This window comes from Silene latifolia, chromosome 6, assembly GCF_048544455.1.
Source record: "Silene latifolia isolate original U9 population chromosome 6, ASM4854445v1, whole genome shotgun sequence".
NCBI lineage: Eukaryota > Viridiplantae > Streptophyta > Magnoliopsida > Caryophyllales > Caryophyllaceae > Silene > Silene latifolia.
This window is the reverse complement of record NC_133531.1, coordinates 23,721,285-23,793,111: the sequence shown is the minus strand read 5'-3', so window position 1 is coordinate 23,793,111 and position 71,827 is coordinate 23,721,285. Positions and strand designations below refer to the sequence as shown.

The following is a 71,827-nucleotide window of genomic DNA, read 5'->3' as shown; positions in this document are numbered from 1 at the left end:
AGAGGGGTATTAGGAAATATCCCATATTATTAGGAAATATTGTTAGTCATATAATATTTGTTATTCATCCCGATATTCTTGCCTTATGTTGCGAGATTACGATTCCGTTTGTAATTCTATTTAAGCCGTGTTAGGCACAGTAATACAATCAACCTTTCCCTCTACTCTCTTAACAATATTAAACAACAGCAACTATAACTTGAAGTAATAGTTATTATGACTCATCAAACAGCTAAAAGAACAAAAGAGAAGCAATTCACGTATCCATCGTTTACCAATTACCCGTACACGGTCTTCCTAAAACCATCCATATGTGTCATAGGAAATAGTGGTGGAGCGAGGAAGGGCTAACACGGAGAAGACACCATATCCTCAGCTTCGTACCCTTTCCACAATACCAAGCTCTCCATATATATTGCCAAATCGAAACGACTGCTCATAAAATTTTCAATCTCTTTAATTTTTCCAGTAGCAATATTATAAGACTTGTTCCCAATAATTAAATACCTTTTGTCATCACTCTCATAGTAGAGATTTGGCGAATATAGCCAAGAGTACTCCCTGAATAAATTATAAGTATCACTAGTCGAACGTCCTGAAAACCATTTAGTCCATACCCACTTTCCGCTCCCCTGCTCCAGCACCCATATTGTTGATCTTTTTCAGTTAATACTAAAAATTGCCAGGGACTCGCCAAGAAGAAACAAAAACCTCGTGATATGTGCTTCCTTGGAATCCCTAGGAAGTTCTAAAAAGGTGAATTCTTCCGAATCAAAGTTAAAAGAAAAAAGATGAGTCAGTTTATACTGATGTTTGTTCTCCGCAAGCGGATCCTTTCCGAACCAATGTGCCGCCCCTTGAAAATAGAAAGCAGTTGACTGAAACATACGCTCCATGTAACTACAGCTCATATCCAACTCATTATTTCTAGTCCTCCATTGTTGATCTCTGAGTGTATAAACTGCGACATAAATCTTTGGATAGTTACTGCACATCGCAATGATTTTATAATCCTTACTGCGAGGGACGAATCCAAGTACGTAGTTAGCATTGACAAGCGGGCAAGGGGGAATTAACAGCGATTTGCGAATACAAGGGTTCCACAGTCTCATTTCTCCTTTATAATTAGGAAAAAGATAGCCGTATAATAACAACAATTCATTACACCTCCCTATTTCTCTCGAGGGCAACTCTTGAATATGTGAATAGATTTTTGAATATTGTCACCCTGACGAACTGTCAATAAGCATCCTTCTTCTTCGCATCGTCCTAATCTCTCGAGGGCAACTATTTTAGTTTTGTTCGAATCAATTTTTCTTAGTTTAAGATTCGTGTAAGCAAAGTCAGGGTGATTAATAATAGAGGACCAAGATTTAGAGACGCGCCTGAATCTTAAGAGGGTGTTCACTGGTAAGTTTACGTTAATACAAGCCCACAGTTCAAGGGGTAAGTACTTTTCAGTTTCATCATTGTATTTGTGACACCCCGCGATAAAGCGGAAAATATAACTAATAAATTAAAGCGGAAATTTGTGAAATTTTAAAAACTTTTTATTACTAGTTAAGGATTAACACGCGGGTGCCAAAAATGAAATGAAACAAATACAATAACAGCCGAACTTCGGTTATTACAACCCAAGTCAAGAAAACGGGGAAAAGATATCCCACGAATAAACAAATAAAGGGTTTCTAAACTAGCAAACTAAGGTCCAAGGGTTTAGTTCTCGCTAGCCCACACGTCTTCCCCAAGTAAGCGTCTTCACAACCTGTCATTCATGTAAACATGAACGCCACAGTCAGTGGGGAGTAACTCAAGGTTCTCCCAGCCACAAAATGTCGAAACACAGATATACAAGAACATATTAAAACATCATAAGTATAACCATTTGATGCAAGCACTCAGACATGAGACTGACATTCAAAACAGGCGTAGTCAATCATAGATAAGGCATATGATACATCCAACTTTGAAAACCCAACAACATACAATACATGAAAAGGGACTACTAACATCACGTAATAAGCAAAGCATCCGGCTCAGAGGCTACCTTTAAAGCATGTCCGAGACACAAGTCCTTAAGTACCTTGGCTCAGCGGTTACCTTTAAAACATGTCCAAGGCACGACCTCTAAAGTATCTGGCTCGGCGGTTACCTTTAAAACATGTCCAAATACTACAAACAAGTGCCCGACTCAGAGGTTACCTTTAAAACATGTCTGAAGCACAACACATAAAATATCTGGCTCAACGGTTACCTTTAAAACATGTCCAAATACTACAAACAAGTACCCGACTCAGAGGTTATCTTTAAAACATATCCGAGGTACAACAAACAAGTATCTGGCTCAGCGGTTACCTTTAAAACATGGCCAAATACAACAAACAAGTGTCCGACTCAGAGGTTACCTTTAAAACATGTCCGAGGCACAACAAACGAGTATCCGCTCGGCGGTTACCTTTAAAACATGGCCAAATACAACAAACAAGTACAACAAACAAGCACAACACACAAGCACATAGAACGGGATTATTAATGTCACATTCATACGTATGGCTTGCATCTCACCATAAGTACGGATGAGAACATCAATCCCGACGACCTTATCGCAACTAGAGGGCCTAAGGCTCACCCCTAGAATCCGATAGGACCGTGACTCAGGGACGGGATGCTTAACGTCACATTCATACTTATGGTCTGCATCACCATGAGTACGGATGGGAACATCACTCCCGCCGAATCATATCGCAACTAGAGGGCCTCTGGCTCACCCCTAGTATCCGATAGGACCAAGACTTAGGGTCGGGATTATAAATGTCACATTCATACTTATGGCTTGCAGCACCATAAGTACGGATGAGAACATCACTCCCGACGTTCATACCGCAACTAGAGGGCCTCTGGCTCACCCCTAGTATTCCGGTAGAACCAAGACTCTCACAACCGAACAATACTAGACATTATCTAGAATACGACTCACTACAAGTAAGTACTTATAATAAATATCTCATACTTGTATTAGATTAATAAATATTCCACCTCATAATTTAACATGGCGGTTAAATAGAATATAACAAGCGATAATGAATAATTTACGTTATGTGAAATTTACGGAATAAAAATATGACCAACTCAAGTAAATCATTTATGAGCCCAACAAGCAACCTATCTATGTGAGGCCCAAAGAATTGGTCATGTGAAGACCAACAATTTGCTCATGTCAAATCCAACAAATTCAACACAACAAGCCCACTTCATATAATGTATTTAACCCAACCATTAAAATATAAAGAATCCATCATACAACTTATATTGAGTCCAACAACTAAAGTAGTAAAGAGCCCTACAAATATAATTCATAAAAATTACCAAGACAAACAAACAAGAAAAGCAAGGGGCATGGAATTGAGCATTCAAAATGCAGCATAGCAACTCAAGTGAGACCGTCTTAAGACGGATTTTTAAGCATGAAACAAGACGGAAATTTATCATACAAATGACCCATATCATACTTGGACATGCCCTTGGGACGAAAATAAGAAAGTTGGCTCGAACCACCAACCAAACATTGACCAAAAACTGTGTATAAGACCATCTCACAGCCCTATTTCCACGTTTTGAGCAGCCCCAATTGAGTTATATGCAAAAATTCACTTGTTCTTTCGATAATGATAGAAATGAGAAGCACCATAAGAACAAATACAGTATCCCTATTCTCGACTACAATTGAAAATCTTTCAACAATTTGATATTATGATCCGTCTATTCAAAATAAATAAATGGAGATACTAGACATCTTTGGCCTTTGGTTTTCAATTGTTGTTGACAGGACCCGGTCCATCATCATCCACAAAATTTAGAAGGATAATCGTGAAATGGCCATCATCCACAAAATTGTGTTTTCAAATGCTATGTTGTATTACGTATTTTAGAAGAATAAAGTGTATTGCCATCTCATTGCTATTTGGTCCAATTTGCAACAAATATCTCATAGCTAAATCAAGTCACCAAGAAGAGAATGCCGCTAATAAGGGGGGAACACAGTATATCAAAAATTCACAAGGATTGACAGTAAGTTAGGAAAATATAAAGCATACACATAGTAGTTCATGAAAGTATGAAATTGCACAGGTTTATTTTCGACATTTTTGTCGAGTAACCTATCACCGTTACCTTTAACTCTTCGAATTTCAGAGCGAAGAACGTCCATAAGCTTGAGCCTTTCTTCAATCTTCAGCTAAAAGGAGGAAAACGAGTTGTTTAGGATAAGAACCGAGCTGTCTTTTAAGACGACCGTTTCGAAAACTCAATCAAAACTCAAACTTTCTTACCTTAAATGAATGAGGAAGGAAAGAGGAAGAGAATGGAGTAAGAATTATAAGGTTTGGTTGAGAAATGGAGAAGGGATCTAGGTTTGAATGGGTCGAAAATGGTGTTTGTACGGTCTCTGTTGCGTTGCTGCTGTTGCGTTTGTTGTTGTTTTGCTTTTGTGCAGGGAAGAAGAAAAGGAGAGGAGGAAAGAAGGGGGGGTGGGGACGCTGCATCAGGACAACAACAATAACATAATAATAATAATAATAATAATATAATAATAGTAATAATATAATAATAGTAATAATAATAATATATAAATATATATTTAAAGGTAGAGTGTGGAGTGGATATGTGTGTGTGTGTGACGATTTCTGGTTGGTCCGGATTAAAGTAAGTACAAAGTGAAATGTGACGGTCTCATGCTAGACGGAAGTTAAGACGGAAATTATTATTACTATCACTATTATTACTGTCCGACTAAAAATATGTATACATAAATTCTTATATAAATTTTGCCTCACAAATATAATTTAATAATACATACTTTAAAATATTCTTTTCATTAAAATCGTGCTTAAAAATTAATTAATTAAATTAAATAATTTTAAAAATATAAAATAAAGTAATCAAACGGTTTAATAAATTTTAAATGTCAAAATGGGAAATTCGCGCGTGTTACAATCACCCCATCTTTTAAAAAGTTTCGTCGTCGAAACTTGAAAGTAGAAATGAAAGGTTATAAAAATAAAACTGGAATTGGAGTCGGTAACCAAAACATTTTAATGGTTGACTTATCGTAAGAATTAAAATTCTTTCAAAAGTTTCAACTAAAATTTTCCGACAGAACCAAGTTGAAAGGCAAATCATTTGTGTAATTCAAAATCAACACACTTTCAAAAACATTAACGAAGAGTTTTCAAAAGTATAAGTCTCATTCATGGAACGAAATTGCTCTTGTCGTGCACACAAGAACGCTTACTTTCCAAGTCAAAGACAAATTTAAAACAAAAATCATTCGCCGACAAGCGTAGAACAAGTTATCAAACGTCTCCAATAACGAGTTCTATCATCCGATCAACGTTAAAATCAAAAGAGAAAGGTAATCTACTCAAATTTTCTTTTGCAAAAGCCAAAATAGAAATGAAGATTTCACCTTTTAAACTTAAAAAGGATTCAAGTTTGTTAGAAAATAACAACAAACTTTGACAAAGAAATCATAAATAGATCGAAGTTAATAGAAATTGTATAAAATTTAAAGAAATCTCGGATTTAGCAATTAAAATCATGATGAATAAGTTTGTATTCCCAAAACAACAAGGGAATTAAATCAAATTTTCATTTTCATACCCTCAAAATAGGTAAAGTTTTGCAAAAGTAACATCAACTTTTAACAACGAATCAAAACTGGTAACTTGAAAGCTTAGAAATTGAATAAAAGAAAAGTAACTTAGACATCATAGATACCGGTATGCAAAAAGGATTCAACTTAACTAATCAAAAGAGCTATGAAGGACTTCCTAGGGGTAAGAATTGAAGTGAAATCGACAAGGATGTCAAAGATAGAGTTTCACAGATTACGAGTATCAAATTTAAAGGAGGAGCATGATGAAGCGAGGAAGAGAGGTATGAACAGTAACGCTTATGGTCAAAGAAGAAGGGAAATTAGACAACAAGGAAACGCCAGATACTCAAATCTCAAACAACCACATCATCATAAACGGTTCCGAAAACTTCCTAACAACAAAACTTATAACCACAACACTCTCAAGGATTTCCTCAAAACACTCATGTTACTTCATCCTTAGCAATTCCATGAAACAAGGTACTCCACTATAAGTGTAATCTCACTACTGCAAAACCTCAAATGTCTACAAACAACTTCCACAAGATCAAGGTCAAGGTCAAAATTTCCAACAAAGCTATACTCATATCCAACCAGTATCAACCATGGATTCCTCAGAAAAGTAAAACCCTCAATCAAAGATCCCAAACATAAACAACAAAGCCAAGTTCCATAACCTTAGTAACCAATGCGACTCACACTTGACGCACAAAATCCACCAATCAAATATACTCACTTTATCAAGGATCTAGGTATAAGAACCATCAAGTATCTCTCATCACACTACCTAAGTCTTTCCAACATCAAATCTTCTCGAAACCAGGTTTAAGGGTCAAACACAACAATCTCCCCAAAAGCCAAATTTTCCAACCAAGGTCAACATTCCTCAAAAGAAAGAGTACCATCAAAAGACGTTAAGGGAGGATAAGCAAGGAACAAATGACAAGTTAGGAGTACAAGAGTAGATTTCAAAGTAAAACAGAAGAGATTTAGAAGGAGGATAAGCACAAGAGATAAGGAATAAGGCAAGATACATCAAGATTGAGAAACATCCTCGACGAAGTAGAAGCATTCTTCAAGGTTGATCAAATCTTCAATTCCCAGCAATAGGCACCAAATCTTGATCTTCACGTAAGTAAGCTCACGGTCATTGATCCAGGGCACAACAAATATTAAATGACAATCAACAAACATGTTAGAACCTAACAAAAAGCAAACACACTACAGACTACCACCTTAGGTCCTTAAGTCTACCCATCTCTCATTCGTTATTCAAGGTCAAGTTCAAGTCTAAAGTTGGGGTACACGTGTGTGCGTCGGGAGCAACATAGGCTCTGATACCAACTGTGCCACCACGCGATAAAGCGGAAAATATAACTAATAAATTAAAGCGGAAATTTGTGAAATTTTTAAAACTTTTTATTACTAGTTAAGGATTAACACGCGGGTGCCAAAAATGAAATGAAACAAATACAATAACAGCCGAACTTCGGTTATTACAACCCAAGTCAAGAAAACGGGGAAAAGATATCCCACGAATAAACAAATAAAGGGTTTCTAAACTAGCAAACTAAGGTCCAAGGGTTTAGTTCTCGCTAGCCCACACGTCTTCCCCAAGTAAGCGTCTTCACAACCTGTCATTCATGTAAACATGAACGCTACAGTCAGTGGGGAGTAACTCAAGGTTCTCCCAGCCACAAAATGTCGAAACACAGATATACAAGAACATATTAAAACATCATAAGTATAACCATTTGATGCAAGCACTCAGACATGAGACTGACATTCAAAACAGGCGTAGTCAATCATAGATAAGGCATATGATACATCCAACTTTGAAAACCCAACAACATACAATACATGAAAAGGGACTACTAACATCACGTAATAAGCAAAGCATCCGGCTCAGAGGCTACCTTTAAAGCATGTCCGAGACACAAGTCCTTAAGTACCTTGGCTCAGCGGTTACCTTTAAAACATGTCCAAGGCACGACCTCTAAAGTATCTGGCTCGGCGGTTACCTTTAAAACATGTCCAAATACTACAAACAAGTGCCCGACTCAGAGGTTACCTTTAAAACATGTCCGAAGCACAACACATAAAGTATCTGGCTCAGCGGTTATAATCGTGCTTAAAAATTAATTAATTAAATTAAATAATTTTAAAAATATAAAATAAAGTAATCAAACGGTTTAATAAATTTTAAATGTCAAAATGGGAAATTCGCGCGTGTTACAGTATTTCGGTTCGGCCTTAACAAACATGAGATTGATGATGGAAATAGTTAAATCAGCGTTTGCTTCTTGAGGGATGACTCTCTAATCAATAAATCAATCTTTATTTATATACATAATAATATGTTGGTGATTTAAGAGTAATTATCGGCTCATTTGGCATAATTAAGGTCGGTTCAGATGGGTAATTTCTAAATAATATACGTAGTTGCTCATTCATGGACGACTTTTACTCATTCATGGACTTTTTTTCATTATGTTTCCATAAATGCCCTTTGCCTAATTCTCTCTAATTCTCTCCTCACAAAATTAATCAAATCTACAAAATTACACAATTATGAATGCTAATTCTCGTATCGATCATGTGATAATGCTAATTCTTAATTTTATTAATTATATTACATCAAATTAAGGAATTGATTTATACTAATTAAATTAGGGTTTGTTTAAACTGTCGCAGGCGTTGGGGTAAGGGATAGCCGCCATCGGCAACGTTGACATTATTTTGATAGCTCTATATTATGTCAATTACACATGATTGACATTATTGTATTTTCATACTCTTTCGTGATTCTTTCAACCAGGAAAATTTGGGTTTGTTGATATGACTCTTATGTGGTCAATAATAGAAGAATCAATCAAAGTTACAATATTTTGACTCCAAAAATGGCCAGATTCAGATTGGGCTGCAATGGAGAACATATTAGGATGGCCACAACCATGTCAACGAACTTGCCTCAATTGTGTTTTTATTTGCCTAACATGTTCATGTTGGACAATTCTTGTATAATTTGTGTCTGAGATTGTTAGTTACATTGTTACAGTAACACTATTAGAACCTTGTAGATGCAAGCTTTTTGAACTAGCATGTTGATGCTGCAAACTATATTTGTTGATCCACATCGTACTCCATAATTGTCTTACAGCGAAGATTCTGAATTAGTGTGGTAACTGACAGGTCGGGCATTAGTGTGGTGGGCGTCGTCGGTCAAGGGGAGCGAGGGAAGGAGGTGTGGTTGGCGGCTAGCTGAGGCTGGAAAGGGTAGTGGCAAAGTGGTGGCAAGGGAGGCAGTGGAATTCAAAGAGAATTGAAGAGAGAGAAATTTGAAGATTGGGGATTTGAAATAAAAGGGTAAAATGGTCATTTTTGTCCGAAAGAGTAAAACCAGTACATGAATGAGCACCACCCATAATATAATGCGAGTTCGGGAAGTACGGAGTGTACCCTTCACAAATGCATCCCCTGTTTCCCTGACACCCAAATCCTTTCTATATAAATAGATAAAGGATGAGAAGAAAAGTTACAGAAAAACATAATCTTCTATTGCATCAAAAGAACGTTTAACATTCTACACAAAATATTTTCTATATTACGTCTCTGATTTTTGTGCCAAAAATCAGAAGGCATCGTCTTATCTCAGTAGAAAAGCTCGATTATACCCAGGCACTGTTAAGGATCGAATTATTCTATTAGGAAAGCGGAGTCGATTCGGTGCAGTTTTATTGTCAATTCCTTTTTCGTACATACTCAAAATCTAACATAATAATTAAAAATAAAATAAAAATATGCTAGAGTCCCAAGTTTTTTGATAGTCCACATAAAAAGGAAAGGAACATTCGAAGATAAAAGTTAACTGTTGTTAGGAGACTCTCTTATTCTATCCAGTGGGTGGTCAGTCATCGCCGGGCTTCCTGAGTCGAAACTGAGCCGAATTTGAGTTACTCCAATTCCGACTAGCCTTGACAATGCTTTTCGTTCGTCATTTTTAGTCTTTTGCGACCATTCTACATCAGTAACAATTATCCCTTCAATTCATACCCTTGAATCATAATCTTGAGATTAACTTAGTTCTTAAACAGTCAAACACAAAACATGTTAGCACGCCAATCGCCATAATCTCGTAGTGGTAACGAATGGAGCAATTATTTTCATTCTAAGTTCCTCTTTAACAAAGTCATTGTGCTTCCATTGATACGTCGCGTACTCAAATTCGATATCACAGTGGTGTCTATCACGGGTAGTAAATTAGTAATCCTATCGACCTATTTGGGAATTTGGATTTGGACATTAAATCCAGAACTAGCCCAAATATGATGTTTGGTAAATCTCAAAAGTAATTTTGATTTGGAATTGGCCCTAACTCCACCCGATTTCGAGCGCAGTACAACATGGCCCCAATTAAATCACCCAATTGCCAAAATCAGGACAAATTATTACGCATCATCGTCGATACTTCTACTCAGAATTGATAGAAGAGCCTTGTTGCCCAAACATATTTAACTTAAACCCCGTACTCTCTTAGGGTTTTATTCCATCTCATCAGAAAAACCCCTCTTTCACTCTGACCTTCATCAATCAATTAAGCAAGATGAAGATTAACAAAACATGTTCAAATAATTACATACCACCAGAAATATTGACTCCAATTCTCACAAAATTGCCAGCCAAAACCCTATTAAGATTCAGGTGCGTATGTAAATCTTGGTGCTCTTGTTAAACTAATCAACTCCTACTACTCTATCTTAGTTCCACCGTCCTTAGCAAGTAAGAAAACAAAGTAGCAGCAATGCATGGTAACTAAGTCAAAGAAGTGAATAGCATTCACCTACCTTACTTATTTTACACATGTGTGTAAGACTTTGTGTGTAGAAGCCAATCAAGCCATTATTTCAATAGTGTATTTGCTAGTATAAATAGCAAGCTCTTTGTTTGAGCAATGTACTCAGAACACACAAAAACAAAACAAACAATAAGAGAGTTTGTGAGAGTTTGTGAGTCGTAGAAATATTAGTGAGTTAAGAGTGTGAGTGTTTATTTGTAATTGGTATATTTCCAATTTATTTGAGTGATAATAAAATTATTGTAAGAGTGCAATTTATTATTATCGTCTTACTCTTTTCACGTAATATTTTTCATTACGCTTCCGTATAAAAATACACTCGATTCGCTACATTTGGCATCGAGCCGATAAGGCGAGTGTTATTTATCTTGTCCAAATATTGATTCGGGTCAATATTATCTTAGTGTGCACAGTCCGGGATCAGAAGCAAATTGATCGGGGATCAAGCTTACTTGATTGAGCCGGGTGTCATCAAGTCACCATGGGAGATATCAACTTTTCAACTAGTGGTATTGAGAAGTTAAACAAAGGAAATTACAAAGACGTGGAGCACACTTATGCAATTCTATCTGTTGGGACAAGATCTTTGGAGCATTGTTGGCGGTGGTGAAACCGCCAAGCCGCCTAGAGGAGAAGAGTCAAGAAGTGGAAGGTCAAAGCCGGAAAGGCTATGTACGTGTTGACAAAGAACTGTCGGGGACGATATCTTTACCGCATCAAAGATGCAGAAACACCAAAGGAGGCATGGGACACTTTAAAAGAGTTGTTCTCAAAGAAGAATGATTCTCACTCCGATTGCTCGAGAATGAGCTAATGTCGGTTCGACAAAATACCATGTCGAAAACGAATGGTTTACCAAAGTCAAAACTTTGTGTGAGCAAATCACAAAGTTGGATCCTAAAAATCCAATCACGGATACCAGGATGCGAAGAATTATTATCTTCGGTTTAAGGCCGGGATTCAAGATTTTGTCGCAAAGAATTCGAGGTTGGGCTACACAACCAACTCTTATTGAGTTTGAAAATATGTTAGCCAACCAAGAAGCTCTAGATAAGCAAATGTCTGGAACATCCATCAAGGAAGAAGAAAAGGCTCTCTTTGGTAATAAAAAGTCATACCAAGGAGGTGATAAGAGAAATTCTGGATCGAGTTCTCAAGGCGGTTCAAATAGAAAGCCAGGAGGATTCAGAAAAGGCCAAGGAAGAGGAGGCTTCCAAAGAGGGGGAGCTCGTCAAGATCGACAACCAGACCAACAAAGAAGTCAGGTGCGACAAGAAGTTGTTTGTTACAAATGTGGTAAAAAGGGACATTATGCTCGAGATTGTTGGTCAAAATCGGCAGAAGGAAATGTCGCAACATCAAACGAGCACAAAAATAATGAAGTTGAATGGGATGTTCAAGCTTCATATTCAGTTGAACAAGAAGGTTCAAGCAAGAAGTCGACAGTGCACGAATCAATGGCATTAGTCGCGGAAAGTGACAACTTAATCAATTATAAAGATGATTGGATAATTGATTCAGGTTGTTCGAATCACATGACGGAGACAAAGAGAAGTTTCTTAGCATGTCGTAGTACAAGCGTGGACGAGTTGTTGTGATCGCAAATAACTCGGAGTTGCCAATCACTCATATTGGCAAAGCCATGGTTATCCCAAGATATAGTAACAAGCAAGTTCATCTTGATAATGTCTATCATGTATCGTATGACGAAAAATCTAATATCGGTGTCACAACTAGCGCTTTCGGAAACCATGTGGTTTTTGGGCCTAATGATGTGAAAGTGTATCCAAGTTTGGAGGGAAATTCATCTCCTATCATGGAAGGGCGACGTTTGGAATCTGTCTACGTAATGTCCGCTCAAACGGCATATGTAGACAAAGCTAGAAAAAATGAGACGGCTGATTTGTGGCATGCACGTCTGGGGCATGTAAGCTACACCAAGCTGAAAGCTATGATGAGTAAATCAATGCTCAATGGTCTTCCTCAACTTGATGTGAAGGAAGATGTAGTTTGTGCTGGGTGTCAATTTGGCAAGGCACACCAGCTACCATATGAGGAGTCAAAGTTCAAGGCGGAGGCACCTCTGGAATTAATTCACTCTGACCTATTTGGTCCGGTGAAGGAACCATCAGTTAGTGGTTATCGTTACATGATCACTTTCATTGATGATTTCTCAAGATATGTGTGGGTTGATTTTTTAAAGGAAAAATCAGAAGCTTTTGACAAGTTCAAAACTTTCAAAGAAAAAGTGAAAAAAGAAGTTGGCAGCAAGATTCAGTGTCTACGCACAGACAATGGGGGAGAGTTCACATCCACAGAATTCACACGGTATCTACAAAATTGTAAGATCAAACGTCAGTTGACGTGTCCAAACACCCCACAACAGAATGGAGTGGCAGAGAGGAAGAATCGGCATTTGGCCGAGACATGCAGAAGTATGATACATGCCAAAAATGTACCCCCGCGTTATTGGGCTGAATGCATGAAGACAGCTGCACATGTGATAAATAGGCTACCACAAGTGAGACTAGAATATGTCTCTCCATTTCAGAAGCTGTGGAAGCTAAAACCTGCTATGAGTCATTTCCGAGTTTTCGGGTGTGTATGTTATGTCTTCGTTCCAGATCATCTTCGTACCAAGTTTGACAAGAAGGCAATTCGTTGTATCTTTCTTGGGTACGATGATCAAAGAAAAGGTTGGAAATGTTGTGATCCAACTACTGACAAGTATCATTTGTCAAGAAATGTGGTGTTTGATGAAGCATCATCTTGGTGGTCACCACAAGCCATATTACTGCCAGACTCAAAGGAGATTGAGGAAAAACTCAAGGATAAGATAGATGAGGAAAATGATCAGTTAAGCGAGAGTGATGGTGAATCAGAAAGTGAAGAATCTCAACATTCACCAGCAAAATAGAAAAGTCCTTGGAGAACAGGAGTACACCATAGAACTCCTGAGGAAGTAAGACCGAGTCAGGGTGAAGATGTCATTATCCAAGATAAGGATAGTCAGCAACAAGTGAGGAGAACTAGCCGGCCACACAAGCCAAATCCTAAATATGCAAATGCAGCAATGGTGGAGAACACCGTGAAAGAGCCAAGTAGTTACGATGTGGCCGCTCGTAGCAAGGAATGGATGAAGGCTATGGAAGAGGAAATCCAAGCACTTCATCAAAATGAAACTTGGGAGTTAGTGCCAAAGCCAAGTGATGTTAAACCCATTTCATGCAAGTGGGTGTATAAAGTGAAGACCAAGCCAGATGGTTCTATTGAAAGGTACAAAGCACGACTAGTAGCTCGAGGATTCTCTCAGCAATATGGGCTAGATTATGATGAAACATTTAGTCCGGTTGCAAAGATTACAATTGTACGTGTTTTACTAGCACTTGCAGCTAGTAACTCATGGAAATTGTGGCAGATGGACGTGAAGAATGCATTTCTTCATGGCGAGCTAGATAGAGACATATACAAGGATCAACCAAAAGGGTTTGAGAGTTCTGATCAACATTATGTATGTAAGTTGAAGAAAGCTCTTTATGGATTGAAGCAGGCGCCACGAGCATGGTATGGTAAGATAGCCGAATTCTTATTGCAAAGTGGTTATTCAGTTGCTCCTGCAGATTCGAGCTTGTTTGTGAAAGCTCGAGATGGAAAGTTATCGGTGGTCCTTGTTTATGTGGATGATCTTATCATCACTAGAGATGATGATAGAGAGATTCATCAAATAAGATCAAATCTCTCAATAAGGTTTCATATGAAAGAGCTTGGAGAGCTAAAACATTTTCTTGGTCTAGAGGTAGACAGAACCAAAGGTGGGATACTTCTTTGTCAACGGAAATACGCCCAGGATATTTTGGAGAAGTACGGGATGCTCGATTGCAAACCAGTGTCAACTCCAACCGAGATTAATGTTAGACTGTGTTCTACAGAGGGAAAAGATTTAGAGGATGTGACGATGTATAGACAACTCGTGGGAAGTCTTATATATCTCACATTGACTCGACCTGATATCGCTTACGTGGTAAGCGTGGTTAGTCGTTTCATGCAAAATCCAAAGAAGTCTCATTTGGAAGCAATACGACGTATACTAAGGTATATTAAAGGAACAGTTGACTATGGAATATTGTACCCAAGTGGTGAGTTGTCTGAAATTCACGGGTACTGTGATGCTGATTATGCCGGTGATCATGACACACGTCGATCAACTACCGGGTATATGTTTAGTCTTGGTTCCGGTGCTGTTTCGTGGTGTAGTAAGAGGCAACCTACTGTATCATTGTCGAGTACAGAGGCAGAGTATAGAGCAAAGAAGATGATGGCGGACAAGAGTGTGTGTGGCTAACACAACTCTTGAAGGATCTATATCAACCATTGATTGATTAGTGAAGGTTTATTGTGACAACATGTCAAGAATGAGATTAGCGAAAATCCAGTTTTTCATGCTAGAACAAAACATGTTGAAGTACATTACCATTTTGTACGAGAGAAGGTTCTAAAAGGTGAGATTTATCTGGACTATGTCAAGACCGATGATCAAGTGGCAGATATCTTTACCAAGGGTCTATGTGGACCAAAGTTTGAGAAGTTCCGAATGCAACTTGGTATGATTTCTCGACTAACTCTAATATGAGAGTAGTCGTTGAGGGGGAGTGTTAAACTAATCAACTCCTACTACTCTATCTTAGTTCCACCGTCCTTAGCAAGTAAGAAAACAAAGTAGCAGCAATGCATGGTAACTAAGTCAAAGAAGTGAATAACATTCACCTACCTTACTTATTTTACACATGTGTGTAAGACTTTGTGTGTAGAAGCCAATCAAGCCATTATTTCAATAGTGTATTTGCTAGTATAAATAGCAAGCTCTTTGTTTGAGCAATGTACTCAGAACACACAAAAACAAAACAAACAATAAGAGAGTTTGTGAGAGTTTGTGAGTCGTAGAAATATTAGTGAGTTAAGAGTGTGAGTGTTTATTTGTAATTGGTATATTTCCAATTTATTTGAGTGATAATAAAATTATTGTAAGAGTGCAATTTATTATTATCGTCTTACTCTTTTCACGTAATATTTTTCATTACGCTTCCGTATAAAATACACTCTGATTCGCTACAGCTCTCTTATCCATCACTCTGATTTTATTTCAACGCATCTTAAACTCTGTGAAAATAACAAATCAAATTCAGGTAAGTTATTAACCCTCGATATCTTTGATATTCGATATGAGGGATACGTGTTGACACTTCGTCAGGCTGACACTTTCCGAAAACAAACCGAAATTTTTATGGCTTCTGAAAGGTACATTCTTCATGGAACATGTCATTCTTTGCTTTTAATAAGCCGCACTCGAAACTTCAAGTATAAAGGAATGCGATTATATAATCCTAGTATTAGAAAATCGTTGCTACTTCCCCCTTTTCCCCTACCCATCCGTAAGGGCTACACGCCCATCTTTGTACTTGGATTCGTAACTCGTTGTGATGATTTAAAAGTCATCGCAATCTCATGGGAAAAGATTAAGGATGTAGAGGTTCCAGAGATGCGTGTTGTAGTTTACACACTTAGTGATCGACAATGGGCTGTCCGGGATAATGTCCTCAATATCGATTATTGGTTATTTGAGTGTTTATTTGGACCCTACTATTTCTGTGAGGGGACGTCTCACTGGCTTGGAAATGCTCCAGACGAGGATACTAGTAATGAAATTGATTATCCGACTCATCTTGTTTCCCTTGATTTTGTTTCGGAAAAGTTCACCTTTTTGGAACTGCCAGCTCTGTTGGATGAAATATTTTATAAAACTTGAGGATCTTTGTTTCTTCTCGGGGAATCACTAGCGTTTTTCTGCATTTCTCGTAATAGTTTTAAAATATGGGTGTTGAAATAGGAGAGTGGGAAAAGGCTATGGACTCTATGGTTTTCAGGTCCTTCGAGTGATGATGGTTTGGATTTGTTCTACTATATGGCATCACCAACACTAAGGGTATTATATTTTGAGGGTGATGGTAGCTATCTTGTTTATCGGGAGCAATCCTATAATATTGTCACTTGCCAAGTACAGGAAATTGGAAAAGATACGAGCTATGATTCTGATATGACAACTTATTCTGAGAGCTTGGTGTTGTGCAATCAATACGGAAGTGTGGATATGTATGGCGTAATTCCCACTTGGCTTTTGTAAATAGCCAGTCAAAGTAAATGTGAACTCACTCTTATATGATATGATGGTGGGAAGATGCTCGGCTGTTTAGTTGCCTCTTACCTACTTTTGCTCAACTGATGCGCTCAACTGCGCGAATCTTTATGGGCTTGAAAATCCCCTATATACTAAATGAATAGGAAAACTCAAAGTTTTCCCGCCTAAAATATTTCCCCTATTTTGATATAATCTTTTTTTTTTCTTATTTCAATATAATTCCTTATTTAAGATTTGCTTCTAGGTTTTTTGATGATAAAAATTTCGTTATCGATAAGATAAATTGTAGCTAAAAGATATGCTATTAAAAAAAGTTATTAAACAATATCATTAAATTTGTGTAAAAACTTTTTTTCATTAAAACACATTTCATGTTATGAGTATTACTTAAATTGTTTTTTTCCCTCTCAAATCAAAATACAATGATGAAAAACGTTAAAAAATAATGAATTGTCAATTTACACTCTCTAAATATAATATACTATAAGATAATTTCTATAAACACCGTGCATGCATTGCACGGGGCCTATACTAGTTAGGATAATAAGTTTAAAGTATGGTGATGGATTTTGATTGACATGGAATATCACGAAACATTAATTAGTGAAAGAGCAATCTACTTTAGTTATTTGGATGTTAACATTAATGTCAGTATTTTGCTATTTATAAATTTCTCAGTTTTGGGTTGGAAACTTAGTCAATTACTGTATAAAACTAGGATGATGGTTAATATAGGGAGGTATTTAAACTTAGTCGCACACTCGCACATCGTAACTTGCAATGGTAATGAGCTCTTTTCATCATGTACATAATTGAGTTAAATTACTTTCCAACATTTAACTATCTTCATATTTTGCATCAATTTAAATTCAACCTTTCTGAATGCAACCACTTCGCCAACTTTAGACAGACGAAACCAAAATCAAAGTCGAAAGGGCGCGCGTTGACTCAGCCCGAGCCATCATTACAGAGGGAAAGAAACAGATTCTTGTACTCCCTACTCGCCTTCCGTTTCTTAATCCATCAACATGTCTGTGCAATTTTATTTAGCACTTGCATGAAGAATTATAAAATCTGATATCTGAGTCAAATACTAAAACCGTGGTGTGGGCCTGTATTATTGTAAATTTACTGGTGAAAATCCGAATGCTGTATTTTGAGGGCTAAATACTAGTAAATAGTTTCGATCTTCCCAAATCTCAGGATTTCACTAACTTTAGACAAGAAGAAACAAAATAGAAATCGAAATCAACCCGAAAGAAACATATATCTCTAGGATGATATGGAAAGGGGGTTGTCCTGCACTACTTAGTTCTTATTGCATGAAAAACTGTTGGGAAAAACTCGTATTTCCCTCTTTGTGCAATTACGGGAAAAATAAATAAATAGTGAATAAAATAATTAGACAAAGACACAATAGAATTTTTGGTTATGCGGAAAAACCCAAAATAGGTAAACAACAGCGGGACGAGTAGTCCAATTCTTCCACTATAATATTTGTAGTAGGATTACAAGTCGTCACCTTAATAAGGTGGATATCTCACTATTAATAGTGGTTTTCTTCTCTCACAAAACTCTCACAATAATAATACTAATTATTGTGAATTAATTAATAATATATGTTTTGTGTTTTTGTGATTGATGAAATGAACTCTCCAATCTCTCGTATTTATAGGTGATCATGGGGAGTAACTTCTACCTCCTTAAAAGCCAAAGGTGAATGTTTTTCATACATTCATTTAGTGAATGCGTTTTCAGCATTGGTAGAATGAACGCATCAAGTTAATTCATCCAATGCATAAGTTTCACAAGGATTGAAACATCTTGTATTCATTTCATGTGTTAATTCCCTCAATTAAAGAGAGAATAACCCAACAAATCTCCCCCTTCTCGACTTAATTGGAGGGTATCACCACACCGGAACCATCACAACAATCATCGAACTTCTTTGTTGATATGGTCTTGGTCATCATGTCGGACCAATTGTCATCAGTGTGAACTTTATCAAGTTGAAGCTTCTTTTCTTCTAACACATCTCGAATCCAATGATATCGAACATCGATGTGTTTGGATCTTGAATGGTAGGCTGGATTTTTAGCTAAGTGAATAGCACTTTGATTATCACAAAGTAGAACATATTATTCTTGCTTTTGACCAAGTTCTAGCAAGAAATTCTTCAGCCATAACATTTCCTTACAAGCTTCGGCGGCTGCAATATACTCGGCTTCGGTAGTTGACAACGCAACACATTTTTGCAGTTTAGACTGCCAAGATACAGCTCCCCCTGCAAAAGTAGTCAAATAACCCGATGTCGATTTTCTGGAGTCGACATTGCCTGCCATGTCTGCATCACAATAACCTTTTAGCAAAGATTCGCCTTTTCCAAAACATAAGCATCTATTGCTCGTTTCCTGGAGATATCTAAATATCAATTTCACAGCGGACCAATGTTCCTTTTCGGGATTAAATAAATGGCGACTAACTATTTCGACTGCATAAGCAATGTCGGGTCTTGTACATATCATGGCATACATTAGACTGCCAACAGCGGAAGAATAAGGGACATTCTGCATCTCGAGCCTTTCATTCTCACTAACTGGACTTTGCTTCTTACTGAGTTTGATATGTCCAGGAAGTGGCATACTAACCGGCTTTGCATTGTTCATCTTGAATTTCTCAAGGACTTTCTCAATATATCTTTCTTGGGATAGCCATAAGAGTTTCTTCTCTCGATCACGAGTAATTTTTATCCCAAGGATCTGTCTCGCCGGTCCCAAATCTTTCATAGCAAACGATTTGCTTAGAGCTTTCTTGAGCGATACAACTTTCAGCTTATCTTGCCCAACAATTAACATATCATCAACATATAATAATAGTATGATGAAATCACCACTTGCGTACCTCTTCATGAAAACACAATGATCAGTCTGTGTTTTGTTAAAACCGTGCTCGGTCATGAAGGAATCAAATTTCTTATACCATTGTCGTGGTGCTTGCTTCAAACCATAAAGACTTTTGTTAAGACGACAAACGAGATTTTCTTTACCTGGTTTTTCAAATCCTTCAGGTTGCTCCATATAAATCTCCTCGTCAAGATCTCCATGTAAGAATGCAGTTTTCACATCGAGTTGCTCAATCTCCAAATCTAGACTAGCAGCTAGACCCATTACAACTCGGATGGATGACATCTTCACAACAGGGGAAAATATCTCATCAAAATCAATCCCCTTTTTCTGATTGCATCCCTTAACAACAATTCGAGCTTTGTATCGAGGTTTAGGATTGTTCTCTTCATTCTTGAGCTTGAACACCCATTTACATCTCAACGCTCGTTTTCCTTTAGGCAACTCCACTAGATCATAAGTGTAATTCTCATGCAAGGATTGCATTTCTTCTTGCATAGCTTTCTCCCATTCTTCTTTATGATCGTTGGTTAGTACTTCTCGATAATTCTGAGGCTCCCCCGCAGCAGCGATAAGTTCATATCTCTACTTCCACGACGTGGTTCGGGTTGAACCTGAGCATTTATATCATCTGCTTCAAACTGTTCAACATTCTGATCATGATTTTGTTCTCTTTCTTCTCTCTCTATATCATCTGGTACCACAGGGGATGGTGAAGAATTATCACGAACAATAATATGAGGCTGAGACTTCTCAGACTCCTTGAGGTCTTCTATTGTTTGATCCTCGAAAAATACAACATCTCGGCTTCTCACGACCTTTCTTTTGACTGGATCCCATAATCTATAGCCAAATTCATCTTTGGGTGAGCCAAGGTAAATACATTGCCTGGTTTTTGAATCAAGTTTGGCTCGCTCGTCCTTCGGAATATGGACGAATGCGCGACAACCAAATACCTTCAGGTGATCATAAGATATCTTCTTTCCCGACCATACTTCATCTGGAATACCTCTATTTAAAGAGTTTGATGGCGAGAGATTGATAATATCAACAACAGTCTTCACAACTTCTCCCCAATATGAGTTTGGGAGTTTTGCGTGAGATAACATACATCGAACTCTTTCACAAATAGTCCGGTTCATTCTTTCAGCTATGCCATTTAGCTGAGGTGTCTTCGGAGGAGTCTTTTCTAGTCGAATGCCAAAAGACTTGCAATAATCTTCAAATGGACCACGGTATTCACCACCATTATCGGCACGGACGCACTTTAACTTCTTACCCGTCTGACGTTCCACCATGGCATGAAATTCCTTAAAGGATTGGAGTACCTGGTCTTTGGTTTTCAACAAATATAACCAAACTTTTCTCGAATGATCATCAATAAAGGTGACAAAATATGATGCACCTCCTTGAGATTTTTCAGTCATAGAGCAAACGTCAGTATGAACCAAATCTAGGATATATTTTCTTCAAGATGGCGAACTGGATCTTTTAAATGAGACTCTATGCTGCTTTCCTGCTAAGCAGTGTGTGCAAGGATCAAGAGATTTACCTTTCACCTTTGGTAGTAGGTCTTTTTGTGAGAGAATTTTTAATCCTTTCTCACTCATATGCCCTAACCTTTTATGCCATAACTCCAAGGAAGAATTATCATGAGCAATATTTGCCTCCCTCTTGAATAAGCTCCCATTGGTGAAATATAAGGTACCTTCTTTCTTTCCTCGAGCGACAATCATATTACCATTGGTGAGCTTCCACTTTCCATCACCAAAGTAATTCATATACCCAGCATCATCAAGTTTACCAGCTGACATCAGATTAAGCCGCATATCGGGTACATGTCTCACATCCTTCAACATAAGCTTACAACCGGTACTAGTCACTAGTTGAATATCTCCTAAGCCAACAATTTTGCTTGTGGCTTGATTTCCCATTTTCACCGTACCGAAATCACCTTTCTTATAGGATGAAAATAACCATTCATGTGGGGTGATGTGAAATGATGCACCTGAATCGACAATCCATAGGCTTTCATCAGAAGCTAAATTGAGATAATTGTCTTCTCCGATTATAAATATATCGGTTTCTTCCTCAATCAAGCGACAGTAATGGTGCTTGGTTCTTCTTTCTTCTTTGGGTTAATTTGATCTGGCTTGACCGTACCATTTTTCTGGTCTCTCTTCAGATTTCGACATTCGGGTTTTCTATGACCCGGTTTACCACAATAATAACAAGTAACGCTTGCTCTAGAACGAGATTTGGATCTTCCTCTTGACTTGTCACGCCCCTTGTTTCTAGAGTTATCACGATTTTCACTTCTGCCTCTGTTTTCAACAACATTAACATCTGAATCTGTTGAAATACCACGCTCCTTTCTCCTTGCTTCTTCATTTAGAAGACTGTCAGTAACGACATCCATGGTGAGATTTCCTTCAAGGGATGAGTTACTGAGTGTAACAACTAAAGTGTCCCAACTCTCAGGAAGAAAGCTTAAAAGCAATAGTGCTTGTAGCTCATCATCAATATTCATATCCAACTTGGTTAACTGGTTTACAAGACCCTTGAAATTGTTCAAGTGTTCAATCATGCCTTGACCATCTTTATAATCTAACTTCACCAATCGTCTTACGAGAAGAGCTTTATTTCTAGGAGTTTTCTTTTGAATCATAGATTCAAGTTTTGACCATAATTCATGGGCATTAGTGAAAGTAGCCACATGCTCAAATAAACTTCGGTCGATATATTTACGTATCATAGCGACCGCTTTCCGATTAAGGAGATCCCAATCTTTGTCTGATTTTCCTTCCGGCTTGTCTTCACTAATGATAGGCTCATACAAATCTTTACAATATAAATGATCCTCCATCATCGGTTTCCAATAGGAATAATTATCAGCCGTGAGTTTAAACATATTACCATGATAATGAGTGATGGTATTCTCCATAATAATACACAAGAAAATATAATGAGCCCACTAACGTGGCTCTGATACCACTGTTGGGAAAAACTCGTATTTCCCTCTTTGTGCAATTACGGGAAAAATAAATAAATAGTGAATAAAATAATTAGACAAAGACACAATAGAATTTTTGGTTACGCGGAAAAACCCAAAATAGGTAAACAACCGCGGGACGAGTAGTCCAATTCTTCCACTATAATATTTGTAGTAGGATTACAAGTCGTCACCTTAATAAGGTGGATATCTCACTATTAATAGTGGTTTTCTTCTCTCACAAAACTCTCACAATAATAATACTAATTATTGTGGATTAATAATATATGTTTTGTGTTTTTGTGATTGATGAAATGAACTCTCCAATCTCTCGTATTTATAGGTGATCATGGGGAGTAACTTCTACCTCCTTAAAAGCCAAAGGTGAATGTTTTTCATACATTCATTTAGTGAATGCGTTTTCAGCATTGGTAGAATGAACGCATCAAGTTAATTCATCCAATGCATAAGTTTCACAAGGATTGAAACATCTTGTATTCATTTCATGTGTTAATTCCCTCAATTAAAGAGAGAATAACCCAACAAAAACAAATTCCAATATTATTTGAGTCAAATCACTTGTGGTTTTTAAAAGCAATCACTGCACTTGGAATCTTAATACGAATGTGATGATAAAGGGTTAATTAAGAAGCAAGTCGGAACAAACTAAATTAAAAGAGAGAAAGCAGCGCTAAATAATTACGAGTATAATAAGCCAACAGATGCTATATGTTAGACAAATATCTTGTATATTTGTCAAGTATATATTTTGTAAATATTTAATCAATAGTTAGTCAATATTATGATAATTAACACTATATAACAAACTCCAGGCAGTTGTGAACAAAAGCAACAGGATGGAAAGTATTGAAGCCAAAGAGCAACAAGTCTGCACCAAAATGGCACTCAAAAGCAAAGCGAGACGAAGAGAAACAATTGACATATCATATAACTAAACTTCTACACCTTTCATTGTCCATCAAAGTCTATACTTCAACTGAAAACAAACTAGCTTTTTATTGATGTTAATCTAAGCATCCCTCACCAACTCACCATATATTCCTTGTAATGTCCTAGTTTTTTAGTCGATGACGATTCACTCATATGCGAAGAGCAGTAAGTAGAGATGGACTTATTCTTTATTTAGGAGCGGAGGGTCTTCCCAAACTAATTCATACGCGATACCCGCACTCAGTCTTCTCGATAGCATAATTTTGTAATTAGGCCGGTTATTCATCCGAACAAAAAGGGGAAGAAGCAATATCCTCGACTTTGTATCCTTTGCACAAAATCAAGCTCTCGGAATATGTTTCCAGTTCTACATCAAAGCTAGATTTTGGAATTGACTGTACTTCGCAAGTAGCAATATTATAGGATTTGTTCCCGTAAACAAGAGTGCCACCTTGCTCACCATCACCCTTATAATACAACAGCCTTGTTCTACAACCCCAATGAAAGAACATATTAAATCCATCGCTACTCGAAGGACCTGCAAACCATAGAGTCCACTCTCTCATTCCACTCTCCTGTTTCAGCACCCATATTTTGAGACTAACAGGAGAAATGCAGAAAAACGCTAGTGACTCCCCAAGAAACAGACGCCTTTGGGCTTCAGGCGAGGCATGTGGCAGTTTCAAAAAGGTGAAACTTTCCGTATCAAAATCAAGGGAAACAAGATAAGTCGGTTTCCAATCTCGATTACTACTATTCTCACATGGATCATTTCCAAGCCAGTGAGTTGCGCCTTCAGAGAAATAATAGGGCCCAAACATACGTGTATTGGACAAACAATCAAAGTTGAAGCTATTATCTCTAACAACCCATCTTTGATCACAAAGTGTGTAAACTGCAAGACGCATCTCTGGAATGACTACACCTGGACGCTTTAATGAGATTGCAATGACTTTAAAATCCTTAGTGCGAGGTACGAATCCAAGTACATATGTAGTATGGCATTCGTAACGTGGTAAAAGAGGACAACGGGGAAGTAGCAATGATTTTCTAATACTAGGGTTATACAATCTCATTCCTTCATACAAGAAGTTTAGAGGGCGGCTTATTAAAAGTAAAGAATTACAACTTCCGTGAAGATAATAGCTATCAGGGCACTTGAAAATTTGGCCGGTTTTACAAAGAGTGTCGGCCTTACGAAGTGTCAACAAGCATCCACCTCGTCCATAGAGTCCCAAACCCTCGAGGGATAATATTTGATCCGAGTTAATCTTCTTTTGGTGGTTGTAAAATTGAATATGCATGTCAACGAAATTAGGATCATCGAGAATGGAGCGCCAAGATTTGCATACGCACCTGAATCTTAATAGGGTTTTAACCGGCAAATTTACGAGGATTTGAGTAAACACTTTAGAGGGTATGTATTCATTTGAAGATGATTGCTTGCTCTTCATTATTTTTCTCCGGTTGATAGATGATGGACCAATTGAAAGAGGGATTTCTCACCCGGGATTAATGAACTGATGAAATAAAACCCTAGTTTTACCGACTTGTGTAAAGTTTTATCTTTTTTTTTTTTTTTTTGGTGCTATGTAAAGTTTTATCTTTGGACAGTAGGGTTTCTTTATGATTTTTTTCCGTACAATGTTAGTTTATGAAATTGAAAAGGTAGTATTTATAGGGTCCAGAAAAAAAGACTTTATTTTATGTTAAAAAACGGGTTACTTTTTATTTTATTTATTTTTATTTTTTGTGATGAGGGAACCCGCAGCCGTTACTTTTGGTGCGTACTGGGTAAACCCTCGGGTGTACGTGATAACCCTTACTGTTGGGTTCCTTTGATTGATGATAACATGCCTATTTAATGTGTGTTATCTTAGTTTACCTTTTCAAGATTTATGATTAAATCAAGCTTGGATTAAGGCCCTGTTCTTTTGGACTTAAAGTTGCTGAACTTAACTTAATTTTTCTGAACTTAACTTATTTTTGCTGAACTTAACTGATTTTTGCTGAACTTTTCTGAACTTAATTTTGCTGAACTTAATTTTGCTGAACTTTTCTGAACTTAATTTTGCTGAACTTAATTTTGTTGAACTTAACTTATAATAGCTTAACTTTTCTGAATTAAAAGAATCTTACTTAAATTAATTAATTTAATTTCACTTAATACTACTACTATTACTACTAATAATAATAATTAAATAAAGAAATATAACTTAAAACACAAGTAAAGATAATAAAATACTTTATTTATATAAATTAATATGTTCGTACACATTACGTAATACATAAAAATAAAAAGTAAATCACATATTACTTTTTTTTCTAATCATCTAGTTCCATATTATCATCTTCCTGTCATTTTCTTCAACTTCATTTGAGCTCACCTCGTCAAATCCATTGTCTCGCCAAATGTTTTTGACTATGTTATTTCGCACCTTGTACATAACTTTTTTCCGCTTCTTATCAAACACGCATGAATTTGTTGTCCCTAGAACGTTCTCATGTTGTATAACATGTATCCCTAGAGTGTGCATCCGTATAAAATTATGAAGTGTAAAAGTATAAACAATAATGAACATTTGATACTTAGGTGACATTTGAGGCATAACTTTTAACACCAACCACCTTTTTTCAATTGACCAAATGCCATTGTTTATACTTAGGTGATTAAAATTATGGAGTTTTGATGCCTTTATGTCATTTTAATGGGTGGGTTAGGGGATATGTAAGAATTTGAGGTTGAAATAAATACCTTTTTTTTTAAAAAAAAAAATATAGAATAATAGTAATTAATTTCGGACTCTTTATACAATTGATTTGAACGAAAATCGTATTTTTTTTAAAACTCGTCAATATTATGAAACTTATAATTTTGCTTAACTTTTCTGAACTTAATTTTGCTGAACTTAATTTTGCTGAACTTTTCTGAACTTAATTTTGCTGAACTTAATTTTGCTGAACTTTTCTGAACATAATTTTGCTGAAGTTAACTTAACTTATAGAAGCTGAACTTTTCTGAACTTAACTTAATTTTGCTGAACTTAACTTAAAGAGAGTGACTTTAAGTGCAAAAGAACAGGGCCTTAATATTATTATATTTAGTAGATTATAACATTAAATTAAAAGTATAGTTGTTTATGCAAATAATTTAATTAAAAAGTTTCCTTATAAAATAAATCTAAAAAATATACTTTAGCACGGGAATTAGACTAATTCGAAATATCAAAGATGAAAAGTTATAATCTAATTGAAATTGAAATTCAAATAGTTAAGTCGGTAAAACGACAAGTAAATACTGATAACTAGACACGTTTTCGAGTTTTAGGAAAATTTTACACCGACACACTCACACAATTACCCACATAACTTCTTCCAATTACCGTTATCACTTTATTTACTCCAACACAATTCTCCTCCGGCCATTAATTAATTCTCTTACAACAAATTTCAATCTTACAAAAAAACTCTCAAGTTTTACAAATTACAACATAAGGAAGTGAATCACAATAATGGCAGGAATTAAGAGGAGCCGTGGAGTTGAAGACCGTGAAAACCAACAGATGACGAAGAAGTTGAAGATTGTCGAAGAAGATGCAAAGGAATTACGCGCCTCAATGTTGAGAGCTCGATATGCAAACATCATCGCTAAGTCATATGAAGTGATGAAAAAGCGTGACGAGAAAGCAAGAACTAAAGAATTATTAGAGAACCAAAGGCGGCGACAAGAAGAGAGGCAGGCGGCTCGCCTTGCCCTAGACAAGTTAGAGAAATCGGTTCAATTTGACGACAACTATGGAATTACAAAGGAGCTGGAGGTATTAACGGGATGCTCTTTGTCTCGTTTAGGTTATGTGGGCAGAAGACGAATGGAGAAGCTTGGTTTGTTCTTTAAGGATGATTTACCTCAATTTGTTTGCTAGAAACATCCATCATCCTCTGATGATCTGTATGTGGTTACTCCGTATTAAATATGTAATTGTAATTGAATATTGCAGTAAATTTGAAGTTGTTGTAAACACGATTCAGTAATTTGTCATAGCAAACATTGTTTGAACTCCGTTAATTAGTTCTTACTTGTTTATAATTGTAATGAAGGAATACTACTTACGGAGTACAATGTTAATTATAAACATAACAGTAATCAAAACAGAAGCATTTATTTTTGGAATGATCCCTGGACTATGGTGTCTCCCACCTTCTGGCTGTCGTCTCCATGGACTGACACTGTTGGTGCTCCATGATGTAAAAACATAACAGTAATCAAAAGATTGGGCAGTGTTTGGAGGTAAGGCAAGTGGGGTGTTGATGGTGCTCCATGATGAAGCGGGTGTTGCATGACGGGTAATGGCACAGATGCGACATTGCTTGGTTCCGGAGGTGGTAGAAGCAAAACAGTAATCAAAAGATTGAGCATGAAACATCCTATATTCCCATCACACCAATATTAACCCTCTGCCTTCTAGAATTGCATTGCTCTGGTTGCTAATTCACATTATAAGACAGACAAACAATTTCGTCAATCATTCAATTTGGTTGAATCATGACGAAAACTAAGCAACGAAAAGTTGGCTCCATTGAAAATAAAGCATTCATATTGGTTGATCATTTACTAGTGCATTCTATAGTTTCCCTGTCAATCATATAAACTGCAGAACATTATTGAAAGTATAAACAAGATTGAGAACCTTATTTGTAGGCGTGATTCATTGTTTGAGGCTTACAACGCATATCCAGATCAAATGTTTCTAGGCAATTATATCAACGAAACATATACAACGCAGCATATCGAAACAAACAAAACCATAAGAAGCAGAATACTACTAAGCATTACAAACTGCAGAACCCATGGCCTCCAACATCAGTCATCAGTACTATATCAGAGCAATTAAGATCAATATCAACAAGATTGAGAACATCACTACTATTGTATTTGAATAGTATAAACAATATCAAGAATGCTATTTAAAGTACTAACTAGGCATTAGGCAGGGATCAGGAGAACAGCAACTGACATATCCACATTCAAAGTACAACAATTGGTCGTAACAAAATCATCCATAAGAAGAATTCTCTTGTTCTTGACCAAGTGACTGTAGATCTTCAGCTCCGTATCCAGTCCACAACACCAAGCCCTCTCTATACATTTCCATATCCACATAACGAGACATACATTTTCCAAGCTCGTGCACTTGACAGCTACCAATCTTATAGGACTTCTTTCCGTAAACAAAACAGCTACCATCATCACTCTCACAGTAGAATAGCGGCAAACGTGGGCTAGAACGGAACAACATAAAACCGTCAGAACTTGAAAGTCCTGAAAAACGTTGGGTCCACTCCCCGTTCCCCCTCTCCCCTTCCAGCGACCATATGCTGGATTTCACAGAAGAAATACTGAAGACCGCTAGAGACTCCCTAAGAAGAAACGGAAATCTTACGGCTCCCCTATCGTCTGAAGCAAAAGGCAGTTCCAAGTAGGTAAATTTTTCAGAATCAAAGTCAAGAGAAACTAAATGAGTTGAACTATCAGAAGCAGAAGGCAGTATCATGTAGCTTTGTGAATTATCCTCATTTGGGTTATCACCAATCCAATGTGCTGCTCCTTGAAAGAAAAAACCCGGTTTGGGATAATCATATCGCCAAAAAAATCGCATAAAGTAAGATAAAGACATATTGAGGCCATTGTTTCTGAGAGACCATTGTTGATCACTGAGCGTATAAACTGCAACACACATATTCCTGACATCTGTATCCTGACTCCGCCGAATTGTCATAACAATGACTTTATAATCGCTACAGCAAGGCGCAAACCCAAATGTATAACTGAGCGTCCCAAAGGAGGACAATGGAGAAAGAGGAATTCGGAACGACTTTCTAATACAAGGGTTCCATAACATCAACGGTTCTTGACGACCAGAAGTAATTAAGGGGTGAATTAACAGCAACTCATTACAGCTCCCTAATAGATGATACCTTTGCGAACTCTTAAAGATGTGATCAGTTTTTCGAAGAGTATCAGCGCGACGAACTGTCAACAAGCATCCGTGCATCCCATACCGACCCGACCCCTCGAGGGATAATAGTAATTTACTACTAACGGAATTGATTTTGCAAAGTTTACGATGCAGGATTACGAAATCAGGGCGATCAATGATTTCGCGCCAAGATTTACATACACACCGGAATTTTACCAAGGATTTGGGTGGTAAATTAGCGAGAATTTGGGTGCAAACTTCAGGTGGTATGTACATGAATTTAGAAATACAGGTCGAATCTGACGAAGATTTGGTCTTCTTTTTGCTTTTCATTTTCTGAATTTCTTGGAGAATCGATCAAAACAGGAGAGAAATGATGGGTTCTTGATTATTCACACTGGAAATTATTAAAAGAAGAACAATATAAACAACTGCAACGCCAAATAAACCAAAAAAAGAGGTGTTTAAGGGTTTTGAGAAAACCTGTGATTTCTGAAGAACAATTAATTTGTAATGGAGAAAGAAATACCAAATGTTGATTAATTTGCAGCGAAGAACTGGAGAAGTAGAAACATGGCAGAGGATGGCAATTAAATGTTACTTTTATATTTTTTAATTTGTTTTTTCTGTCAATTTAGGCGTTTTCCAGAAATTGCCTTTCAATTTTTATCTTATCCAGCAATTCCCGATCAATTTTCTCTCGTGGAGTTAACGGGTCAACCGGGTCGAGATTGAGTTTGGCTCGGATCAATCTCAAGTTTGCAAACCTTCAGGTTGGATTTATTTTTAGGTCACTTATTATCAACTTATTTATGGGTAATAATCAATGTGTAATAATCAATGTGAAATAATAAATATTTATGATGGGTTAATTAAGGTTCGGGTCAAACTCGGGTCTTAAGTTTAGGAGCACACATCTACACCTTTCGACACCAAGGTAGGGGTACAAAGTAGACCTAGCAAACGGGTCAATTCGAATCTTTCATTTATTTCGAGCTAATTCGGGTCAGGTCGGATCAGTTGAGATCTTTCATTTATTTTGGGTTAATTCGAATTAGGTCGGGTCATTTTCGGGTCAACGAATAAGATAGAAAAAAACATTTCAAGTTTTTTTCGTCCCCCACCACCCAATAACTCCCCTGGCATTCTCCCACGGCCACCAAACAACCTCTCCAACCAGTCCCAATCCTCCCCTTCAACTGTCAATTTCCGCGGCCGCTGCCAATGGTGCCACAAGTCAGGCCACTTTGTTGAAATTTGTCGTGATTTTAAACGTCGCTTTCCCACCATCATACTTCCTTGGCATCGAAGTTACCCCCCAACCAACATGGCCTTCTCTTGACTCAAACAAAGTATGTCACTGACCTCCTCACTCGCTACAACCTCACTGATTCGAAACCTACACCCACTCCCCTCCATTCGTACCCTCCTCTTCTTGCCGCTGATGGACCTATCATCCCCAACCACTCTGAATATCGAGCTATTTCGGGATCACTCCAGTACCTTGCCCTTACCAGACCCGACATAGCCTTCCCTGTCAATCGTCTTACACAATTTCTTCAAGCTCCTAAAGAGTGTCATTGGTCTGCACTAAAACGCCTGTTACGATATCTAAATGGAACCCGTGACCTTGGTCTTCAACTTCATTCTAGCTCGCCCATGTCACTACACGCCTTTTGTGATGCAGATTGGGCAGGTGACAAGGACAATTCTATTTCGACAACGGGCTTCATTGTGTATCTTGGTCGAAACCCCATTTCTTGGGTCTCTCGTAAACAAAAGCTTGTTGCTCGTTCGTCCACTGAAGCGGAGTTTCGCGCTGTTGCTGATGTTACTGCTGAAATTATTTGGTTGAAATCTCTGCTATCCGAGCTGCACCTCCATAGCACCTCTGTTCCGGTTATTTACTGTGACAATTTAGGTGCCACTCACTACTCGGAAAATCCTATTTTTCATTCTCGCATGAAACACGTTGCCATCTCTTTTCACTTCGTCCGTGAGCATGTCCGCAACAATGATATTCGGGTTCAACATGTACATACCAATGATCAGTTGGCGGATGCTCTTACTAAGCCCTTAGCCCGACCGCACTTTACTTTGATCCTATCCAAGATTGGTCTATCCTCCGGATTGTCCAACTTGCGGGGGCGTATTAAGGATACGTAATCCTCTGATATTTTCTAGTACCTTCCTTGTAATCTTTATAATCTTTGTATGTATCTTTTTATTATATTGTTACCTTAGTTTTAGGATTGTTAATATCTTTTAGTTATTTAGTTTCCTAGTCTTATGCATTAGGGTTTCCAATGTACATTATATATACTCTTGTATCTCATTGTTTCTAATCAAGAAAATCATTCAACGTATTCCATTCTCTATATGTGGAACGGGGCAGTTACGGCCCAAGAAACCTCGGATCATGTTCGGTTTGGGTCGGGTCGGGTCAGGTCAGTCCGGGTTTCGGGTGATGTAGTTCGAGTTATTTTCAGGTTTCGGGTAGCCTTTTTTCGGTTGGGTTGCTTTTGCAGGTCTAGGTACAAGTGAGAAAACGAAAAACATACCAGAACAAACGAGAAAAACATTTATTTTATTTTTCCTTCTATAAGCTGCTTAATTTAGGCGGTGTTGTTTTTTTTGTTCTTTTTTCTTTCTTGTTTTTTTTTTTTTTTTTTTTTTGTTGCAAAAATCACCTTTATGTTTTTTTATATTATTTACCAATTCCTAAACTATTTTATCATTTATATAAGTGAATCATGAAGACTAAGGATCATCATATATTTATATTCAATATGTAATATACGGAATAAACGTGACAAATAGTCCAGATCGTTTTAGGTTCGTATTCTTCTCATTTGTAAATGGGTCACGATTCCTTAAAGCCAAACTCACTCAAATAAATTTTGTATCATGTTTGTGTTGATTTAACGACATAAATAGGTTAGTCATCTAAGTTTCATCCCATTCCCGTTAATTTTGTTTCGGGTTCATGTCGTGTTTTCGTAATATACGTACTTATATGAGGGAAAATTAAAATAATTGAAGGATAATTTTAATAAAGAAATTACACTTGTCGGTTTCGCGTTTAGAGAGTTTAATCCAAACCCGTTCCAATTAAATCTCATATAGTGTCGGTAGCGACCCATTTACATCAATGCATACATCATTAAACCTCAATCTAGACCATTAATTTTATGTTAGTATTGTGATGTTTTCTCGAGTTGTATGATTATTTGCCGGCTCTAACGTGAAATTTATTTAAGGCACGTACTAAGCAATCTATTTGAAATTCAAATTCAAATAGTTAAGTCGGTAATACAACAAGTGAATAGAATGCCAACTAAGTAGACACGTTTTCAAGTTTTAGGAAATTTTTACACCGACATAGAGTCACTCAATAAATTACCCACATATACACACCTTACTCGAATCATTACTCCAACACAATACTCCATTATTTCTCTTGCAACAAATTTCATCTTACATACGACAAATGTCCTAATCTCTAGTTTTACAAAATACAACATTAATGGCAGGAATTAAGAGGCGCGCCTCCGAGTTGAAGAACATGAAAAACAAGAGATGGCGAAGAAGTTGAAGATTGTGGAAGAAGATCCAAAGGAATTACGCGCCTCAATGTTGAGAGCTCGTTATGCAAACATCATCGCTAAGTCTTGTGAAGTGATGAAAAAGAGTGAAGAGGAAGCCAGAACTAAAGAATTGTTAGCCAACCAAAGGCGGCGACAAGAAGAGAGACAGGCGGCTCGCCATGCCTTAGAGAAGTTAGAGAAATCGGTTCAATTTGACGACAGCTATGGAATTACAAAGGAGCTGGAGGTATTAGCGGGATGCTCTATGTCTCGTTTAGGTTATGTGGGCAGAAGACGGATGGAGAAGCTTGGTTTGTTCTTTAAAGATGATTTACCTCTATTTGTTTGCTAGAAACAACCATCCTCCTCTGATCCGTATGTGGTTACTCACTTAAACCGTATTAAATATGTAATTATAATTGAATATTGCAGTCATTTTGAAGTTGTTGTTAGCGTGATTAAATATTTGTGGTCGTTGGAAATCAAATATAATAGCTATTGTAAGATTATTTTCACGATAATAGTTAGGGTGACTATAACTTACTCTACTAGACCGTCCTATGATATAAGACGTTTTTTTTTTCAAGAGTGTTGCTAGTTATGTAAATAAAAATCCGGTTTACACAAACAACCCAATTTGTAAAGTTTTGGTCAAGCCCAGCATCCATTTGAATAAAACCCTAATTTCAAACGACCTAATCTCCCATTTTTTCTCCATCATCTTCATTCCTTTAAATTGGCTTTGGTTAATTTGTATCTATATACGTAATTCCCAGGAGACCCATGATGTCAGAATTCAGTTATATTCCACCGGAATTGGTGACTCAAATTCTCGCAAATTTGCCTGTCGAAACCCTGATAAGGTTCAAATGCATCTGTAAATTATGGTGCTCCATCATTGACCACCCTAATTTTGTTTCCATGCATCTAAAATACACGCATGTTCGTCAGGACAAGGATAAATTATTGTTCGCCCTTGAGAGGTATGGACTCTTCGGAGATAGAGGGTGCTCATTGACAGTTCTTCAAACCGACACTCTTAAAAAAACCAGTCGCATTTTTAGGATAAAAGATGTATTTGGTTACATCATTTTAGGGGCCTGTGATGGATTACTCCTAGTTCAACGATACGGTCCTCCTTCTTTCAAGAAAGAATTAAGATTGTTTAACCCTTGTATTCGCAAATCATTAATTCTCCCCATGAACCCACTTCCCCCTGGTTTGATCGGTGTGGACAAATATATTTTTGGATTCGCCCGTGCTAGTAAGGATTATAAAGTGATTGCGATCACATTTGGAGATAGTGATGAAGCTAAGAAGATGAATGTCGCAGTTTATACACTTAGTGATCAACAATGGACTGTTAGAGATGACGGGTTGAATATTGATAGTTCGTATCTTAAGAGATTGATTAACCGCAATAACAGCCTTAGTAAATCAAATACGATTTACTTTCAAGGAGCGGCACACTGGATCGGAAATATTTTATATGGGGATATTAACGAGCGAAGTAATCAATCAACTCATCTCGTTTCCTTTGACTTTGATACGGAAAAATTCACGTTTTCGAAACTGCCCTTTGCTTCATACGAAGAAGACTCATCGAGGGTTCTGTTTCTTCGAGGGGAGTCACTAGCGATTTTCAGTATTTCTTCTGTAAGTTCCAGCATAAGGGTGCTGGAAAATGGTGTGTGGACTCTGCGGTTTTCAGGATCTTCGAGTGACGATGGTTATGAAGTATTCAGCCCCTACCCCTTTAACTACTCGAAGGAAAAAGTGTTCTACTGTGAGAGTGATGGTGGCCGTCTTATTTGTGGGAAGAATTCCTACAACATTGCTACTTGTCAAGTCCGACAGCCAGTAAAATCGAAAAGCAAGTATATAGAACTGGAAACGTATTCGGAGAGTTTGGTGTTATACAAGGGATACGGAGCCAAGGATCTGGTGTCCTCCCTATGAATAAGAGAATAGTATGAATGATTTATGGAAGTCCTGCCGATGGATAATGCATATTGTTGTAACTGTTTGGTTTTAGTAACTTCGATTAGTTGCTGTTGATTGATATGGCTGCAAAAGAGAAGGCATATGAGGTGTTTGATGAAATAACTCTGAGAATTGACTGCAATATATTGTACACTTTCCATCTCATCATTTGTTTACCTTCATTTTCATTATAAGAGGTATTATAATCAAAGGTAAACAAATGATTAGACAAAAGATTATATCGCGTTTTCCCCGACTGTTTCTATGTCGGACACCTTGAACTTGGTTATTATGCTATATAGTTAGCTTCGTTTCCTGCAAACTACTTTGGTAATTTGGGTTGAACTATTACGAATTTATGAGCTTAGCAGCTTGTTTTCATAGTTTTGAGTTTTTATAATGGAGAGGGGAGGGAACGACGGATAGGTGTGGCGTTTGCTTTCGCTCATGTTATGCCAGTACTCTGTGCGAGTAGAATTCGGGTGAGATTATTTCTATGTCGCTTTCCGCTCGATATTAACGGGTACAGAACCGACTACACGACTTACCGGGCAATTTATTGACCATGACAGGATGCCAACCCTCGTCTCAGAGTTTACATTCTGTTTTATTGGTGTTTCCGTCACAAAGTTTCCATCTTTTTCGGTTGTTATTGGTGTTTCGGTCTCAAAGTACGAGCATTATGCCGCTCGCCTTGTTGTGTCAGTATTGAACTCCTAGACTCAATTACATACATAAATAGGTCGGTCATTTAAAGCCTCATCCCATTCCCGTTACTTTTGTTTTGGGTTCATATCGTGTTTTCGTATCATATTAATGTTTGGGAGTGTAAATATACTTATATGACGGAAAATTAAAATAATTGAAGAATAATTTTAATAAAAAAGTTATTCTTAGCGGTTTCGTGTTTAGAGTGCTTGACCCAAACCCGTCCCAATTAAATCTCATATAGTGTTCGTGCCGAACCATTTACATCAATGCATTCATAGTTAAACATCAATCTAGACCCGTTAATGTTGTGCCATTATTGTGACTGATGTTTTCTCTGAGTTGTATCATAGTTTACCGGCTCTAATTTGGGAGGTATTTAAGGCACTGGAGTACTCAGCAAGATTGACGTAACTAATTTGAAATATCAAAGATGAAGATTTCAAATCTAATTGAATCAGTAGACACGTTTTCGAGTTTTAGGAAATTTTACACCGACACGGAGTTAAAATGAACGGGTCGTTAATACAAAACAAATCAACAAAACCAAGTGCTATACCCAGCAATTTACATAACTTGTATTTTTTGGGTCAACCCATCTTTAATGGGCTGGTCAGCCCGTCTGGTCTTATACTATAAGACCGCCTTATCCAATAACTAGTTTAGATTCCGCACAATGAAATGCGCGGTATTTATAGAGTCTTCATTTTTAGGAAAAAAAAAAATTGAACTATGAAATTAATCAAAAAAACTGAGTATTGTCTGAAATGTATATATTTTAAAACAAAATTAATGAAATTGTTCATAAATTTTTCATTAGCATATTTTTAGTTACGATTTACTCCGTAGCATATAAGTAACGAAATTTTTATCACAAAAAACTTGGAGACAAATTTTAAATAAAATCAAAATAGAAAAATAAATAAGAAATTTTATCAAAATAGAAATTGTGTTTTAGGCGGGAACACTTGAAGTTTTTCCTATAGGGGATTACTGGATAGTATATAGGGGATTTGTGTTTATGTTAAATAAATACTTCGTACTATAGATTTATTTTTGACTCTTTTTTCATATTGAATAAGTCGTATCATAAGACGGTTTTACAAAAGAGTTGAGTTGTTGGTTATGGAAATATAAATCCGGTTTACGCAAACAACCCAGTTTCGTATCGTTTTGGGTAAACCCATCTTCCATCTGAATAAAACCCTACTTCCAATCCACCTAATCTACCATTATTTCTTTGATCAATTTGTATCTATGTACGTAATTCATATGAATAATTGATAAAAAAAAAAAAAAAAAAAAAAAAAAAAAAAAGACAAAACATCGTTCCATTAGATTGCAAAAACTTTGCAAACGATCAGCGCAACAGCAGACAAAAGTTCACCCCTGATGTCTGAAATCAGTTATATTCCACCGGAAGTGGTGACTCAAATCCTCGAAAATTTGCCTGTGAAAACCCTATTGAGATTTAGATGCGTATGTAAATCTTGGTGCTCCATCATCGACCACCCTAATTTTGTCTCATTGCATCTTAAATACAGCCGTGTTCGTCGCGACAAGGATAAATTATTATTTGCCCTTGAGAGGTTGGGGCCCTGGGGAGAAAGTGGGTGCTCATTGACAGTTCTTCAGACCGACACTCTTAAAAATCCCAAACACATTTTTAGGATATCAGATGAATTTGAATACTACATTTTAGGGGCTTGTGATGGATTACTCCTAGTTCAACGATACGGTTCTCCTTGTTACAAGGAAGAATTAAGATTGTGGAACCCTTGTATTCGCAAATCATTAACTCTCCCCACGAATCCACTTCCCTCCCGTTTGATCGGTAAGGGTATGTATATTTTTGGATTCTCCCCTGAAAGTAACGATTATAAAGTGGTTGCAGTCTCATTTAAATCAAGGGATAGGACTATGAAGATGTATGTTGCCGTTTATACACTTAGTGATCAACAATGGGCTATTAGAAATGATGGATTGAATATTAACCATTCGTATCTTCAGAGTTTGTTTAAGGGTAATAATAGCCTCAGTAGTAAATCAAATACGATTTACTTTCAAGGAGCAGCACACTGGCTCGGAAATAATCGACATGGGGATATTGGTAATCAATTAACTCATCTTGTTTCCTTCAACTTTGATACAGAAAAATTCACCTTTTCTGAACTGCCCTTTGCTTTGTACGAAGAAGACTCATTAAGGATTCTGTTTCTTCGAGGGGAGTCACTAGCAATTTTCAGTATTTCTACGATAAGTTCCAGCGTAAGGGTGCTGAAAAACGGTGTGTGGACTCTGCAGTTTTCAGGTTCTTCAAGTGACGATGGTTATAAACTATTCAGCTCCTTCCTCTTTAAGTACTCCAAGGAAAAAGTGTTATATTCCGAGAGTGATGGTGGCAGTCTTATTTATAGGAAACAATCCTACAACATTGGTACTTGTCAAGTCCGACAGTCAGTAGAATTGATGAGCTCATATTTAGAATTGGAAGCGTATTCAGAGAGCTTTCTTTTATACAAAGGATACGGAGCCAAGTATCTGACGTCGTTCCCGTGAATAAGAGATTGAATATGGCAATTTCTACTCTTTCCTTTTGTTGTTTGATTATTTTGAACATATTGTTGTTGCTCTTTTGGTTTTAATTAATATCCTGGATTTGTTGCTGATAATACAAAACAGAAGGCGTCTTTTAGCCATTGAGTGTCAACACTTCTCTACCTTTATATCGGCTTTTCTGACGTATGTGTAATGAAGTAATAAACCAAAATGTGATCCATAAAAATGTGAGTTACAGTATCGTCAATTGGTGCTCATCACTCTTGCTGTTTAATTATCGACTTAATTAGCTTGAATTTGTATTCCTATCATAAGTTGGAGCTTCCTATTTCGACATTCTATTATTCTAGCATGGAACTTGTATGAAATCCATAAAAATGTGATTCGCCTCGTATATGAGTGATTCATTACCAAGAAACTTTTGAGATTGTTCTGTCTTTCGGGAGAGTTGATAGAATTTGGATCCATAGTTTCCTGTAGTCCTTTAACATAATTGGTACTCCATAACATTTTGTTAATTGGTATCCGTATATTAAACGATATATGTTGGTGACGAATTGGTTTCCCCTCCAGTTTCGTTCTGAATATTTTTGATCTCTTTGAATGTTGCATGTGAGGTGTTCGATGAAATAACTCTGTCAATTGACTACTATACCGCTCTACTTCCTGGCTCCCTAAAAGGTACCCCGTATTGAGTACTCTTTCCGTCTCTATCATTTGCTTATATTTTTTATTCTTTATAAGATTTATTTTAATCAAAGGTAAATAAATGATACGGATAAATTATTATCGTTTTGTCACAATTAATTAAAGCAATAAGCCCACAACTCAAGTACTCAACAAGCTTATCGTCTCTAATAGAATTGATGATTGGTATTTATAGAATTATTTTGTGAAGATAAACGAGCTTTGACCGAGCTTTGACCAAACCGATCTCGAGCTACTCGCGAGCAATCTCATCTCATTAACACCCCTACTCATAGGTATGAGAAATCCATATCCCAAACTCATGAGGTATGGATATCAAAAAAACAAAAAAAGGTGAATAATAACAACGAATGAGTTTTAGCTCATTCCAAAACACATATACCTCCTTCCTTTCAAAAAAAAAAAAAACACATATACCTCCAAACACCCCCAAGGTTTTAACTTTTAACATGACAAAACCATACCACTATACAAGAACTTGCTACATATAAACTAGAGTAATTTAATAATTACACCCTTTTATAAATCACTTTTTTAAAATTACTCCCTTTTGAAAACTTTTTAATAATTTACTCCCATAAAATGTTCTCAGGTTAAAAAATTGCACCCAAATAGACAATCCGGTGAAAAGTCATGTTTTAGGACCGTTATGCCCTTGTTTTATTAACCTAACATTCACGTTTTACAACTCTCAGTCATCTCTTTCATTTTCATCGACCTTAAAATTCCAATTTTTACTCAAAAATTCTCCCCCAAATTTGCGCTTGGTGAATCCATCCCTAATTTGTGACGATTCCAGATTCATAGCTGTAAGTTTCCTCCCCAAAATCATGTTTATAGTATTAATTTGTTAGTTGTAAAGTGTAAACCCTAATTTCTGGGTTTGCAAATCAATTTCTGGGTTTTTTGCGAATCAATTTATTTGTTCATAGTCATATTTTGTGTGTCGTGACTTGTGAACCCTAGTTTATGGGTTTAATTTGACAAATTTATTTGTTCATTGCCTTAATTTACGTGGTTTTAATTCAAATTTCTGGGTTTCTTACCCTAATATATGTGTTTTTAAGAATAATTTCTGGGTTTGTAAGTAGTATTGTAACCCAAATTTGTGTGTTTAAAACCCAAATCACAAAATAAAACTTACTCGGTGAAGTGGTTTTGGGAAAGTTTACTGGGCATTCATCGATAATCCTAATTAAGCAGGTGAATGAACACACGCTCTTTTTTTCTCTCACATATTTCTGCCAAGAAACAAACAGAACTACAGACATAATAGACATTATTTTGCTATAGGTTGTTGCAGTAAAGCAGCTAGACAGGAACGGCCTGCAGGGAAATCGAGAGTTACTGTGCTGAAGGGCTTCAGAGGCTTTGGGTGTATGAGTTCATGGGTAAAGGATCATCTTTTCGGGAGTTGTCGAACCTTCCTGAGTAACCTTAATTGGGAAAAAATGGGGAAATTACAAGAAGAGGGTGTATGAATGAAGTGAGGTGAAGAGTATAAAGGAGAGAGAAGAGTGTAAGAATATAGTATAAGAGGGTAGAAGGGCATTTTCGTCATAAAAATAGGCTTAAAATCAGAAAATTAAAATAGTGACGGAATATGTCACCGGAGTGTCAAATTGGGTGCAATTTTTTACCTGAAAACATTTTATGGGAGTAAATTATTAAAAAGTTTTCAAAAGGGAGTAATTTTAGAAAAGTAGTTTCATGGGAGTAAAATATTGACGGAATATGTCACCGGAGTGTCAAATAAGAGTAAATTAGAAGTTACTCCAATTTAAAATCCAGTTTTTTAAAAATAATCTTTTATAAAAAATTACATAAAAAATATTCCCTTAAATGCATGCACTTTGATCAAAAATTGCTTCAAACTTTTAATTTAAGTGACTTATTCCGTTTGTTATTGAACTCTCCCTCCATTAGTGTACATAGTTATAACTTTTAAAGTATAATTTGACTAAGTCACATACGAAATAAATTCAAAAAAAGAAAGCATAAGTCACTTAAGTTGGAGTTAAGAGCGAGTAATTTCTAATTTACTCTTAGTTTTTAACCATTATTTGGTTCAGTTGCTGCACTATTAAGACAAACGTATCAATCTAAATCGGGTTAATATCGGGTCGGGTCAAAATCGGGTCAGGAATGGTTTTTCGGGTTCGGGTCACTGATTATCGGGTCATGTCACGGGTCGTCACCGGGTCGGGTTGGTTTCGGTTCAAAAAAAAAAAATCGGGTTCTAACGGATCGGGTTTGCTCGGATTCGGGTCGGGTCAGACTTACCCGCTCTATTGAGTGCTACTTATAAGTCATACTCAGATAGTCAGATCCTTAGTTTGGGTATCCGGTCGGATCATCGGGTTATTTTTGCCCTAACCTAACTTAAAATAGACTTATTTTAAACGGAACCAAATTAGGTTGTCAATCTGCAATCATCCTTTCAATCGAAATCCCTCTTTTCTCCAAAATTAGGTTTTATCCTTTTGTAAACAATGACGACAAGAAAAAAGCCCCAATTTTTATCAAGAAGTAACAATCATCCGACCCAGATTACGGAATTCAAGTTCTTGCCACCCGAAATTTGGACTCAGATCCTTGAAAAATCGCCGGCGAAAACCCTATTAAAATTCAGGTGCGTATGTAAGTCTTGGTGCTCTATTATTGATCAAACTGAATTCATTCACACGCATCCTCAAATTTCCCAAATCCTCAATTCTGGGAATGATAATAGATCATTATTATCCCTTGAGCTTGTGGAATACCATGGAAATCGATGTCCAGGGTGTTTGTTGACACTTCGTCATCCCAAAACGCTTCAAGAAACCAGTTCCATTTTCAGGAAATCTGATTTGTACTCGTACCGTATTATTGGTAGTTGTAATGGGTTGATCCTTGTTAATAGAATTGGTGGTTTTTATGTATACCAGAAAGATTTGAGACTGTGGAACCCTTGTATTCGTAAATCATTGGTAATTCCCGCTTGCCCATTTCACCGATCTTTGCTACTGGATTGTGTTTATCTGTTTGGTTATGCTCCTGTTAATAAGGATTATAAAGTCATTGCGATTGCATCGGAAAAAGGTGAGGGTGAAGAGACTAGGAAGATGTATGTTGCAATTTATACACTCTCTGATCAACAATGGACTATTAGAAATGATGAGTTGAATATCAAGCTTCCGAATGTTATTGATATGTTTCTGCCATTTTACTGTTTATCGTCTGCTGTTTTCTTGAAAGGAGTCGCATATTGGCTTGGTAATGTTGATAAACAAAGGAATGAATTAACTCATCTTGGTTCCTTTGACTTTGATAAGGAAGAAATCGTCTTATTGGAACTGCCATCTAGTTGGGGCTCATTTAAGTTTCTGTTTCTTTTTGGTGAATCCCTTGCGATTTTCAGAATTACTGAGGTAGCTTCCAGCATATGGGTGCTAGATCAGGACAACAAAAAGGAGCCATGGACTCGAAGGTTCTTGGGGAAATCAAGTCAGGATGGTTATAAACTATTCAGATGTTTTGTAAACGAAAAGGTTTTCTTTTGCGAGAGTGATGGTGGCTATTTTATTTGTGGGAATAAGTCGTATAATATAGCCAGTTGTGAAGTGCGGGAGTATGAAGGTTTTAATTACTTCAAATTACAACTAGAAATGTATTTGGAGAGCTTGGTGTTGTCCAACGTATATGGAGCACGCGATTTGAGGTTTTTCCCATGATTGAGTTGATCCTACTCTGTTGTCTTACCAATGGTCACCAACCTATGCCTAGATAAATTATTCATATTGTCATAGTCTTTTTCTTTCGGCTGTCCATCTGCCTTTTATGCCTAGAATAGGTACGAGTTTTTATGTTTTATGATATAAAACATATATTACCTTATATGCATTAATGTATCTGTTACATATATGCTGCACCTCTGGTGTATATATGAAACTCGCTGTCATTCTTGAAAGTCAACATAAAATCAGATTCTTTCTGTACATCTATTAAATTACTCTATATGAATGATTGTGCTTGCATGATGAGTAATATAATATTGTTACAAGTGCTCTTGGTTACTTTATGTTCTGGTAAGAAACTCATTGAAAAACCATAAAATATACGGAGTATTATTGTTGTTTTTGTATCAAGGTCAGCATAAAACGAGACTTGAGAGAATTTGGATTCATAACCTCTCGTGCGGAATGGTTTTGATGTGCTGTTGGAAAGTTGTGGCTATTTAACCAAAACTGACCAGTTGTGCAAACCATTTTAAGCAGGTGTGTTTGTCTTGCTTATGGTTCAATTCAAACCTGATTTGGCTACCTAATTTTTCAGTCTGTGAATTACTTGATTCAGTATCATTCTCGTGCCTCTCTTACGTTTTGCATTGGATCATATAAATACACCACGCTTTGCACCCTATAGCGCGCTCGCATATTGACTTTGCGCTACAACCTTCTTTCTCCGGATAAATTGCAATGGCATCACCCACACAAGTCTCCTATGACCTATGTGGGACATTTTTTCAATGGATCGTACTCGTATCCTATTGCAATAATGGTGTTACTTTGGGGCTAGCGTGCACCTGTGGTTTGGGTCGCTTTTGTGGGTCATGTTTTACTTGGTCAACTTGTCATACTCCCGAATTAATCGCAACTTTGAATCATTTATAGTAAATTTGCGTCTTTTTAACACCGTTAAGATTATGTCAAAAATTGATGGATATTTTTTGGTTGATTTCTAATAATTGTACAAAAAAGCATGAAAAAAAAATAACGAGAAATGATTGTTTTTCAAAAATAATACTCCTATATATGTGTAAAATTCACATGCTATTGAATCTTTAAATGTGAAGGTTTTTGTGTCCTACTCAGTGTCTGACAATAGACTTTAAGGAATAATAAAATCAACGTCTTACTGGTACTTTGAGAGTATGTTCATCAGTTCTATTATGTTCAATCAATTACGATTTCTGTCAAGAGGGAGCTCATTGGTTTGGAAAAGGTCCATATGGTGATATGGGGGTGGTACTTATTCCCGTTATTGATATGAATCAACTCAATTTGTTTCCTTTGACTTTAATACTGAGACGTTCACCTATTTTGAACTGCCAGGAGTCGGTTAAAGTACGAGCCTCAAGGTTTTTGTCCCTTCTTGGGAACTCAGTAGCGATTTTCAGTATTTCTTTTGAATGTTAAAAGAAGGTGCGGACTTCAAGGTTTTCTAGACATCCAAATTGTGATGGTTTAACAAGTATTTGGATCCTGGAGGTATGCATCGACATTCTATTATGAGGATGATGATGATGATAGATGGTTTATATGTGGGACGAAGTCCTATAATATCGCTCCTTGCCAAATACAGGAACTTGGAAAATCTCTGAGCCATAATGTAAGATTTGAAAGGTATTCAGAAAGCTTGTTGCTGTGCAGACTGCAGAGGATAGGGAGCCGAGGATTTGACGTCTTTCCCATGAATAAGAAAACCTTTGCTGGTAATTGGTAAACAATGGATATGTCCATTGCTACTCTTTCTAGCATATCATTGGTGCTGTTTGGCTTTGTTAATCTTCATTCTGTTGTTGATTGTAATTGCCTGCAACCTTGCATTGTGGCTGCAGAAGAGAGGGAATTTGTGTTATTTAGCTGTTGTATGGCTCTTCTTATTTCTTGCTTTCTCTGTTTCAATGTTGGCTAAGGAATGCAATTCCTGCTTCTTATTTGGATGTTGATGTGGTGCTTGAATTTTAATCACTGTCCGTCGCTATATGATTGTGCAATTTAATGTACCGTGTCATTCATTAGATATTAACCATTCAATTTAGTCTTGATTTGAGTTGAGTAAGACACAAGGATGGTGAAGCATCCCACATGAAATTCAGCACCTTCGCATTTATTTGTTAGGTCTTGACTGTGAGATGTCTTTTTAGCCTAGCTTTCCGCCATCACATAACTTTTTATTGCACCCTTTTTAAACAACCGACAGTTAATTCCCAATGCTACCGACTTCTTATTATTCTGTGCTAATTTATCGTATCTTGCTGAGTATTTAAGTTTTATTTGACTTTAATTATTTATGCAAGCCAACCAATTTATGGTGATTGGAATGAGAAACTAGAATAGTCTATGCAAGCCAAGTACTCCGTATTATTTTAGTTACTCCTATTATATTAGAACATATTATAATGCTGGCTACTTGATAATAGGAGAACTGATCCTGCCGTAGCCATCGTATAAAAGTCGCGCCAAAGTCAACAGCTGAAGCAAGGTCTCTAATGCAAATGGAGAGCAAGGAGAAGGAAATTTCAATCCAAGGTAGCCACGGATACTTCAGGTGCGTATGTAAATAAAATTCCGCAACATAAAATATAGAGTCCATTGCCGGAGTACCCCTTCAATTGAATTCCATCTTTTCTCCAAAAATTATCTTTTGTAATTGTAAACAATGACGACAAGAAAAAAACTCCAAGTTTCATCAAGCAGTAACAATCATCCGACCGAGATTTCAGAATTCAAGTTCTTCCCACCCGAAATTTGGATCCAAATCTTGGCAAAATTGCCGGCAAAAAGCCTATTAAAATTCAGGTGCGTATGTAAATCTTGGTGCTCTATTATTGATGATCCTGATTTCATTCACATACATTTCAACTTTGCCAAATTCCCAATTCTGGAAATAATACTAGATCATTATTAGCCCTCGAGGGTTTGGAATACCGTCAAAATCAGTGGGCTGGGTGTTTGTTGACAATTGTTCATTGCGAAACACTTCAAGAAACCGGTCTCATTTTCAGGAAATCTGATTTGTACTCGTATCGTATTATTGGTAGTTGTAATGGGTTGATCCTTGTTATTAGAAATGATGGTCATCCTTTTTACCAGAAAGATTTGAGATTGTGGAACCCTTGTATTTGCAAATCATTGGTGATTCCCACTTGCCCACTTCCCTCATCTTTGCTCATGTATGCTGTTTATGTGTTTGGGTTTGCCTATACTAGTAAGGACTATAAAGTCGTTACGATTGCATCAGAAAAATGTCGGGGTGAAGAGACTGGGGTAAGGTATGTTGCAGTTTATTCAATCCGTGATCAACAATGGACTGTTCGAAATGATGGTTTGAATGTCCGTTCTCCAAACATTATTGGAAGGTTTTGGCCATATTATTGTTTATCGGCTGCTGTTTTCCTGAAAGGAGTGGCGTATTGGCTTGGGAATCTTGATAGAGATGGGAATCAGTTTTCTCATCTTGGTTCCTTTGACTTTGATACGGAAGAGTTCGCCTTTTCAGGACTGCCATCTAGTTGGGAAGAAAGAGGCTCTTTTAGGCATTTGTTTCTTCTTGGGGAATCACTTGCGATTTTCAGAATTTCTGAGGTAGCTTCCAGCATATGGGCGCTAGATCACGATAATAAAAAGGGGCCATGGATTCAAAGATTCTCAGGGAAATCAAGTCAGGATGGATATGAACTATTCAGATCTTTATTAAATCAAAAGGTTTTCTTTTGTGAGAATGACGGTGGTTATTTTATTTGTGGGAATAAATCGTATAATATAGCTAGTTCTGAAGTGCACGAGTTCAAAGAGTTTAAAAGCCTCTCTTTACAACTAGAAGTGTATTCGGAGACCTTGGTGTTGTCTCAAGGATACGGAGTAAGTGATTTGAGGTTTTTCCGATGAATGTGTGAATACTACTTGATTTGTCTTATCAATAGTTTTGGGAAGAACCTCTGGCTGTTAGTCAACCAACCTTAAATATGTCAATTACTACTCATTCCTCATGATGTTTGCTCAGCGAATTCGACGGTTTTATTTCAAGGCGGGTCGGGTCCGGGCCGGGCCGGGCCGGGTCAGTCCGTGCTGATGGCCAGCTCTAAGTACATCCCACTTGAAATTTGGACTTGCATCCTCGCAAATTTACCGGCTAAAACCCTGGTACCATTCAGGTGCGTACGTAAATCATGGCGCTTCATCATTGATCACCCTGATTTTATTTCCATGCATCTTAATCATTGCAGTATTAATTCCGGCAATCATAAATTCTTATTAGCCCTCGAGGTATTGGGACACAATCCTGAATATGGAGGATACTCGTTGACAGTTCGTCAGGCCGACACCCTTTCAAAAACCGCTTGTATTTTTGAGAATAGGGATTTACACAAGTTCTATATTATACCCGTTTGTCTTGCCAACAAAACCATAGTTATACCCTTGTATTCGGAAACGCTTCAATGATTTCCGTGTTTAATACCCGTTTGTCTTGCCAACAAAACCATAGTTATGTCAATGGCTACTCATCCCTTTTGTGTTTGATTAGTAAGGATACTTTTTTATTACTAGCATATGGTCGTAGGTAATTTATTTATTTCCTGGCAGTCCTTAGGCTTTTGCAAAGATATGTATTATTACTAGCATATTGTCGTAGCTAATTTATTTTTAACCCGACAATCCCTTGAATTATCAATTCTGCAGATATGAGTTTAAGTTGTGATTTACACATTAGGTACTTTTTCTTTCTTTATCTCTATTTTCTTTACATTTTTCAAGATTGTTAATTGCTTAATTTCTTATTTCCACATTGAGCGTCTGCTACATAATACATATGCTGCAAAAGATGATTTGAAATTTCACATCTTGCATATGAGTGATTCATTTGTGAGGGGCATTCGCTATGTTCTGGCTTTTTCGACTGAGTAGGGATTTTCCTAACCTTTGATGCGCAATAATTGAATTTTGATGCACAGTTCTAGGTTGCTAGATTATTTGTCGTCATAGTTCATTGTTGTTCAGCCAAAAATTGACCAGTGCGTAACATTGAGATTGCTGAATGAAAGTGATTTCATAGGTGGAACCTATGAAATGGACAAGCCATCACACATAAGAAATCTGAGTTATACTCTTAAGAAAATGGACAAGCTACTAGCCTAGTAGCCTACTACACATAAGAAAGAAAAAAAAAAGTATATTAATTGGCATTTGGTGCTTTAAAAACTCTTTATGAACTCAACGGTTTAAATTGTGATTACTTTATAAAAGTGATTTCATCGTTACAAGTTACAACGCTAAAACCTACTTTAAGACATACATATACTGAACGGAACTAAATGGTTTGGTGAGGAGTCAGTTCCGTAAAAATTAGGTTATAAACTCATGAAGAGATAAAGGTTTATCAAGTGGCATTTTAGAGCATTAGATTTTAGGAACAAAATGGTCGCTCTTTGTTAGATTTTTCAACCCAATTTTACGAAATTGGGTGAATCGCGCACGGTCCAACAACCAGTATAAATAGATCTATCTAGTATAAAAGCTAGGTTCTTTGGAGAGTTTCTATTGGCTAATAGATTTTCAGAAAAAAAAAAAAAAAAATCAAAAGGTGGTCCCACATCAAAACATGGGTTTGGTGTTGATTTAATTGCAAAGTGTGTTAAATTGTCTACAACCCACCTTCAATCGTATGAATTTATTTCACTGAATAATTAATCTTTTCAAAACCAATGTTAAGAGTAGATAATTTTATATTAAAAATTATACGTTTATGTGGGATCTGATAAAAAAATGAGACTAAATATAATACTTCTACTATATTTATTAATCAATACATTATTAATATTATATCACTAATATTTAGTGTTAAGTTGTTATTCTAATGAATGAAAATTACAACCAGTTCTCTACAAAAAAAATATACATCCATAAATCACAAAAATATAATTAATTATTATTATAAAAAATGACATATGCTACATATTAAGATAATGACATGAATGTCATTATTGATAATTAAATTAGTCAAAAAATTTGAGATTTAAAACTGATGAAAAAAATGTGAAGATTTCTATTAACTCATTTAAATGATATGTAGTAAAAGAGTGTTATATATCCTCTATGTTGTCTAAATTATGTTGTCTAAGAGATTTAAGTAGAAGATATAGTACTCTAAATTATGAGCGGTTTTATTACGGATTTTTTCACCATTTAATTGGGGTTATATATCCTCTATGTTGTCTAAATATCTCAATGACCAATAAAACGGGTAGGACGGGCCGAATCATACGGATCAGGTAAGTTCAAATACGGGTCGAGTCATGGGTTGTGTTAGGGTCAAAGAATCAGAGTACGGGTCAACAATTAATATCTAACACCTTTTTATAGATTGGAAAAATATTTTTTAAAAATTAAAGCATATTTAATATTAGTATTTTAATCATATTAAATGTTTACAATAATTATATTGAAATAAATTTTAAAGTACTTATAATACTTTTTTAATTATTTTCAAATATAATATATAAATATTAATATTTTACTAAAAATCATGATTTATCTTTGCTCAACGGTTTGACCTGTCCGAGTCGGGTTTCAACCCTAAATAATTAAGGGGTTATTTCGGGTTCGAGATTTTCAGGTCTTAACCCTGAAAAAAACGGATGGGGTCGGGTCGGATTGAAATTTTGTTAAAATAATATGGATATGAATTGTACACATAACCAACTCTAAGTTGTTGTGTTTTACATTTTATATAAGATAAGATTGACTTTCGGATGAGTTATTATCAATATACGGAGTATTAGTACCCAAAAAAAAAAAATCAATATACGGAGTATTAGCTTGAAGATAATCATCTAACTACAGAGTTTAAAACAGGCCGTGAATTTCACGGGTTTTAAACTAGTAAGTGTATAAATACTAGACATCAATTGAATTGCAATACCATTTCCCACTCATTTGACAGTACCCTTATCAAACTTCTAAATGAAAAACAGTAAGAATCCCACAACTTTATCGAATTTGGTCTATATTTCTGAATGCAAGTACTTACCACCCGATATTTGGACTCGTATTTTGTCAACATTACCTGCGAAAACCCTATTAAAATTCAGGTGCGTATGTAAATCTTGGTGCTCCATTATTGATAACCCTGATTTCGCTCACATGCAAGCCCAATTCAATTCTGAAAATAATACGAGTAATAGATTATTAGTAGCCCTCGAGGGTATGGGATACACTGGAGGTCAAGGCTGTGTGTTGACAGTTCGTGATGCTCAAACTCTTAGTAAAACCAATCACATTTTTAGAATACATTCGTACAGGTACCGTCTTATAGGTAGCTGTAATGGCTTGCTTTTAGTTGAACGATCTGCTCCTCAGGGCTGCCTTAAGGAATTGAGATTGTGGAACCCTTGTATTTGCAAATCATTGATACTTCCCAATTGCCCACTTCCCTCTCCTTTGCTAGACAATAGTTGGTATTTGTTCGGATTTGCCCATGATAATAAGGATTATAAAGTTGTTGCATTTGGATTTGATAATAGTCAGGGGATAGAGAATGAAAACATTTATTTTGCAGTTTATACTCTCAGTAATCAACAATGGACCGTGAGACATGATCCCCTGAATGTCAGTAGTTTGAACAATAATGTTAGTATGTTTTGGATGTTTAATTCTGTATCAACCGCTGTTTTCTTTCGAGGCGCAGCACATTGGCTTGGAAATAATGATAACCAAAGGCTTGCATTTACTCATCTTGGTTCATTCGACTTTGATCAGGAAATATTAACCCTTTTGGAACTGCCATTTACTTGCGAAGAACGAGGCTCCTTAAGGTTTCTTTTTCTTCTTGGGGGGTCGCTAGCCGTTTTCAGTATTTCTGAGGTAAGTTCCAGCATGGGTGCTAGAACAGAACAACCAAAAGGGGCCATGGACTCTATGGTTTTCAGGGAAATCAAGTGAGGATGGTTATGAAGTATTCAAGTTGTGCTATAGTAATTTTGAAAAGGTGTTCTATTTTGAGAATAATGATAGCGGCTATTTAGTTTGTGGGAACAAGACTTATAATATAGCTAGTGGCCAAGTGCATCCGTTTAAAAGATATATGAGCTCTCATTTAAAACTGGAAATGTATTTGGAGAGCTTGGTGTTGTTCAAAGGATATGGAGCTCGTGATTTGAGGTCGTTCCCATGAATATGAGAATTAAACAACTACTGATGTTAAAACCATTACTGAATATTTGGTGCATATGCTGCAGCTCTGCGATATATATGAAACTCTCTGTCATTCTTAAGAATTAATGTGAAGTCAGAAAACCCTCTGTTGGAAACGATGGATATAGCAGTCACTAGTCGTCTTCTTGCTGTTCCATTAGCTTAAATTACTGTTAGTTCTATCATAATGCTGTTAGCTTGTTCCTGCTTGGTTTTATTCATTACGGGATTTCTCGACAATGGATATGTGTTCACACTTAGAAGCACAAAGGTTAGTACTCCGTAAAAAGCGAGAGTAAGAGAATTCGGACGTGTAATCTATTCTTTAGTACTTTGTATTAAGTTGTATCTTAAATTCTTAATGTCTTGCTGAGCAGTTAAGTATTGTATGGTAATAGGGAGCCTCCATTAATCCCAAGGCTGTCCGTCAAACTTCTGCTGAGTTTCAGGTGCGTTTGTAAATACGGGTGCTCTAGTGATGACCCTTATTTCATTTATATTCATTTACGAGCTACTACTATACAAGAACAATTATTGCGAGAAGAATCGAATTCTCGTCATGTAACGCTTGGGGTATAATGGTAACCAAGGAAATTGGGTTTACAGTGATCATGGAGATGGAAAAGGATGGCAAACAGTGATCATGGAGAACTCTAGCAGGGACTATTTTCATTCCATCAAAGACCGAGGTGAATTCCAATACTGGCACATTGTTTTTTTTATGCGGAGAAATCTTATTCAAAGTAATGTGTGTTTGCAATTGAGTTGTAAGTTTTAACCGCCTTTTTCCGTACCACTGCAGCATAGGAAGTCTAGGGAAGAATAATGCTGCAGATTTTGTACACAACATCGTCCTAAATGGCGCGTTTATGAGAAATACTACCAATGGCCTAAAGGAGTAAGAGTTGGCAGGTACTACAAGTCTACAATATTACTTAATGCAGGGAGGATCAGGTTATGCATAGGCGATAAAGTTCGAAAATGTGATGATGGAATTACTAGGCTGATTCGTTCCGCCTCACAAGACAGATCCATGGTGGTGTCGTCTGTTTTACACGACGCTGCAGTGGCGATGTCCAGTGGTTCACATATACGAACATCCGCACCCCATCCCCTTTCATCCCTTCCTCCGTACGTACGAATTACTAGAGTTTGAATTACGGTACTAATTATTCAACTAGTTAACATAGAATTACGTGTAGGGTCATAAATCAAACGTACTGTAAAAAAAATTGAAAATTCAAGAGCATTCAAAATTTCAGTCAAGTTGATGAATCCAAAAATCAATTGAGTCCAATTCAAATATCTTCATTTTCCACTGTAAGTTTTTGTTACTCATGATTAAAATGATTATAGTTAAGTTAATGGATTTAAAATAAATTGAAAATAGGTGTGCAATATTAATAAAAGTTGAAATACAAATGACAAGGGTTAGAATTGGTAAGTTGATATCATAATTTGGCGATAATAGTAAGACTCAGGTGATAGAAAGTGTTGGGAATGTAACCCCGATATTATTGATAAGTTAGTAACATATAGAGTCTCTATTTGTTTAGAATTATATATGTTATATGTAACTAGTATTACATATCAGATGTTTATGTTACTAAGTGTAAATATTAGGAGTTATGTAAGTTAGGACTTGGGAGCTTATATAAATAAAGGTCATTAGTTATTGTTGGAAAGTAAGAGAGTGTATGCTTAATATCCAGAGTTAAGTATAGTTGGAAATCTTAGCTAGTAGCTAAGTGTTGGAGGATTGAGATTGTCAAAATAATATCGAGTACATGCTAGAATAATTAACGGAATATTCTTATATGGTGTATATATTGTTAAGTAATGTTAGGAAGGTAGATATAGCTATTACCTTATGATAACACTCTATTTTACTCGTTTTTTACCTCACATTTTATTTCTTATTTAGTCAAATTTGTACCCTAATTAGTGATTATTCACTCATTTCAGAATAAAATAGGATATTAGCTAATCTTATCATAGTTGTTATCTATTTATATTATACTAGTTGGTTGCACCGCGCCCGAAAGCGCGCGGTCCCCCAAGATATTTTAACCTACGATGTTTTATGTGCATGCTAGCGTATGTTTATTCGGTTCGACTGTCTATACATGTTGAGTGTCGATCACATTGAACTCTTGTTATATTGTTTTCATAGTTGAATCGATTGAAAAAAAAAAAACAAATTACAACTATTCGTAAATAATTCGTATTTAACTTTGTTAAGAGCATGACTATCCGGATATAACTACGCGCTTAGATGGTTAATTGTTAAAGAACAGAATTACATGGAATACATAAAACATTAAATATTATGTTGTAGCTTGTAAAGTAACATAAACACGTAGACCAGACTCTGTCCAACAACACATAGATATTCTGTAACACTGTTTTTCTGAAAGTTCTAAACAGTTTCACTCAAAACTTATGTTTATCTACACACACCGTCCAAATAAACGTGTTTTAGACAAATCGTTTAGTACAAAACATTGCTTCTCAATTAAATGAAGTACAGTTAAATTTAGTATATTGTATTTTTTTGTCGAGTTTATTTATAATTATTTTATTATTCACTATATCACTTTATTTCCTACTACTGCTCCATCCATTTTTTCTCGTATTACTCTTTATTTCCCCCGTCCCCTTTCTTCTCCCCACCCTTCTCATTTCCCTTTCTTTTAATAGTTCACGTCCTTCCCTTTTCCTCTAGCCTTACTTTATCTTCTTTCTCAACATTCCCTTTATCGACTTCCATCCTTTTCCCCATCCCCATCCCCATCCGCATTCTCTTCTTCTTTTTCTCCTCCTACTGTCTGTCCTCATCCGCTTTCCCCATCTTCCCCCGCCCCCCCTCTTTATTTTTCCCTTGTTCTGCTCTTTCCCTATTATCATTTTTCTTGCCTCTTTTCCTATTCCTAGCCTTCTCCCATCTTTATCTTACTCTTTCCCCGCCCCCTCTTGTGTCTCGTCCAGTTTCCTTTTGAAACTTTTAAGAAAGTGAGATCGTGATTAGGATTGTCTCTACTAATACATTACGAAAAGAAAGTTCGATAAACTTTTAAAATCTATTTTTTTAAGTCGAGTTTTCTTATATTTTTTAATTTTTTAGTACACCTCTTATATATCCTCCAATTTCCCTCGTCCTGCACTTTCATATTACTCCTTCTATTTTTCCTCACACACTTTCTCCTCCCCTCCCTTCCCCCCTTTCGTTGTATTGTTCACATCCTTCCATTCCATTCCTTGTCCATATCTCCTCTTCTTTTCCCTTAACTACTTTCTCGGCCCTCTATCTCTTTCCCCTTCCCCTCCTACTCATAGCCTTTCCTCGTTCTCTTCCCTCATTCCTCTCCCTCTTTTCCCTCGTTCTATTATTTCCCTCTCTCTTCTCTTTGACGTTGCTACCTCATCCTCATCCTCCTTAAACTTATCCTCCTTGGCTTAAACATTATCTTAAAACACAAAATACGAGTGATTACTTGGTAATAAGATAAATTTGAATTCAATTCGAAATGACTAATATAAAGGTTGTTGGCGCAAGCTACAAAATATCAAATATTATTGGAGCTCCCGATCCGCAAATTTTTCATTTAATTGTCCTATTTATATATTGTTTGATACTCCCACAAATTCTAAGAGCGCATAGCAATCATTGAGCTGAAGTGCGATAGTTCATAGATCGTAAGGATCATGATATTCAACACACTTTGACACGACTAAATAATTAAAACTACTTGGTCCACTGGCTACTCCTGTTCAACAAAATCTAATAAGGTTCACCATAATGCATTAATCAAACTCACGGATTACACACTCACTGATTACAGAGTATGCTGGGAAAAGAATGTAAACAAATCAAGAGACACAAAGTAATGACATGGGAAGGCCAAGCTCAATTTAACATGGAACTTATAAGCTACTCGAAAAAGCATGGATCAACAGCTTGAGAATCATTAGAAGTGGGTGATTGTGACACTTAAATTCTCTCTCTCTCTAAAAATCTAGTGAGAGCTTTTCTCTCTTTCGAGAGTCTTTTGTTCTTCCCCAAACAGCCACCCTTCTTCTTCAATTGGGTGTTTGATCAACCCCAAAATTCTTCTGATATTCACTCTTTATGCTTCTCTTTTCTTCATCTCTCGAGAATGTATAATTAGTGGGTTCCTTTCAGCTATTACCTACTTCTTATGATTGCAAAACTCTGCATTTAATTGGGTGTCAGAAACCCTAATTTTTTCTGGAAAAGGGAATTCTAACAATCTTCCTCTTTTCTTTCAATTTTCATCCTGCTTTTTCTGAAAAGCCTAAGTTTTTTTAAGGTTTATTACAATGATGGCTGAACAGTGTCTTTAATTGGTTTTTGGGGAACCTTACCTAGTTTCTGCTTTTCTGGGTTTTTCTTCAAATCTTTTGATATTCCTTCATCATTACTCTGATGGTCTTTTAATTGGAGTTTTTATTTTGGGTGGCTCGAGTTATCCACCACCCAATCAGTAATTAAATTGGGTTATCAAGAAACGTTCTGAGTTCCTGGGTTTCTAGGGTTCTTCTATAAATTGGATTATGGGTTTGCTTTCCCATTCATTCACTTCATCACTTCCTCAATCATCTTTTCACAAAACACATATACAATCTCTTCTTTTACATTACTTACAACAGCTTCAATCAAACCCAATGGATTTTGAAAATCAATTTGGGCGTTTTGGTAATACTGATGATGATATTAACAGTGATCATCAGCGGAATGACGTCCATCAAAATTTCTACAATCACCAGAACTATCACCAAAACCATCCAAATGCTTCTTTCCAACCAATGAACCCGCTGCACATCAACCTCTGGCGCTTCCCTAGGTCCGGGGGGGTGATGAATGTGGATCCTGCTCCACTTGGGAAATCCAGGGAATTTTGGGGGAAGTGCATTCTGGGTTTCTTGGTTGACTATCGCCTTTTTGAAGCTGAAAAGGTCAATGACATTATCCGAAAGAAATGGAGAACAAAGGCTAGGGTTAAGGCTTATAAGATGGGAGAAATTTACGTCCTATACTGTGAAGATGCTGAAGACAAAGAGGGGCTCCTGGAAAGGAGCACTGCTACTCTTGACGGTGCTGTGATGGTATTTGCACGCTGGTATCCTGACACAGTCCCAAGGACTGTCAGGTTTCCTTATGCGGATGTCTGGGTCCGTGTCTGCGGACTTCCATTTGAATACTTAACAATGGATATAGCCAAAGTGGCGGGTAAGTTGCTTGGTCAGAATTTTTTTGTCGAACCTTTTGAGGTAGTCCCTGATCATGACTACCTTAGGCTGAGGGTGGGGATTAAGTTAAATGAGCCACTTGTTCCCGGTTTTTTCCTCGCCATGGAAGCTGGTCATCTGTTATGGGTTCAATTTCGTTACGAGGAGATTTTCAAATACTGCATCAAATGTGGGAAGGTAGGTCACAAGGGAGTTCAATGTCGAGAGAGTATTACAACTATTATGTCGAGTATAAATGGGATGTTGGATAGGACGGAGGAAAAGGGCTTTGTAATTTTTCAATCTAACAGCAACCATACCATGTTCAACTTGGATTTAAGGGCTACTCCACCCACTACTAGGTTCATCACTTCTAAAGTTCGTCTTAGAAATGGCGTTGATAGGGGGTCTAGACAGGGAAGGGAGTCACCTGAACGGGTAATTGATTTTGACCTTGGTCTTACTCCAGGTGGTAGGGTCTTACCTGGAATGCTCTTTGCTGTAACAGCCCAGCCTTTTGCTGGGCTGTTGTCTTTCAGGTTGGAGATGGGGGATTAGGGGCAAATGGTGGCTACGGTCAAAATCAGGAGCAGGCTCAGCCTCATTTGGGTGATGCCATTATGGTTGATGCTCATGATGGCATCCTACCCAATGAGGGTAATGTATCTAATTCAAATAATGTGCAGCATGGCTCTCAGGATGTGGACATGGGTACTGAGCAACAGCCTGCTGGTCTTGAAAACGAGGCAGGTATCATGGGGGCAGTTTTACCGAATAATGAAGGGGGAGTACCTGGTGCTGGGGGATGGTTGGGAGACGAGGATTTTCACAGTGTTGGTGAGGATTTTGACCAACAAGGGGATGTGGCTATGGCTCATTTGGAGCATCTTCATCAAATGCAACAAAATGATCCATATCTCATTTATTCTGGGCAGGGTAACTTAAGTGGAGTTCTTGATAGAGATTTAAGAATCCAGGAGGAAATACTTAATAGAGTTGAGGGAGATATTGATTGGGCTCGCATGGATGATGATCACCGGGGTTTTAACCAGACATTTGATCCTCCTCCTGGTGGGTTGCCTATTAGATATCATCAGACTGATGGTACTGTGGTGCACATTGATGCTGGAGTGCAAGCTGCTAATGGTGAAGGGGATTTCCATGATGATTTGGCTCTGCAAGAGTCCTCTGATGCTGTTAACCAGGTTGATCAGTTCCTGAATGAGGTTATTTATATCAGTGACTCTGAGTCAGGGACTGCTTCTCCTTTTCCTGAAGGTACCCCATCTCAGAGCTTGATCCACTGGGATACCCCTTCCCATGACTCTTCTGATTTTAGTAATGCTATAAATTTGGTTTCTGCTGATAATAGTCACGCTGACACTGCTGCTGATGTGGTTCCACAAGTTCCTGAAAATGTCAATGCAGCTGCAATCAATACTGATCTGGTTCTCACAGTGGGCTTTAATGGGGTTGTGAAGGCTGAGGGTAACGTGGATGTGCTGACTATGAATACAACCAGGTGTGATCTCTCATCTAATGCTATAACCAGAAAGGGTAAGGAATTGGACTTGGGTTCCACATCTCTTCTTCCTCTTGAAGATTTTTTAAAGGGTGTTGAGGCTAACACTGGCCTTTTTTCTGATACTGGGAATGGTCCTGATGCTGGTCATGCTACTGCTGCTAATGGTGCTGTTGGGGGTAGGTTCTTCAACATTCCAGAGGTTGGGAACAAAGCAAGCTTGTTTGCTAACATTGAAATTCAGGGCTCTTCAGATGGATGCATGGGCTTAGCTGATGTTTATTGCCACTCTGATCTTGAGTCCAGCTTGAAGGAAGTGATTCGAATGGCCAAAAAACGAAAATGCTGCACTGAGGTGACTGAGGGATTGGTCAGTTCTGACTATGTCAGTTCTCTGGGTCGTGCTAAAGACTACTTGGGCATTTTGGCGAAGAAGGGATGCTGGAATGAAGGTATTCATGGGATGCAAAGGCAGAATGTGCCTATTCAGGTTAAGACGGCTAGTTTTTGTATCAAGATTGCGGATGAAGATGAAGAAATGGGGGAGTCTGACTCCTCAGTGAACTTTGATGGTGGCTTTGCGGAGGTTGGGCCTTCACAACCTCCTCTATCGCCATGAACGGACTAATCTGGAATTGTAGGGGGCTTAATAATGCGCTCGCCCCTACGATTCCTAAACTACGAGCGCTAATTAGTAGTACTTATTATGATTTCCTTTTTCTAATCGAAACAAAGTGTAATGTAAATAGTGTTAGCCCTTTATTTCGCTCTTTTGGTTTTGTTGAGGCCACCTGTGTTGATGCTAATGGGGCTGCGGGTGGTCTTTGGGTTGGTTGGAGAAAGGAAGCTAGGATGAGCCTTATTGTGGCATGTAATAATTTTATGATCTTATCCGTCGAGAAATTAAATGGGCGCTTATGGTATCTTGTTTTGTTTTATGGTGCTTCTAAGTTTGAGTTAAGAGATAAGGTTTTTGAGGGCTTGGAAGAGTACTTGCAACAACTAAAACATCCATTTCTTATTGTTGGAGATTTCAACCAAGTTGAGTTTGGGAGTGATAAGCTTAGTACTCGGAACGACTATATACGAGGGGCTTGCTCCTTTAATAATTGGAAAATGCGGAATGAGCTTTTAGATATACCCTTTAAGGGGCCTAGGTTTACTTGGTGCAATAATAGAAAAGGTGTGCATAGGATTTATGAGCGCCTTGATAAGGCTTTTGGGTCCAAGGAATGGTTTACTTTATTTCCTGACACGGGTATTAAGCATCATCCGATTCAGATTTCAGATCATGCACCTATTGAAATTGATCTAAATCTTACCACGACCAAAGGAAAGAAACCTTATAAGTTGGATGCTTGGGTTTTGGATTACTCGGAGTGTATGCAGATTATAAGGAGGGTCTGGGCTTTAAATGATGTTGGCTCTCCTGCTTTCCGAGTAGCTAGGAAACTTGCGAGGGTTCGTCATCATGTAAAAATGTGGGCACTTGACAAGCGTGATTGCTGGTCTGGAAAGTGGGACGATTTTGATAAGAAGCTGGAGCATGGTATTGAGTTAGCTACTTCGGGAAAGGGCGAAGCGGCATATGAGCTTGTTAATGCGGAGGTACGGGAATTTGCAAAAGCGGCCGCTATCTATTGGAAACAACGGGCAAAATTGAAATGGATGGTTGATGGTGATACTTGTACAAAGTATTTCTTCAACTGGGTCAAGGGCCGTGCGGGACGAAACTATATTCTGGGCATTAAAAGGAACGACGGCTCTTGGACCTACAAGTCTGATGAGGTTAGCGACTGCTTTCATGAATCTTTTGTAAACCTTTACACTCTACCTCAACGTACTCATCTTTCTCAACATGATCAAGATTTTAATCCTGCCTCCTTCTCACATGTCCTTATGAACCTTCATCGGAGGGTTTCAAATGACGATATGGACTCTCTGGGCAAGCCTTTCACTGCAAAAGAAGTTCGACGTGCCGTTTTTCAGATGGGACCAATGAAATCACCAGGGCCCGATGGTATTCCAGCCATTTTTTATCAAAGATGTTGGCACTTTGTGAAGAATGATTGCACAAAGGCTATCCTCTCCACTCTAAATTCAGGAATGGTCTTGCGAGAAATGAATAAAACTTTCATTGCACTTATCCCGAAATGTGATAGCCTTGAAGAGGTGAAGGACTACCGACCTATTAGTCTTTGCAATGTCTTCATGCGTATTGTGACCAAATGCATCACCAATCGGCTAAAGAAGGTTATGGGTTATCTTGTTGGAGGTTATCAAAATGCTTTCCTTTCGGGAAGGAGCATTAGTGATAATATTCTCTTGGCCCATGAAGCGATCCATAAGGTTAATACTCATAAACGGGGAAAATATGGTCTGTTTGCTTTCAAGGCTGATATGAGTAAGGCTTTTGATCGGGTGAAATGGGATTTCCTCCGGGCTGTGCTGCTTAAATTTGGTTTCCCGGAAAAATTGGTTAAGCTCATTATGAACTGCGTCTCAACTGTGAGTTATGAAGTCTTATATAATGGATCCCCCCTTTCTCCTTTTCGGCCGCAATGTGGTCTTCGTCAGGGGGATCCCTTATCGCCTTACCTATTCATTCTGTGTATGGAGGTTTTATCCTGTAATGTGGAGTTTGCTCGAAGCGCGGGTTTGATTCATGGTATTCAGCTTTGCCGTGGTGTGACCCCTCTCACACATCTTTTCTTCGCTGATGACTCGGTTTTCTTCCTACAGAACAAAGGTCGGACTATCTCTCACCTTAAGCGTCTTATTGCCGACTCATCGTCTTGCCTCGGGCCAGGTTTTAAATGAGGATAAATCGGGAGTCATCTTCAGTCCTAACACCACTCTTCGGAATGTCAGGATTTGTCTGCGGGCTCTGAATATTAGGAATAATAAGGGTTTCGGGAAATATCTTGGGCTCCCAACGGAATTCCAAGTGACTAAGAAAGATGTCTTTAAAAGCCTAGTGGAATCTGTCTCCAAAAGGATCTCCTCGTGGAATGGGGTTTTTCTATCGCCAGCTGGGAGACTCACCTTGATTTCTTCTGTCCTATCAAACCTCTCCATTTACTTTCTATCGGCGTTCAAAATGCCGGTAAGTGTGACTAAGAAGATTGGTTCTCTTTTGTCGCATTTTTGGTGGGCAGGATGCAAATCAGGTAGGGGTCTACACTGGTGTAGCAGAACCTTTACAAGCCTTCCGAAACGGGAGGGGGGGCTTGGTATTCGCAATGTGGAGTGTCTTAACCAAGCTCTTCTTGCTAAACATGCGTGGAGGCTCATGTCAAATGAGGAGTCTCTGTTCTGTTCAGTTTTTCGGGAGAAGATTATGGGTAAATCGGGAATCGATAACTGTAGGTGGCTTTGTCGTAAAGGTGCTTTTTCCTGGGGAACCCGAAGCATTACCCATGGCCTAAAATTTGTCCGTGAGCACATTGGGTGGAAACCGGGTATTGAGTCGAATCTAAATGTGTGGGACAAAAGGTGGGTTAATGGCCAATTTCCGGAACCAAAAGGTTGTCTTCTTGACACTAGTTTTAACTTCTTAAAGGATCTTCGTGTCAAAGATATCTGCCTAAATAACGGAGGGTGGAATGAAGGGCTCATAAATCTCCTTTTCGAGGAGGAATGTGCGAATCAGATACTGGCTATCCCTTTAAATCAATCTCAATTGCAGGATGAGGTCTTATGGCCTTACACAAGCAGTGGCTCCTACACAGTTAAAAGTGGTTATGGTATCATCTTTGGCGACTTCTTCGAGGCCAGTGGGTCGCGAAAGGACAAGTGTCGGGTGAACTCTAAATGGAAGAGTTTTTGTAAACGAAGGTTATGGAGACTTCCTGGCCCTCAAACTTGGAAAATTCTCATTTGGAAGATTATTACCTACTCACTTCCCGTTGGCAGTGAGTTTGTGAAAAGGAACATACCTTGGGTTTCTTCTTGTGTCCTTTGTGGTAATGAAGAGGACCCTTCTTTGGAGTCTCTTGATCATCTCTTTAGGGACTGCGTTATAAGTTCTAGGATCTGGGCAGGATCAGTGTTGGGCATTAATACGGGACAGGCTGCTAGTGTTGATGTCAGAGACTGGATTATTAATTGGATCCTCTACTTTTTACAGCTTGATGATGGCATTGTTCAGGTCCTTCACTTTCTTGTGACCTTGGTTAACATTTGGAACCTAAGAAACGGTGCTATTTTCAGGGGGGAAATATTTGATCCAAATTCTTTCTTCCTGAAGTCTCGCCTCTTGGTTGACGATGTCATTGAGTCAAAGGTTAAGGATAAAAGAGGTGACTTGGAGCCGCCTGGTTTTGAGGTAAGTGTTTCGGGTCACCTTCTCAATGCGAACCTTGACCTTGGTGCGCTCAAAGAAGGAAAACCTTTCTATACTATTGGAAGCTTTTCCTCCTGTTCGCTTGTGAGAATTTATGTGGATGCAAGCTGGAAGGCCTCTAGACTTGCAGGTTTTGGGTGGGTTGTGTTTGAGCCCGGTGGAGGGACTCGTTTCGAAGGATGTGTGCGCGGCAGGGCTGAATCGCCGCTTCAAGCGGAAGCTCTGGGGATCAAGCATGCTGTTACCTGGGCTGCTCGTGCCGGTATCCTCCATCTGGAGATTTCCTCAGACTGCCTTCAACTTCTGTCACAATGGATGGGGGCAGAAGGCACTCACCATCAAGTCAAAGGAATCCTGGAGGACATTACTCTTATCTCTTCCTCTTTCCATTGTTTTTGTTTTAGTTATGTATGCAGGACTCGGAACGACAAGGCTCATGGCCTGGCTAAACAAGCCATGAGAATGCATTAGGAACCTTTCTTTTCAGCTGCCAAAAAAAAAAAAAAAAAAAAACAGCTTGAGAATCCTATTGCTGCCAGTCCTCACGGATGTCAAAGGTGTAGTTAATCCCCATGTAGCATCTGTTATCATCAACAAATTGTATAAAACACAGTTCATTTCAATTGTTAGACCTAGATTGCAAGTTATCTTGATCAAGAAAGTATCATATTCAATCTATGTATTTTGCAACTGATCAAGAGAATCATAAGTCATAACTGACGACTTCTTATGACATAAGCTATAGCACAATTAAGTTGAAACTTGATCACTTTAACAAAGAAAACGCCTTGTACCTTGCATATCTCTTTGAAGCTCTCACGTATTTGTCGGCCTTGAACTTGAACAATGCACTGCCTTCCTCCTTTTTCTAGCATGTTGCTTCTAATTTTTCAGGTTTACTCATATCCCATGAATCCTTATCCTGAAATCAGAATACAGACTTTTCACTACAACGCCTCCAAAACAGTCTATAACAAAGAAGCATATAGCTAGTAGAAGTAAAGGATGATCAACTTCACAAAACACAACTTAATTAAAATGTGAATGTCGACGTACAACAATTTGATATGCTTTTTAAAGAAAGACTCATCTATACGTCATAGTATGAGCGGTCAAACATATCCGACCTCTCTCCGTGTTAATCAGGTAGATGATTGTCTCGAAAGGACCCATAACTAAATTTGTTTTTAATGGGTTCACTCAGCTGACATGCCATCACAAAATCGGAGGGACAAATGCAGTATGAACCACAGGGATAGGCGAATAGACACACTGAAAAGTTGCAAACAAAAAAAATTGATTCGAATTAACATCAAAAGGTCCCATTTGTTGGGATGACATCAAAAAATTGTTGGGATAACATCAAAAAATTTATTCGAATTAACAGCAAAATATTGATTTGAACACAAATGGGACTCCTACACCTCATTTTTAATAATTGTAAAGTCACTACATGAACAATACCATAATCCTTGTTCACCGCATATTTCATTAACAAATCAATTTACCAATTACCATTAGCAACTCACCTTTTATAACAAAACCTTCACAATCTCGCATGATTTAACACCACAAATTTCTAAATTTTAAATAATTAAAAGATGAAATAAGTAAATACCATAATTCGCAAATCAGTTTCTATTAGAAACACACAAAAAAATCAAAAATACCCTAAATTACACCAACTTGCATAATTTAAGTATTTAACACCACAATTTTCTAGAAGGTATTCTAATTGAATGATGAATAAGTAATTACCATAATAATCCTTCTTCGGCTTTCGACTGCAAAATGATGTCGTCAAATACCTTCAACATAATACAATGATACATCATTATTAAGCTACTATACGATCACAATTAACAAAATAATTACTTGCGTCTTACTCCTGCAACCAACAGGATGTTGGTAACAGTGCGAAGAAGTTAATTGCGTTAAAAGTTCTAAGCCATTAAGTTTTCATAGTTGTTACCCATGGCTACTGGTCTAAAACTAAGTATATAAAACTGTTAGTAACGCATATTGTGTCGTATTTACGAACCAAACTTGGTCCCCAAGGCCCTATGTCTCTGTATAATAATAAAAATCAGGATTCCGAAAACTAAATGGAATAACATAAGCTTAATCTACTTTGCAGAGTTTGGATGATGCATAGAAAGCCGTCCTTACAAGATGACTCTTCTCAAAGTATCGTCTAAATCCCTATGGCTTCCATTTTGATGAACGATAAGAAAAGGAAAAAGGAGAAAGCAAAATACCTCAAAATCTCCAAAGGAATGAAGAAGTTAGACTCCCAGAGATAGTTTAAGACAACCCTTTCCACGATGCTCTAAATTTTATGAGAAGCTCTTATTTCTGTCTGTGCTGCAAATCCTACTGGTCGAACTAAAATCAAGCGTTGGACATGCTCAGGGTGCTACTGAAACATATTTATGCATTAACTAATTAGACACAAAATCGAGTAAAATTGCTCAACTGAATTAAAACTAACAATGTGACAATAGAAACATTGAGAGCATATTTAGAAGCAATGTAAACCCCAAATGAATGCCTAAGAAGAATGAAACTGTTGAGTTTCATGGCTTTATGTCATTCCCCCAACGAATCGATAAACCATGCTTCTGAATCTGCATTGTGGTAACAAAACAAAAGGCGTTAAAGAAGTGCCGCGTAATTTCAAGAAGCCAAATATTTATCTAACTCCATCTTAAATTTCAATGCATGTTTGATTGACCACAAAGACGACAGTCGGCAGCTACATATAGCATTTGAGAAAAGAGAGTTGAATATGACAAGTAAATGATTCCTAACCTTATGTACTTTTGCATGTAAAATCAGGCCTGCTTGATCCACCCCAACTGCAAGGCAAGAGAGAAAGCACAGAGAACTTTAATATCGAATCGGATTTCTACTTTCAAACCCATCTTACAACGTGTAATCCATCCAACTTGCTTACCCAAGTTGATCAATTGTAATAACCCTAAATTGACGGGCTAATGTATCAAAATTATGAAAGAAGAAGCCATGAGAGGTACAATATCCATGAACCATTGCCATGGTGGGGGCATCATCCTTGTTGTAAAAAAGTTAACCATATTTATAAACCTGGGCTCATTGCTTACAGACTGAAACCAGCATAAATACGCCGGTTAATCGCTCGCCTATTAAGGTAAATAAATGGAGGACAAACCCACAATCAAAGTTCTCACCAATATTTGGTCGGGAAAAACTGAAATCCCAAGTTAAATTCTCCTTCATTGAAAAGAAAAACAGCGGATTTGGATCTTGCGCAGCGAAAAATAACGAATTGAAACTGAATAAACAACATTTGGGATTCAAAATCGCTTGTTAAAAGCGAAAAATACCAGTAAATAAGGAAAGCAAATCGAAAAAGGACTCAAAATCGCTTGTAAAAATGAGTAAATACGAGCACATAACGAAATCAATCTGAGCATAAACAACAAAAAATTGGATTCAAAATCATTTCCTCATTTATCTGAACTCAGTTTTTTAAATCTTATAATGTTAGAATGAAGAGATCTTAATGATTTCTTTAGCAACGTCCTCATTAATCTATCAAAAATCCACCAAAAATTACAGTCAAATATATGAAATCACACCTAAATGAACGAAATTAAACTTCATATCAAGAGTCTAAATCCTAAACAAAAACCCAAAATAAAATCAAAGAAATTGATGGCAATGATACTCACACAATAAAAACAAGGGAGTTTTATGTAGCGGTGATAAGACGATGATGACGGCGACGTTGATTCTGATATCTCCGCTTGCATGGTTGAGGTGCTCGCGATCATCAAATACAGTGTTTATTTGTGAGAGTGAAAGTGAAGGGAAAAGGTGAAGGGGTGTGTGTGGTTGAGGAAAGAGAAGAGGAGGGGGCATGAAATGAGTGGTTGATGAGAAATGAGTGGTTGGAGTGAGCAAAGTGAGACTCGTATGAAGGAAAGGTCTCAACAGGCCCAAATGAGAGGAATGATGGGTATGAATATAAGGAGGAAAGGTAATAAGTGAGGCCCAAATAATAGCCATCCAAATCCCGCACAAAACACTCATCCCATACCCGCAAATACTATGCCATTATGAGGATAATTCAGAACTCAGACAAAAAAAAGCCAAAAACCGCACAAAACATCCAGCCCAACCCGTTTAGTAGGTACTATTCATTAGGCAAGTTACTATTCATTAATGAATAGTAACATGAGTGCTCTCACATTCGTATGAAGGAAAAGTCTCAACAGGCCCAAATGAGAGGAATAATGAGTATGAATATGGGTCCTGCTATACGTCGTCGACAAATTACTAAATATCGTCGACAATTAACGTAAATTTCCAAGTTTGCCCTCCATATCATAACTCCATATCCGTCTCACCAAAATGCAATTTCCGTCTCAAAACACAAATGCAATTTCCGTCTCACTAAAACACAAGTCACCGTCTCACTAAAATATTTCAAACAAAAAAAGAAGTCGGGTTTTGTAATTAACAACATGAACGGGAACGATTTTAACAACGATTCCAACAATGAAGCTAGTAACGAGGTTAGTTTACGATTTAGTTTTGTTAAAAATTTATGTTTTATTATTGTTTGAATCCCGAATTAGGATAGATGCCATGAATGTAGACGGAATTATGATAGATTTTGTGACGGATTTATTTGAAAAAGCAATTAAAAAAAAAAAAAAAAAATTACACGGACTGGGCCTGGACGAAGAAATTTTTCGTCCAGACCAGGTATTGGACGAAAAATTCCTTCGTCCATAATGGGCCTTGGACGAAGGAATTTTTCGTCCAATACCAGGCCTGGACGAAAAATTCCTTCGTCCAAGGCCCATTATGGACGAAGGAATTTTTCGTCCAGGGCCCAAACCGTGTATTTTTTTTTTCTTTTTTTTTGTTTCCGACACGTTTTGTATAAAATAATTAATTTCCGTCTTTGTATTATATTTTTTTATTTTTTATAGTTTCCGACAATTCAAATAATTAATTTCCGTCTTTATATTATATTTTTATCTTTAATATTTCCGACTCGTTGTGTATAAAATAATTAAATACCGTTTTTGTATTATAAAACAATTGAATTAATTAATTACCGTCTTTATATTAAATTTTTATCTTTAATATTTCCGACTCGTTTTGTATAAAATAACTTATTACCGTCTTTGTATTATTTTTATATTATTTTTTATTTACTCCGACTCGTTCCGTAGCAAATAATTAATTAATAACTAATTTATTGAAATGCGTGCGCGCAGTGATTAACGATGGAGACGGTATTGATTACTCAGATCATTTTAAGACTAGCTTGTTCTTTGCATCTAGTATTCAAGCGTTTAATTGGGCATATGAGATCGGACTCCGACTCGGGTTTGGTATAAAAAGAGCAAGCAACAAGAAAGTTGGTCGTAACACGAATTTGAGACAACATTATTTTGTTTGTCGGATGGGTGGAAAAGGTCCCGAAAATAAGGATGCCGATTCTTTAATGAGGGGTAACACCGCTATCGCGTGGTGCAATTGCAAATTTTCAATGAAAGTTGTTGAATTAGAAGAGAATAAGTGGCAGCTTGTGATGAGATCCGGGTTTCATAATCATGCTTTAACGTTGTATTGTGACGGCGACAGATACTTTGCAAAGTTAGATGACGAGGAGTTGGCTTATATCGATGCCCAAGTTAGAGCTCATGTTAGACCGGCAATTATTAGTGCGGGTTTGCATCAGCGGAATCCGGAAAAGTCAAGACCTAATCGGCGACAAATCTACAATCGTTCTCAGAAAGTAAGGGCCGAGGAAAGAGATGGGAGAAACCCAGCACAACAGATGTTAGCACTTGCGGTTCAAAGATAAGTACGTTCATTATTGGGTCACCGATCGAGACCGATGAGCTAACCCACGTGTTCATGACTCATCCAGAAGCCGTTAAGATGTTTCGATCATACTATTATGTGGTACAGATCGATTCCACGTACAAGACAAATGAATACCGTCTTCCGCTTGTTGAGATGGTTGGAGTCACACCCGTCGGGAAGAGCTTTGTCATCGCGTATGCTCTTGTGACGCATGAGTCCGAGGAGAAATATCTGCGGGTCCTACGAAAACTGAAGGCCCTTCTCAATGATGTCGTTCAACCTAATGCTATTGTTACTGATTGCGAGGCAGGTTTGTTGAACGCGATTCCCATTGTTTTTCCGGATTCGTCTCACTTGCTATGTCTTTGGCATATATATTCTAACGTGGAGACGAAAGCACTTGATATCACGAACCAGGATAGTTGGGCTAAGCACGTAAATTTTAACTTGTTTGAAGCGGTTGTCGAGGTGGAGACCGAAGATAGGTTTAATGTTGCGTGGGGCAAATTGGCAAGGGAATGGGCGGGAGTGGCGGCTTATATTGAGAGGCAATGGTTCCCGCACTTGAAAAAATGGGTCAAGTATAGAACGAACAAGATAACTCATTTTGGGAATACTTCTACATCCCGGGTTGAGTCGGCTCATGCGAATCTGAAGAGATGGTTGAATAGCGCGAAACTGGCAGTTGATAGCATCTGGATTCGGTTTCATTCTTTGATGGAAACGCAACATGTTGAGATCCGACACTCGTTGGAGTTATCTAGATCGAGGCGGTTGACGGGGATTCAGCGATTATTTTCTAGACTTTCCTATAAAATATCAAAGAATGCCATCAGTGGATTGCGTGAAGAATTCGAAAGAGGTGCCAAGATGACGGAAGATGCCTTGATGATCGATTGCGGTTGTGTAAAGGCTACTACACTTGGTTTGTTATGTGCTTGTTCACTTCATCGCATTGCTGGAAACGGATCTCGGGTCCCTGTTGATGTGTTACATGCATTTTGGAGGAAGTTGGAGTACGATGGTTCGGAGGCAATGCCGACTTGTGACGATGATCGATTGGAGGAGTTATTCGATGAAATTCGGAATGCAGATCCGAGTATGAGATCATCCATGTTCGATGCCCTTTACTCTCAGGTACATCCGGAACAGGAGGATATAAACGAACCTCGGGTGAACGAGAACCCTAGAGGACGTCCGAGTAGGGGAACTCGTAGAGATCCGTCCGCCGTTGAGCATGCACGGGTTCGGGTTCGAGTAGGCAGTGCTACGCCCCAAAGAAACGCGTCTTCCCAACGTACTCCGTCTAGTACCCCCCGTTCTACTCCGACGGTTCCTGTTACTCCGTCGTCTACTCCCTGTTCTACTCCGACGGTTCGTTTTACTCCGTATAGTACCCCCCGATCCACTCAAACGGGCCCCGGTACACCGTCTACCACTGCTACCACGAGTACGGGGAGTTTCGGCACATCGTATTGCGCACCTCTTGAGGTAGACTACACCATTGGTCATTGGAGGTACTTTCCTTATCATCAATTTTTGCCTTCATGGTTTCACGAGCATTTAGAAGCGTGGTTTAATCCTTCCGGAGACGGTCATTGTGGTTTTCGAGTTATCTCACATGCTGTTCGGGGTGACCAATCTCATTTCACGATGGCTAGAACAGATTTACTTAGGGAAATCTGTAGTCCCGTTTACCGTGATCATATTTATGGCCCAGGGAGATTTGATGCGGAGGTAGCTAGAATTACATTTATGGATCAGATACCGTGTGGCTCGGGTCATTGGATGGACGGTTTCGATCCATAAACCCTAAACCCTAAACCCTAAACCCTAAACCCCAAACCCTAAACCCTAAACCCCAAACCATAAACGATTATTACTTAAAACATAACATAATTAAATAACTACCGAACTTAATTATCTTCCGATGATGAAGATGACGATTCCTTATCTTCTTCATGATCTTGAATCTCAATTTCTTCAGGTTGGGTAGACATATATTGAGTCAACAAATCATTTAAGTAGAGATAAAGAATTCCTTGCCCTCACTCTACCAAAGACATAAGTCCGATAGTCTTGGGTAATCGATCACGGTGGAATGCGCTCAAAATATGTAAAGATATCACTTTTTAACCTCCGAAACTCCCACATCTTCTCGTTTAGTACTTCATCAGAAACAACCTCATCTCTAACTGCTGGAGTTAGAACATGATCCGGGTTTCCTTGTAAAATTATACAAAGGGTACCAATTGGAGGCTCTTCAAGCATGTGCCATACAGTGTCACTGGGAACCACTGATTCAAGACGCTCAATTAGAATTGGTAAATTTTGAACAATTAAATCGATTCTTATTTGATAAACTCTGATTTTTTGAGCATTTGTGAGAACCATTTTAGGATTGGATGTTGTGAGTGAATAATTAGTATTGTAGTGAGTGAATATGATTGGATGTTGTGATTGAAATTGACATAGAATGGCCTATTTATAAGCTATTAATTGTAACGGTTATTTTGAAAAATAACGGTAACATTTGAATTGTAACGGTTATTTTGAAAAATAATGGTAACATTTGAATTGTAACGGTTATGTCGAATTATAACGGTAACATTTGAATTGTAACGGTTATTTTGAATTATAACGGTAACATTTGAATTGTAACGGTTATTTTGAAAAATAACGGTAACATTTGAATTATAACGGCTATTTTGAATTATAACGGTAACATTTGAATTATAACGGCTATTTTGAATTATAACGGTAACATTTGAATAATAACGGTTATTTTTGAATTGTAACGGTTATTTTGAATTACAACGGTAACATTTTTCCCTATATAAACATCTACATAATGTTGTAATTCTGCACTCATCTTCAACCTTTTCTATTTTCCAATCATCTTCATCTTCTTCCATTTTCTTCTTCAAATCTTTACTTATGTCAACATCATCCTCAATGTGGGGAACCCACCCAATTGAAGGCCTTGATTTTAAGAATCAAATTTGCAATCGTTGTCAAAGAAACGCTATCATCAAGATTTCCGGGTCAGTTGCTAATCCGAAGAAAGCGTTTTTTAAGTGCGTACCTTGCGATCATTTTGTGTCGTGGTTGACTGAAGATCATTTAACAATAACAAAAAAAGTTGAATATAGCATGTCAAGATGAAGGTGATGATGCATCAAGTGGAAATGTCATGAAAGAGCAAGTGATAGGTATAAAAAAGGAGATTTCGGAAATGGCAAGGATGATGAAGTTTTATTTCAAGTGTATCTAGTATTTGTTTGTTTTCATTATGTTGGCCATTGTCATGAAGTAGTGAGTATTTCCAGAAATGTATGAATTTGCATCAGTTGCTATGTATTCAATAAATTTAAGAAATTTCAGAATTTAAAACCGTCATGTTTTTTGAATTAACCAAGGTTCAAATAGTTAACTAACATAATCATCCAACATAAAAAAATGTCTTCAAAAACGTACAACATAAATGAAATATAAAAAAAAACTAGTCTCCTGCTACTGATCATCCTCTTCCTCGCTATCGGTGTACACACCATCTGCTCTACGCTGAACACGATCACCGGGTGTTTGACGAGGTCCTCGCTCACGTATGATATCCCCAGCCCTCTCAACCAATGGGTCGATGTTCTTCATCATCTTGCGGAAGAAGGAAAGTTGTTTCTTGTCATCGGTAATTCTTTTGACCTCGGCAAACTGAAACACTAAAGCACGTGCAGTCTGCAAATTGACAAAAACAACTAAAACATTATAAACATTATCGACGAACAGAAAGAAAGTTAACAATTATTACAATAACTGTA

The 71,827-nt window shown here is 37.4% G+C and overlaps 5 protein-coding genes across 7 annotated transcripts; 3 read left to right on the top strand and 2 right to left on the bottom strand.

The window, feature by feature from the left end:
- Nucleotides 1-23,825: 23,825 nt before the first annotated feature.
- On the bottom strand, nt 23,826-25,001 carry LOC141587802 (F-box/kelch-repeat protein At3g23880-like). Its single transcript, XM_074409271.1, has one exon. It carries the CDS (start codon nt 24,999-25,001, stop codon nt 23,826-23,828), a length of 1,176 nt encoding a protein of 391 aa, XP_074265372.1.
- A 3,600-nt stretch (nt 25,002-28,601) lies between these two features.
- LOC141587801 (F-box protein At5g18160-like) lies at nt 28,602-29,858 on the bottom strand. Its single transcript, XM_074409270.1, has one exon. It carries the CDS (start codon nt 29,856-29,858, stop codon nt 28,602-28,604), a length of 1,257 nt encoding a protein of 418 aa, XP_074265371.1.
- A 7,337-nt stretch (nt 29,859-37,195) lies between these two features.
- Nucleotides 37,196-38,362, top strand: LOC141587800 (putative F-box only protein 10). Its single transcript, XM_074409269.1, has one exon. The coding sequence runs from the start codon at nt 37,196-37,198 to the stop codon at nt 38,360-38,362; it is 1,167 nt and encodes a 388-aa protein (XP_074265370.1).
- Nucleotides 38,363-39,763: 1,401 nt separating this feature from the next.
- On the top strand, nt 39,764-52,310 carry LOC141586538 (F-box/kelch-repeat protein At3g23880-like). 3 transcript variants are annotated; one of them, XR_012519566.1, is made up of 7 exons: nt 41,437-41,702; nt 42,471-43,326; nt 44,164-44,319; nt 44,414-44,543; nt 45,255-51,473; nt 51,631-51,713; nt 51,827-52,310. XR_012519566.1 is itself a non-coding variant. In XM_074407799.1 (2 exons), the coding sequence occupies exon 2, from the start codon at nt 41,563-41,565 to the stop codon at nt 42,781-42,783; it is 1,221 nt and encodes a 406-aa protein (XP_074263900.1). In that variant the 5' UTR covers nt 39,764-39,879; nt 40,364-41,562; the 3' UTR covers nt 42,784-43,112. The 3 variants fall into 3 exon arrangements, 1 of the variants encoding a protein (XP_074263900.1); XR_012519565.1 differs by lacking the exons at nt 51,631-51,713; nt 51,827-52,310 and having other exon boundaries at nt 41,437-42,902; nt 45,255-48,622; XM_074407799.1 differs by lacking the exons at nt 44,164-44,319; nt 44,414-44,543; nt 45,255-51,473; nt 51,631-51,713; nt 51,827-52,310 and adding an exon at nt 39,764-39,879 and having other exon boundaries at nt 40,364-43,112.
- On the top strand, nt 45,494-46,722 carry LOC141587799 (uncharacterized). Its single transcript, XM_074409268.1, has 2 exons — nt 45,494-45,633; nt 45,732-46,722. Exons 1-2 carry the CDS (start codon nt 45,494-45,496, stop codon nt 46,720-46,722), a joined length of 1,131 nt encoding a protein of 376 aa, XP_074265369.1.
- Nucleotides 52,311-71,827: the final 19,517 nt, after the last annotated feature.

What these genes read in the sequence shown, in the direction of transcription:
- LOC141587801 (XM_074409270.1), bottom strand. Translation starts at nt 29,858, where the DNA reads ATGAAAAGCAAAAAGAAGACCAAATCTTCGTCAGATTCGACCTGTATT.
- LOC141587799 (XM_074409268.1), top strand. Translation starts at nt 45,494, where the DNA reads ATGACGACAAGAAAAAAACTCCAAGTTTCATCAAGCAGTAACAATCAT. An exon ending in AAAAGCCTATTAAAATTCAG is followed by an intron (nt 45,634 to 45,731) that starts GTGCGTATGTAA and finishes AAATAATACTAG; the next exon opens with ATCATTATTAGCCCTCGAGG.
- LOC141586538 (XM_074407799.1), top strand. Translation starts at nt 41,563, where the DNA reads ATGACGACAAGAAAAAAGCCCCAATTTTTATCAAGAAGTAACAATCAT.
- LOC141587802 (XM_074409271.1), bottom strand. Translation starts at nt 25,001, where the DNA reads ATGAAGAGCAAGCAATCATCTTCAAATGAATACATACCCTCTAAAGTG.
- LOC141587800 (XM_074409269.1), top strand. Translation starts at nt 37,196, where the DNA reads ATGTCTGAAATCAGTTATATTCCACCGGAAGTGGTGACTCAAATCCTC.